Raw genomic sequence first — 71,347 nt, forward strand, 5'->3', positions numbered from 1 at the left:
CAAAGTTCGTTAGATAGCAAACTTGGTAAAGTAAGAATTTAGAAAATATTATAGATACCCTCATCTTCACAAAAAAAATTTGAAACATTTATATACAAAATCCAAAAACTGGTTAAACATTTATATACACAAAATCTCTATTTCAAATCTGCAACAGCTTCAGTGGTGAACAATGCAGTTTCAGGTTTTCCCAATAGTCAAGAAACAGATGCCAGGGCAGGACCATCAATGAGTATACCAACAAAAATTCAAATACCACGGCAAAGACACTAATAGAAAGGTGATTGACCATATGAAGGTGGCAATCCATATCCACCATAAGCCATTGCTCGATAAAGATCAGGTGTCGAGTGTGGGTCTGATGGGTAGAAGTTGGGCATAGACGGGTTTAGGTGCATACCAGCATTCATAGGAGTAGCTCCAAATCCAGATGGCCCAGCTGCAGCATTTGGATATTGGGAAGGAAGAGTAGTAGCCGGCCAACCATACTGGGCCGATGAGCCCAAGTATGGTGCCATTTGACCAGGCACCATGCCCATTGACTTCGGATAAACTTGCGAGTTCACAGTAGTAATAGTCATAACAGCTCCAGTGTTATGAGCAGCTGTTCGAGAGCGCTTGTTTCCACTCTGCTGTTGCTGCTGCTGCTGAGGTTTGGGGGTTCCAGGCTGCTGCTGTTGTTGTTGTTGTTGTTGTTGCTGGGGTTTGGGGTCAGGGACTGTTGCAGGTCGTTTCCTGTCTGCCTTCTGCTTCACTAGCTGCAGCTGAGGTTTGGGGTCAGGGACCGTTGCAAGTCGTTTCCAGCCTGCCTTCTGCTTCACTAACCGCAGCTGAGGTTTGGGATCAGGGACCGTTGCAGGTCGTTTCTTGTCTGCCTTCTGCTTCACAAATTTTTCGATACGCTTTTCGAGGTTATCGATTGGGAATTGGGATTCAAGCTGGTTCTCCTCAATGCACTTGATCATTGCTTTCAAGGAAGTAATTTCTTTGTCTGCAGCTTCATTCTGTATGAAAATTGTTTATGCATTAAGTTTGCATGTGATGTCAAAATAATAATAATAAAAAAAGGATCCCTTGGAACATGAAAAATAAGAAGCAAACATACCTGTGCTCGAATTGTATGGTTTCCTTTCTTGCGGATTTCTAGCGCAACTTTCATGGTTTCTTTCAAGTACGCTTCTAGGAGGGGTACTGGGGGGAACTTGTCAACCAGTTCAAATGCATATGCAAATTTAATAGCATCAAGTTGCTTCCCTTTACCACTGAGCTTTTGAATAAAATCTGTTTAAGGTAAAAAATTCAAATATAAAAAAATGGGGAACCAAGTCAGACTTTCTCGATATAGAAGATAAAACCAAAGCAGGAAGAGGAATGCACCAAAAACAAGGCCGACTAAGTTATATGGAAAAATTGTATTTAAAAAAACAAAAAAAAGCAGTTCATCTAATTGCTATCCCAAATGATAAGACATCACACTAATTTAACAAAATGGTTCCAAACCAATGGAAGAATATTAACAATGTTCTCCACATTTGTCTATATAATCCAAAAAGGATGTTGGAAGTGTCAAACAACCAGCTGTGAGGAGATAACTAAAGGCACTAATATGCCATTCCATACATAATTAGAAGTCACACTGATGCCTTCGCAGACCACAAGTTTAAAACTCCAATCGAGTGATGGGTTGGTTGATCTGGTTAGGTATTAATAAATAGTAGATGCTATAAAAAGCAATTATCTAATTTAAGAATCTTTGCAAGATGAAATATCATTCCGGATAGAAGCGCTGGAAAACAGAACTCCAGATGCAAAGTAATAATCGTAAATAACCTTAATAGGATGTCAAAAAAATGGCAAATTTTCCTCAGTGCTGCCAACTAAATGAAGAAAGATATTTATTACAGCACTTTCGAACCCAAATTGTCGTAATAGGAAAAAAATTAAGTTTGCGTTGCAAACGATGGATTCATAGAAAGGGCCTATAGAAAAGACTTTATCAATTCTAATCCCATTTGTCCTCTACCATGAAATCAATGGGGATTTGAGAAATACAATTGATTAGGTTGGCCAACCCTTGAACTCCCAATCATTAAATCATCTTGAAAAATTGAAGTTCTATGAGATTTAGTCTTCAAATGGAACCACGAAGACTCTTTCTTTCGAGACATTGGAAATATGTTTGGCAAGCAAGAACTAAGGGGAAAAGCTTCACATTAGTAGTCTTCCCAAAATCTTATCCCAGTGCCCTAGCCTACTTGAAATGTAATACTTTTATAAAATTTTGACAAGATCTTTAAAACACCTCTCCAGCATCCACACTCGTAAAAGGCTTTCGCTGGCCCACTCTCCCATTCAAACCAGTCAACCCCATATTTGACTTTGATTGCCTCCTTCCATAAGAAGCTATTTTCCCATCGCCAAACACCCACAACCATTTCCTTAGAAGGGCCATATTCATTAATCCAACTTTCCTAATGCCGAGGTCTACTTTCTTAGCAAGACAAATTTGACTCTATTTCACCAAATGAAATTTTCTCTTTCCTCCTTATCATTTTGTAAAAAGTCACAAAGCAACTTTTAAATTTGTAATTCACTAGCCATGGTAAATAAGGTTATCACCCCTCCCCTTATGAGAGATATTTGGAACCAAATTCTTTTGATGGCAATAACCACGGTTGCCGTTAAAAGTAAACCGGTGTTCTCCCCACACAGGTAACACCCTACTTTTATTACAATAGTCTTCCGAGTAGGATATGTAGTACGTCCATAGGGACAACGTCACACCATTTCCACGATCCTACTTGATGAATGCATAAATTACTACGCAACCGCTATGAGCAACTCATACCTCCAACACATGATCTCTTTCTTTGTCTATATTTCTATCAAAGATTGTTTTTCCTCTAGGCTCAATAACTTTTCATGTGTGATGTGGAGTATTTCCACAGGTCAACCAGGTGCTTCCTAGGTCTGTGGTGTCATTTATTGGGGTTGAACGGCCTCCTCTCTTGGCTTTCTTGTTGTCGGGTCCTAAAACTTACATCAAGTTGCTCTAATCTATTAAATCTTGAATATGGTGTCCAAGTGCCCAACATTTCTCTTATTGGGAAATGTCTTTTTTCTTTATTTTTTGTTCTTCTTTATGTAAGGGCATTTATGTCCATTCACTTTTTATCCTTTTAATATAAATATCATGGCAAACTCTCATTGAAACTTGACCATTATTCTTTCATAATTCTTCTTGGTATCAAAGTCCTAGAGAACCCATCGACAATCCCCCCTTGGGTTTTTTCTACGATTTCTGGCTCTTGAGGAATCATTGTCATCCTCCTCTCTTCTTATCCCTTTCATCTCCTTAGATCTTTGATATCTAAAGCCCTAGAGAGAGCTTCGTTGAAGGCTTTCCCCTTCAGGGATTTTTTTTTTTTTGGTTTGTTGTCTCTACGATGCGATAGATTGCTTTTGGGCTGGGGTATCTCTCCCTTCTTTGAATGATTGTTTTTTTGTCTTTTGATGATCACACACTACTATTGGAGTCGCAAGAGATCTCCCTTCAAACCAAAACTTCATATCTAAGCCTGGATATTTGTTTTTGTGGTAGAATCTCATCGTTTCTGATCTGCAGCCTTGGTAGAATGCTATCTTTATAATTTTCTGGAAGATTTCAGCTTTACAACTATTGTGGGTTCAGTTTTATGCCTTGTTTTTCCCTTTGTTCCAAATTTCTAACGATCTACGAATCTATTAGATCTTTTCGGCAGATTTTCTACTATTTTTTTCTTTTTTTTTGCATTCTCTATTGGTTCTCTATTGATTTGATCCTACACTATCATTTCATCAAATTGTAGTCTTCGTACATTTGATTGGTGTTATAACAGTTTTTCTTCATTAGTTTTTTGTGAGAGACGACGTCAAACCAAGAGAATAAGGAATCAAATACTATTCTTAGGCAAAATTCCTCATAACATATTACTAGTGCCTTATTGGATGGTCACAATTTTTAATCTTGGTCTCTATTTATGAGACTCTATTTTGGGAAGTAAAAACAAATCCAGATGGCTTTTGGGCACTATAAAAAAGTCACCTACAACTACCTCCAAATTTGAACAGTGGAAGATCAATACTTGTACCATCCTTGGATGGTTGTTTAATTCCATGGAGGAATGTATATATACTATGTTTATGTATTATGAGAGTGTCTCATCTTTATGGTCAACTCTCACTCAAACATATGAGTATGCTAGGAACAAAGGCGGATTTAGAGTGGGGGCTGTGGGGGCACTTGCCCCCACAAGGGTTTTCAAATTCTATGGATTAATGTGTTATTACAACAGATTTTGGTGGCAGATAAAAAAATCTGCCACTATTGCCCCTACAAAAAATTTTCCCTCTTAGTTACCCCCACAACTATTTTTTTCACTCTTAATTGTCCTCACAAATTTTTTTCTACTCTTGGTTGCCCCCACATGAGTAAAATCCTAGCTCCACCCCTAGCTAGGAATAATTTAAGGATTTATGAGCTCTATCGAGATATTGCCCAGGCTACTCAAGAGACTCAGAGTGTAGCCGATTATTTTAGATTTTTTCAATCTCAATGAGAGGAGCTTTCTCATTATGAGTCTATAGCTAAGTTATCTGCTAAGACAACTGGGTATGTGGTTAAGAGGATTTGCCTTCCTTATTTGAGACTTTTGCGACTATAGATAATGATGAGCATCGTCGTCATGTAGTTCTGCCTCAGACTCAAGTTCTTGATATTCTTTCAGCTCCATCAACATATTAGATGGCTCTAGCAGCCAATTCGGTTTTTTCTTACTTTCGTGCCCAGGGATCTGGGAGTCGTGGTCAAGGAATGGCCTTAGTTACAGTCATTGTGGAAAGACTAACCATGAAAAAGTCCGATGCTTTCAGCTTTATCTTCATTTGTTGCGATCTACTGCTACTTCTGTGGGGATTTCTATTCCTTGTGTTGCCGCTGTAGATTCATCACTAGTTACCCTCTTGTTTCTTGGATCTATTGATTTGCAGTAGCGTTAGACCCAGATTGCAACATTGCTCGTGATCAAATCCATGCTCATACTCGATCATCTTCTATTGTGGCCTCAGTTATCATATCTCCAGGTACATCCTCTGCATTTCATGTCACCCAATCAAGTCATACTCTCCTGACATGGGTTATTGATTCGGGTGCCTCTGATCACATGACCGGTGAGTCTAGCCACTTTACTTCATCTATTTTTCCTATTATTTGTAAAGAGGTTCGCCTTGTTGATGGGTCCCTTACACCTATACGCAACAAGGGTACCATCCCTTTATCCTCTGATATTTCTCTTGATTTTATGCTTTACGTTCCTTACCTGTCCCTTAACCTTTTGTTTGTGAGTAGTATTACTAAATTTCTAAATTACTCAGTGACCTTTCCTACTCATTGTATTTTTCAGGACCTAACTTCGAGGAGGATTTTTGGAAAAAGGTATGAACAGGATTGGTTGTACCTATTTGGATCATCATATACTGCTGCTCCGACTTTTGTTTTACCTTATTCTGGGAGTCACACTTTTTCATCTGTCTTTAGATTTGTGGCATGCTCGTTTAAGACATGCTAATTTTCAGCATTTATTTTCTTTATTTCCCGCTTCAAAAAATTCTTGTAATGGACATAGGTTTCAGTGCTTTATGTTAGTTCATATATTCCTCGCATGCATCAGTTTAATACAATGTTTGATTTAGTTCATTCTGATGTATAAAGGCCTTCCCCTGTTACTAGTTTTACAGGTCATCGATTTTATATTATATTTATAGATAACTAATCTCATTGTACTTGAATCTTTTTGATGCGTTCTTGTTCTGAATGCTTCCTATTTTTGTTAATATTCTTAAAATGATTTAGACACGTTACAACACTGTAAAAACTCTTCGATTAGATAATGGAAGGAAATATATTTCTAATGGATTTCATTTTCACTTTCATGAGTAGGATATGCTTCATCAGTTGACTTGTCCCTACACTCCTGAGCAAAACAAGGTGGTAAAACGCAAGAATCGCCACCTTATAAACATTGTCTGTTGTTTTTTTTGAGGAAAGCATATTCCTAAGCTATATTAGAACATGGCAATCCTCACTACGACATTTTTACTTAACAATGTTCTGAATTGCGCCTTAGGGGTACATGTGCCTCTTCATGTTCTTCGCCCTGATAGCACTCTTTTTCCTTTTACACTTAAAATATTTGGGTGCACATGTTTTGTTCAAGACAAGAGTCCTCATCGTACGAAATTGGATGACAAAGTCATTCAATATGCTTTCTTGGGAAACTCAACTATGTTGTAGGGGTATTGGTGTTATAATCACGTTTCTCATCATGTTATCCCTTCTCTTGATGCCACCTTTTTCGAAAATGTACCATATTTTTGTGCCTCATCTTTTTTGCAAGACCCTTCTTCTATTCCTTCTATAGTGTTGCCTTATCTAGTCTTCTTTTCATCTTCACCAAAGCTCCAGGTTCACTCTCGTCGCTTTCACCCCTCTCCAATGTTACCAACCTCCTCCTTGGACTCAGATATATTATCCTCTATCCTTGTTCCCATCCCTCTTGTTTATGATTCTGACTTACCTATTGCACTTCGCAAAGGTAGGCGGAACTGTGTTACCTATTTTAGGAAAGTATGTCGGTTTCTCAATCTCTATATAGGCTGAAACAGTCTCCGCGAGTTTGGTTTCAATATTGTTCAAAGGTCATTTTATCTAAGAAATTCTCCAGATGCCACTCAAATCATACATGTTTTGTTCGTCGAGGATTGGGTGGTTGTTGTGCTATTATTTTAGTTCGTACATGCTTCGCGCATCTCTTCTTGATGTTGTTTATCGCATTCTTTGTTACTTGAAATCGCATCCTGACCTTGATTTTTTTTATTCATCCATTGTTCAACCTCATTTTTCCTACTTCACTGACGTTGATTATGTTGGTTCTATTACGAATAGAAGATCAACCTTTGATTTTTATACTTTCCATAGTTGTAATATGATTCATGAAAAAATAAGAAACAAAATGTGATTTCTTACTCTTCTGCTGAAGTTGAGTACCGAACTATGGTCATTGGCACGTGTGAACTTACTTAACTTCGATCTTTGCTGACAGAGGTAGGATTTCTTATTTTTTATTCCTCCACTCTATTTGACTACAACAAACATGCTATTATGCTTGCTTCTGATTCTATCATTAATTAAAAATCCAAGCATATAGAGGTTGATGTTCACTTTCTCAGGGATAAAATTAGATATGGTTATATTCAGACAATATTTGTATCTTTTTCGGATCAACTTGCTGACATGCTTACAAAATCTATTGGTCATTCTATTACTAACTCTCATCTTGTCAAGCTAGGCTTAACTGATATATTTGCACAAGCTTGAAGAGTATTAGGAAATATGTTTTTTTCTTTATTTTTTGGTTCTTCTCTATGTAAAGGCATTTATGTCCATTCACTTTTTATCTTTTTAATATAAATATCTTGACAAACTCTCATTGAGAAGTGAACATTATTCTTTCATAATTCTTGTTGTCCATCAACGTGGACATTTGATAGATGATAAGCATAATAAGTCTATTAAGGTTTGATGTCACTATCTTGCAAGGGTCTTGGCCATTTGAAGTGGATTCTCCCTTGATTTACGAGAGTATCTTGGAGGATGACTATGAGATCTTCAAATACGTGAACTCATTTTCTTGGCCTCTTCTCATCTCTTCTCAAGGTCGGTTTGGTCTTATCCTGATTTGAACATTTGCTAACTACCAAGTGGATGACATCTCGTCGACTATGTCTCTCTTTCCTTCTCAACACAACCTAGGTAGTCATCTTCCAATGGTGTGTACTTCCCCACTTGCATCATAAACTTTTCCATCTATCAAGTCTAATTTTCATAAGGGATTCATACAACCTAGAGTACAACTTAATGGAATTACGAATGCTATTTTTTTCTCCAATCGTTACACACTTCCATGGACATAAATACATAACAACTTCTCGGATTTTCTCATGAAATATTAGAATAAAGAGTAAAAGCACCAGCCCCCCTGTCAAGGCCGTATTCTTTCGAAGTGAGGTCGTGCGGCGCAAGAAGTGTCAATCCACTTGCAAGCCTGTAAAAATGATCGAACACCAGTAGCTAACAAACAAGTAAATGAGGCAAAGTCCGGAGGTAATTTTGTTGATATAATATTGATTACACGGGGTAACGCGTTACAAAAACATAAAAGTGCGTTACAAAGCAATAGATGATCCTATGACACGTGGAACTTCCATGCAGCTGGGCTTAGGGGCTTCAGTCAACGTGGGTGTAGGCCGGGGATTGGGAAGCACTAGACACCCTTCCTACAAGGTGTATAATATTCATTTCCTAGGTTTCCAGAAGGAAACATCAAACGTGGATGCCGGTCATACTCCCTTTATTACAAAAATGCCATTAAGCTAACAGATATGCCCTGGCACGGGACTGACATCTGCGTCTAAGCTAACAGATATGCTCAGGCACGGGGCTGACATGGCTTCATATTGAGCCTTACATACTGTTACATGGGTGCTCCATAGTAGCTCCGGGGCTAGCTTACACCTAACTCTAGGTGACAGAAGTTATGGCCGTGACACCCCCCCCCCCCCCCCAAAGAAAATGGTCCTATCTATATGATATGAGGGGAAGTAGCTTGCACTGAAACATTGAGAAGGTGCAAAGATTACCTTTAAGAACAATCCATAGTGTGCGCCATAAATAATAGTTGGCAACAATTCGAGAAAAAAACAGAATGATGAGACTTGTTGCCAACCAGGAGATGAAAAGAGTAATTCAGCAAAATTGACATTGTTTGACCAAAAAAGTAAGATCTTGTGTCCAGTCCTCAGGACAAGTGTCTCAGGCCCTAGGACAAAAGACCTTCCCAAGATGAGCCATATGTAGAAATCCAATTGACCAATTTCTCGTAGGACATCTTTAGAAAATCTCAAGAGGAATATAACACATCCAACCAGTATCTTGTCAAGCACTGATGCGTCAAAGCCAAGATGGTGATTAGGAGCAAAAAGATATCCACATTAACAAATATCACAAACTTAACAGCAAGTACACACAATATTCACTAGAAAAAGTAGAAAAATTCCATCCAAGACTAAAATTTCAAAGACTTACCAGAAACCTTATCTGAACCAAGCAGCGCCCGAAACAATTTAACCGCCCGTTTACGCCAAGCAATAGAGGCAAAGATATCTAGAATCTCATCTAAACTAAATTCAGATGCTACTCCATATGTAATTAAAAGCTGAAAAAATGCTGTAGGTTCTATGTGATTTTCATCTCCATGGGTTATTTTCGCCTTCCACTCAACCGCCAATTTCTTTGCTTGCTTCTTCACCTTAGGTTTAATCTGCTGTGACGATATCATCATAAGCTCCTCTAATAGAAACAAACAAGTTTTTCTGAGAGAGAGCAATTCAGTTCCTTTCTTATCTTGTTTTGAATTTAAAGGGTAAAACCCTAGCATTGCATCAAGAACAAGCTTCGATGGATCCAATGAACATCGAAAAGCAACCACGATTTCTTTACGGATTGATTCAAGATCGTTACGATGATTCGTAATGTACAACTGCAAACCGATTCCATCCATCTTGACACAAAGGGATTTCAGTTCTGGATGAATCAAAATCGGTTCTAATAAATCGTTTGATTTCTTAACAGATAGTACTAATGGTACTTCGACTTTTACGGATTGTTTATCTCCTCCTACAGTTGTCTCCAATTCTTGTGATTTCTTCTCCTTTGATTCGAGATCCTTGAATCGTTCCTCAAGAGATTTCTGGATAGAATTGAAGTGGTCTTCTAGGTCACTCCATTGAAGAGTGGGTGAAGAAAGTGTAGAAGAATGCAATTGGACGTATTCGAAGGCTCGACGAAGATTGTCCTTCTTCGTATCGATGGATTTCAGAGCATTGGAGATCCTCTCCATTGAAACTGGTTCTGCTGCAGAAATCGTTGAAGACATCTCTGCCGAAAAACCCTAGAGATCTTCGCACTTCGCAGAGGCAAGAAGGTTAGTACTTAGAACTTAGAACTAGCGAAGAAGAATCGAATCGAAACTACACAAGATCTTGAGCTCTAGTTTTAAAACTCGGAATAGATCTCGTCTCGCCTCGCCTCGCCACCCTGCATACCGAGTTGACTCGTCCAAATAATTATAATTTTTTTAAATAAGGTGGGCTTGAAGAATATTAGTTTGCAAATATTATTTCTTACTTGGAAAAAAAAATTGATAAGAAATTGTCATTAAAGAAATGTGAGGTCGGCCGAGGTGACCAACCAAACAAGAACATTACAAAGGAACCTTCTCATCCTTGGTAGTAATACAAAACACCCTCTCCTAATTTCCTACCAAATCTTCAAAGAGGACTAAAAATCCTTAAAAACTTTGGATAAAAAAAATATACAAGACTCAAAATAGACATAATCGCATTCTTACATTCCTATTAAAAACAATTCTTGTTGACTTGTTGGTAGACTTTTTTGACTTAACTAATATTTTTCAAAATATCGGACGAGTCAGTCTGAAGGAATCTCAATCATTCAAGAATGATACCATCTCTCGTTCCAAGATGAAATGGAGTAAGAACTCCTAATTCTCATACAAATGAAAGTAACCACACATAATAGTGAAAATTTTTGCCACCAACTATTTACGAATGAGCATTTGATGTAGAACGTCTATAATTCTAATTATAATCTTAAGTAGTTTTATAATTATAATAAAAAAAATTATTTTTTAATTGTAGTAGGATTTTTTTTTTTTTTAATTCTAATAAGATTTTTATTTTAATTTAAATTTTATCTAAATTCGTTTTTATTTTTTATGTTATGATTAAAAATGCTTAGAAATATCAAAATTGAATTATAATAAGTTTATAAAATTGTTATTATGTTGTAGATAGGTTATAAAAGTTATTTTTTTAATATTTAAAAGATTATTATTGTTATGATGAAGTTATCTATATAAAAAAGTTTCATATACGAATTTTGTGATAACAATTCATTTAATAAATTTTGAATTCAACTATTTCTCTTATTTTTATTTTTTAATCTTTTAATTTTCTCTGTTTTCCAAACTTAAATCTATTGATTCAAATTGGTTTTTCACATTCTATTGAACACCTCTCAAGTCATTTCAAAACTATTGATTCACACACTTCTTCTATGTTAGCATTGCACCAAGATTTCACAAGCAAAGTTTTTAGTTGGGTATGTTGATATAGCTTAGGTAGGGAAAAAAGTCTCTTAGTTAAAATAGGATGGAAGGCTCGTCTAGTGGTATCATATATATATATAGGGAGGCGTTCGGAGGCATCAGTTTTATCAGTCGTTTTAACAAAAGAAGCTCGACCGTTGGATACATAACGATTGGATGGTCAAGATTGCATCTGCGTTAAGTTATAGACTTATGGGTTTTTTACAGCGCCATCCCTCAGTTTTACAATATTTAGTGCCACCTCCCTGGCACAATTAAAAAATATCTGCGTTTAAATTATAGATTTATGAGATTTTTACAAAGTCATCCCTCATTTTTATAGTATTTAGTGCCACCTCCCTGGCACAATTAAAAAACAGAGAGTTCTCCCTCATTCTCTCCTTCACTCTCTCTCTCTCTCTCTCTCTCTCTCTTTCTCGTTGAAACCCTCCAGCACGAACGGAGTGGAGCAAACAATATCTCTAATTTTTTGTGGAGAGAAGCAGAAGATCGGTTAGAAGAGAGAATGGGGTTGAAGGTTTACAAGGTTTGTTGGAAGAACTCAGGTTGCTTTGATTCTGATATACTTGCGGCCTTTGATCGTATTGTGGCAGATGGTGTCGATGTGATTTCGATCTCAATTGGTGGTGGAGATGGAGTTTCTCCTCCATATTATCTAGATCCAATTGCGATTGGGGCTTGCGGTGTTGTTTCAAATGGGGTTTTTGTGTCATCTTTAGATGGGAACGAAGGACCGACTGAAATGTCAGTCACAAACGTCGCTCCATGGCTTACAACCGTCGGAGTTGGAACAATTGATCGAAATTTCCCTGCTGATGTAATCCTTAGCAATGGACAGAGACTCTCCAAGGACAGAAAGGGTTTCAGCGAGAGAGATCAGAGAGAGAGAGAGTTATACGCTCTGTTCTTTTTTGGGTTTTAAGTCTCCAAGGAGAGAGAGAGAGAGAGAGAGAGAGAGAGGGAGAGAGAGGTTTTCGGCAATGGAGTTGCAACGAGAGAGAGGAGGGTTTCAGCGGAGCGAGAGCGAGAGAGAGAGAGAGAGAGGTGTTCGAGGGTTTAGAGAGAACAGACGAGAGCTCTCTGTTGTTTTTCACTCAAGGAGGTGGCACTAATAAGTCTAAACATGAGGGATGGCGCTGTAAAATGCCCATAAATTATAACTTAAACGCAATCAGCAATCTCGACCGTCCAATTCAATAATATCCAACAGTCGAGTTTCTTTTGTTAAAACGACTGATAAAACTGATGCCTCCGAACGCCTCCCATATATATATATATATATATATATATATATGGGAAATGTTCAGCACCCTAAGTTTTACCACACACTTTAACAAACATTTTTGTCCTACATGGGTTAGAAGTTTTGGAATGAGCTGATTTTTGGTGAGGATGATCTCTATGATTAGAAGATCATCCTCCCCAAAAATCAGCCCATTCCGAAATGTTTAGCCCCATGTTTACACGTTGAAAAATCGTGGACCGTCCATTTTTTGTAAATCAATTTTGATGGGGTTAGAAGTTTTGGAATGAGCTGATTTTTGGTGAGGATGATCTCCTCACCATAGAGATCATCCTCACCAAAAATCAGCTCATTCCGAAACTTCTAACCCATGTAGGACAAAACGCGTTTGTTAAAGTGTGTGGGTAAAACTAAGGGTGCCGAACAGGACCCTATATATAGGGTCCTGAACATTTCCCATATATATATAAAAGATCACGACTTCATTTAGGAGTTAACCTTTCCCTCCTTAAAGTCGATAGTCATCTCACTTTTATTGGAGCAGCAATAAGGCAATTGGACCGGAGGTGGGCAGTGATATTTTGTCAAAAAAACTAAAGGACAATGGCAATTTTGAAGTAGGGGTGTTGATGGATACCCATTTAAGCAAAACTAGAACCAAAAACCCTAGTTATGAATCTCTTTATTGGAATCAATTAATGAAAAAACTGATACAGTATCGACTGATACATTCCAATACTAACTCGATACATTCCCAAAACATTCAATGTTTCTAGGTCAATGTTTAGTATTGGTCTCTAAGTTGATACCGATACATATCAACAGATACATTCTAATACATTCCGATATTTTAAACCATAAGGATGATCGCTACCCATTTCCCACTCCCTAATTACTACTTATATCTTTAAAATATTCCTTCTAAATCTACAGAGTTCATTTAGGTCCTAGTAAGCACAACTCTACTTTTAACTGAAATACTTGTAAGAAACCACTTCCAAGTAAATGCTTTTATAAGAACTTTTAGAGGCTATGTGATTTTTGATGAAATCAACTTATAAATGTATTGAAATTGAAGATGAACCAAGAAAGGTAACCCTAAAAACAATCTGGGATACTTTCATATTCATCCCAAAATTCCATAATTTTTGTTCCATCAAACTTCTCACAAAAACAAAGAGGCCAAAAATGGATCACACATTCTTCACCAATAGCATCAAAAACAAAAATTATGAATCTCTTGAAAAAGTGCAACTCGATATATATACATTAAAAATGAACACAATACAAACGACCCTCAAACAAACCATGGAAGTTCAAAAGATGAGCAACAAAACATTTGTACCATAATAACTTAATCTCCAAATCGAGTGACATACTAAGTAGATAATGGAGTTGCTTCAACATATGAATCATGTTTAACCTTTCGAGATTCAAGGACAACCCTTACAGCTTCAATGACTACTTGTCCATTGACATAATGTTGTCGACAAACTGGCATGTAAACATCAGCCCCACCAATCAGCTCCGTCTCTATCTCATGTGTCTTCCTCAAAGTGAATAAGGCACGCTTTCCACAGAGCTCACACCGAGCTGTTAACTTAGTCACAGAATCAGCCAAGGGTATAATATCAAGCACTGACCCAAATCTTCTTCTGCCAACAAAAATTAAGGATCACTCATTAGAAGGGTCATGACCAATGTTCACAATAGAGAATTATAGTTTGGACTGACGAAGAACTAAAACATGTGCAAGTGAAGAACAAGAAACACTTTCAACAAGTATCCTTCACCTAGTAACACATGGAAATATATTTAGGTAGTACCTCATGTAGTCACCATCGAGGCCAGCAACAATTACAATCTTCCCATCATGATCAACAGCTTTACAACAAAAATCATAAAGGTCTTCAAAGAATTGAGCTTCATCAATTCCTATAACATTCAACTGTCACAATGTACCAATAATGAGAGGAATATAAATAACATAGATGCGTCAAATTGAGAACACTTGATATAAAGAGCATTTCTATTTTCCATTTCTTTGTGATTCTTAAGGTGGCCAATCTATTGTTAACCAACCAATTACTCCAAGAGACCAATCTATTGGAAAAGGGGAGAACTATGACTATAAGAGGGTCACAAGACTTAATCAAGAGTATGACACCCGAGAGTGGAGGAAAATATACACTCAACACTCTCCCCTCACTCATAAAGGTGGAAAGATTCGGACTTGTGACCTATACAAACCCAGCGCTCTGATACCATGTTAACCAACCAATTACTCCAAAAGAACAATCTGATGGGGAGAGGCACAACTATGAATATAAGAGTCACAAGTTGAATTGAAACACGATACGTGAGCACGTGATACCTGTGAGTAGAGGCGGACAACACAACACTCCCCCTCACTCATAAGGGTGGAAAATTCCTTCGAAGAGATTTGAACCTGTGACCTATACGAACCTAGCACTTTGATACCGTGTTGACAAACCATTTGCCCCAAAAGACCAATCTAATGGGGAGAGCACAACCATAAATATAAGAGGGTCACTGGTCGAATTGGGGCACTACGTAAGCATGTAACACCCGGCAATGGAGGCAGATAACACAACACTCAACATCTATACATGTCAATGATGCACAAACAAGAGGAATTGATCTTTGTAATAAATATTCGACCAAAATCATAACAATTGTTGAGCTAGTAAACAATTAAATAATTGAATTAAGCACGATTCAACAACAATACCAGCATAAATTAAAAAACTTTACCCTTCAACATACCTTGTCATAAGCATCAATTCCAAGTTTTTCTTTGAATGATAACAGATCTGGCAAAGCCCAACATGGTAATTTTGCCCCATCATGGGTCACAATAGAATCCAATCCATATCTCGTATCCTTGTTCGATTTGATTATCGCTACACTTCTGTGTAAAATAATTGACAAAGATTTTAAATTTAAATAAATAAATCAAATTTCATTTTGATCCTATGAGACTGAATTTCACTTAGATATCAGTATCAAGATTAGGGTTCAGCATTTTAAATTTAGGATAAGGCCAAGCCAATTCGGGAGAGCCATCTCGATCTCAGAGGCACCCAAACGAGACTTCCACTACAAATCAAGATTTGACTCATTGTCTGAGAAATCGGGTCATCTCGCTCCCTGAGGGGCTGAGATGGTCCAAAAAACAAGATCAACAACCATGTTACGGTTTCCTGCACCAAACAATTACACTTCCCACCCTAATTAACATAAAAGTGTAATTAAAATAAAACCCTAGATTCCAAAAAAAAAAAAAAAAAAGAACCAAATACGGATCTCATTCTAATCCAATTAAGCTCCAATTTCAATTACACTGCAACATTAGGGTTCTGGTTACCACAGCAAAAAATAAATAAATAAAAAGTGCATTTTTTAACCTAAAATAACATAAAACCAACATTGTGAATAAATTAAAAACGAAAACAACAAGAGGAGGATCTAAACCTGCCGCTATCGCTTTCAAACTGAACCCGACGAAGAAGAGCAGTGGTTTTCCCAGCGAACATTGGGCCCACAATGATGTGGATCTCACCAGAAGACGATTGAGAAGCTTCCATTGAAGATTTGCAGGAAAAGGATTTTCTCAAGTGGAGAAAATTAGGGTTTGGAGAGATTGTGATTTGGAAAAAATTAGGGTTTGAGAGATTTGAAGAGAGACGGAAGGTGTACTTTTAGAGAGATGAGAGGGGAAGGTTGAGAGACTGAGAGTGGGGGAGAAGATGGATTTCATCTTGGAAATAAATAACATGTAGTAATTTGAAATTTTGATTTGGTTTCTGAGTTTTAAAAATTGGAGGGAAGAAATGAGGGTTGTTTTTGGAGGGAAAGATGAACGCGTAGATAGAATGCAAGTGAAGGAGCCAAAGGAGATGTATATGGAAGAGAAAAACTTAGTTGTTAATCACTAAGGCCTCTCCCATGTGTTTATGATTACAAATTTTGACATGTAGCTAACTTTTTTTCTTTTTTTTTTTTATGAATCCAAGTACCTGTGAATTTTATTCTACATCTTTGACAAGCTTCACTACAAAAGTGAGTCAAATAGATTTGAGAATTTAAAATTTGAGATCTTGTATTTATAATGAGCTTTACAATTAAGCTCATGATAAAAGTTTGTGGGTTTGAAGTCCATGATAAATCCAATGGTTAGAGGCTAGAAATTGGTGGATCCACAGGATTTGCCATAATATAATATTTCAATTTTTAGAATTTAAGTATCCAAACCTCTTAGAGCACTCGACTAATCCTCGAGAACGTAAAGTCCTTTCCCCAACATTCCCATGATAATTTTTGGGATAAATCCCTGAGGGTGGTCCCTAATACAAGGGGGAGGGGAGGGGAGGGGGGGGAGGGGGGGATTCGAATGCAAAGCCTTAGATTCCTCATGATTTTGTCCATTTCACCCACTTTTAGTGATTTACAATAGAGTTGTGATTTTCTGACACCCCCTCTAACACATGCCTCTTGACGTGGCATGGGCTAGAACCATAGAAATTTGCCTCAGGATACACAACAATGCATCCCCATAAATATGTGCCATTGTGTATCTCGAGAAAAGAATTTATGGTTATGACACATACCATGTCTGGGGCGTGTGTTAGAAGGGGGTGATAGGAAATCATTATTCTTTACAATATAATTCATATTGGAATGCACGGGTAGAAACCACAAATCTACTTAAGGACAAAGGGGACATGGACCTCATAAAAATTTCATAAAAGAATTTTACATACTTAACTCACCGGTTAAGAACTAGGGTTGAATTGCTGAACTACATGTGGACTGGTCCCCACACCTTGTGTCATCCAAAAACATGATCCAATGCCACAAGGATGTAGAGGACAAATTTTTGTGAATTTATAAAAAAATAAATTTAAAAATAATTATCTTTCACAATTAAATTTTAACTTTAACGTTGAGAGTTTGGTGGGAGCTTAGTAACCATCCATTTTTAAAAACCATGGATCATGCCCAGAAAAAAGTGTTTTTTTTTTTTTTTTTCATCTAAGCTTTTCAATGAAATCTAGAAGGCCGAGGGATTGGGTTGTTAATTTAGTAATCCTTTTGAGCTCAATGACCGTTAGTGAGATTTGAAATCTTACTAAATTAGAACGGAAAGTGTATGTCAAAAAAAAAAGAAAAAAAAAAAAGGAGAAGAACTCTCATAATTTCACTAACCTATTATAAGCTTCAACAAATCGTAATTTTAAGATTCGTCAAGTCGAGTGAAGTTTACTCAACAATTTTGGTGATTTTTTCAAAATAAAAGTAATTTTGTCAAAAATGATATGAGATTGTAATTGTTATGATTTGTACTCAGTTCGTCTTCTCCACTTCTTTTCTAGATTTGAGTTGCAAGAAACCATTTTTTCTTCCTTTTTGTTTTTAAATATTTTTCTTTTAAATCCTCTTTTTTTTTTTTTTATAATAAAAAATCAATTTTCTTCCAAAAAAAAAACTTAGAGATTTGAGTCAAATTCATCTAAATTTGGTATAGAAGATGAATATTTCTACCCAACATAAAATTTTCTCTATAACTCGAGCTATAAAACTTATGATGTTGCTTTCATGCGGTGGGATCTACAAGAACTCTCTTCCTCTTTTTTTTTTTCTTTTGTTTTTTAATTATAAGGTGAAAAGAAAGATTTTTTACTTAGGGTTTCTTTGTAAGATTTCTATAATAAGACTTCTATTACAACAAAGCATATGTATTATTATTTATAATTTTCTACTTTCATCTTCATACTATGGTTTGCCCCGCAAGTGAAATTCTCTGGGTCTGCCCCTAGGTTAGGTATGCATGATCGTGAATCAAGCTTATCTAAACTTTCCAACCCTTCTATAAAATACCATCCATCCTTCGGAGAGATTGCATTGATCCTCATATCAACATAGAAATACCAACGATATGGATAGACAAGTCATCTCAAACAGTGAAATCATCCTCAAAAGTTAGCTGATTTAAGTTGATTCATTGTCTCATCGAGTCATTGTTGAACGAGACAACTTGAATAAATCAGTAAACTTGTCCGAGACGATTCGGTCTCTTTGATGGGTGAGACGAGCCGTCAAAACGAGTTTTAAAACCATGCTCTTAACATAGCTCATTCAGAATATGGGCCAAAACTTTGGGGTCTAATTAGAATAATAAAGCATCAATCCACTTGGACCATTGTAGCAAGCCCTTAGCCCATCAAAAGCTCAAATGATCAGAAGCATCTTGAGCCTACAGGCCTTTTTCCTGCACTTCTTGCTAGATCATCTTTAAAGTGGGGATTTGGGAATTATTTGGCAGAGGAAAAAAATTTGGAAAATGTCCACAAAGTTAGAAAAAATTCAGATTAATTGTGAAAAATATAAACAAAATGTATATTTCATATAATAAGCATAATATTAAACTATTACAAAAACATGGTACTGTTCAACTTCGATCTTCGAAATACAAAAACTCATTAATGATTTATCAAATCATCAACACACATTATCTAACCATCCACCTATTGTTACACTTTTTTCATGCATCTTGAAACCCTTTTTTTTTTTTTTTGGTACTTGCCATTATCCCCACACACACTCATCACAGAACCCTAGATCATTTGCCACGGGATACGCATAAGGATAAAACTTTTTCTTGTGTATTCTGAGGCAAATGATCTATGATTCTGTGATGGCGTCTGTGTTAGAGGGGGCGTCACATTATCATGACTCTTATTTATTTAATTTAGGATTTAATCGCCCTTTTGTTAAAAAACAGCTATTTTTGGTATGATCATTCCATACATAATGTCCCATCTCAAAGAATAAAACCAAGCTGTGCAAATTAGGACTGATTACCAAGGTTTTAATTTGAGATTGAGAGAGAGAGAGTTGAGAAGCTCCAAAAGAAATGCATTGGTATCTCCAAAGATTCCCCTAACATTTATCTGTAGTGTTTGTGATGTGGATGCCCTGTTTCCTTAACCACGAAGTCCAAAGGAATAAAAAACAAGACAAACTAAAGATGTATCCAATGTTTAATCTCATTACCTAAGTCTTTTTGTTTTGGTGCACCAGATGGGGACATTTTGCTTCATAGTTCCCAAAGTCTTGAAATCTCCCACAAACAACAAAATAAAAACTCCCCATTGTTCCAAATCCATTACATTTTCATTGATCTCAAAAGGCTACAATCATGTGGTGGGGAAGATATTTCAATTTGTTCTTGCTTTTGTTGATCTACATCACAAGCCAATCTCTCCTTCTAGGAGTTTGTGGAGGAGGTGAGTTATCCGAAACTAAATTGTTTATTGATTTCATTCAAACCATTGATCCAAAAAATCTGCTTGCGACCACTTGGAATGGGTCCCAAGTGCCTGATCACTGCTCGGATCAGTGGTCGGGCATAAAATGTGATTTCCAGACCCACACTATTACAGAGATAAGGCTTGAAAATTTGAATCTTAGCGGGAAACTTGATGTAGATTCACTCTGCAAGCTTCAATCTCTAAAGGTTCTTAGTTTAGCAAAGAACCTCATTGAAGGAACTATCTCTGATTCGATATCAAACTGCATGAGCTTGACCCATTTGAACCTAAGCAATAATTTGTTGCATGGGATGGTGCCAATGTCTCTAAATAAAATGACAAACCTCAGGATCTTGGATGTCTCAAACAATAACCTGTCCAGGTCCCTTCAGAATTTTGTACTGGAAAGAACAGAACGGAATTTTGTAACGGAACTTAAAATTGAGCACCCAAACACAATGGAATCAAGTGTAGTAAAGACTGGAACTGATCACAACGATAATACGTTCAAGGCAACAAGGAATTGGCTTATATTAGTACTTGGTCTCGCATCCTTTTTGGTGTTTGTGTACTTTTTGCGAAGAAGAGTAGATAAATTAGTGGGGGATGAAGAGAAAAATCAGCTGTCCTTGGAGGACTCATCCATCAAAATTTCGGCAACCAAGGATGGAGAAGAATCCAAGCAAGGGGAGCAACAATCAGAGCTTGTGTTCTTTGTTGAAGAACGCGAGAGGTTTAAAATTGAAGATCTCCTTGAGTCGGCCGCTGACTTACAAGGTCAGAGCCTTTGTAGTAGCCTTTACAAGGTAAGGTTGAAGAACAATGCCATTTTCGCCGTCAAGAGATTGAAGAAATTGCAGGTTTCCTTTGAGGCATTTGGGAAGACATTGAGGCAGATGGGAAACTTGAACCACCCGAATATTTTATCGCTTGTTGCTTATCATTCTTCAAATGAAGAAAAGCTTCTGATCTACAGATATCAAAGGAATGGGAGCCTGTTAAATCTGTTAGAAAGTAAGTCATTTTATGTTCAAACTTGTTTAGAGATTGATGGAAAACTTGGCAAGCCAATTCACTAGATTGAATCAAGCCAAATTTATGGTCACTGAGTTTGAAATTCAAACTGTTTGGATAGCCTAGACACGTACCCTGAGTTGGCAGCACAGCACACGTGCACTCAGGAACGCACACACACACACACCCCTCACACACATGCACACACGCATACACACATATAGCTCAGTAAACTTGACTACGTTGAAACAGAACAAGTTCGTTAGACAATCCTATTTTTAAGACACTCATGCAGTAAACATGTTCTCCCTAACAAATACCAGTATGGCTTTATGCAGACTATGCAGAAGGTAAGAGGGATTTCCGTTGGAGACTTCGGCTCTCCATAGCACATGGGATTGCACAGGGGTTGGACTTCCTGCACCGGAGATCTGCCAACGGGGAAAGTATCATTCATGGGAACCTTAAACTTTCAAATATATTGTTATCAGAACATGAAGAACCATTAATAAGCGAATATGGGTTTCAGAAATTTCTAGATCCAAAGAGTGCATGTCTTTATTCCTCCAACGGGTATAGAGCCCCTGAGAAAGGGTTAACAGAACAAGGCGATGTGTTCAGTTTCGGTGTCATTCTTCTCGAATTGCTAACAGGAAAAACTGTCGAGAGAAGTGGGCTAGACCTTCCCAAATGGGTCAAGTCCATGGTTAGGGAGGAATGGACTGGAGAAGTCTTTGACAAAGAGGTGAGCAAGGAAGGGAAGCAGTGGGCATTTCCTCTACTCAATGTTGCTCTGAAGTGTGTGTCACCATCCCCCGAGCATCGACCAAACATATCGGAGGTTTTGGACAAGATAGAGGAGGCCGTGAATGTGCAGGAAGACTTCTCCTTCGAATCTACGTCTTCTGTTGAATCCAACCATCAAGATTGTTGTCTACTTCACACAGTCATACCAGAGACCGGGGAAACTCCAGGATCAAACCACTGAAGAATGGGTACTACTACGCATATAGGCACATTTCCTTTTAAAATGGCTTCGTAGTGTTTTCCTCTGTTAATCAAGAAGAGCGAATGTTAAGTTTCTAAATCCCATCTAGATGTATTTCAGTTACAAATAATACTATTATTTGTAAATGTATTATGAGCATGTTATTTGATCATCTCATATATTTGCTGCTTAGTCAGTTAGTGATATTTATCTCCAACAACGTATATAGACCTCTCTTTGAATCTCAAGCCTGCTATGACCAGACTCCTTTTTCACCACTAACATCCTCAACACCTCCCTAACCTATTTAACATTTCTACGAGCCGAAAATGGAATATGTGTTGCAGAAAGCAACACAGTTTCCAGAAAAAAAAATTTTGGTTCCAACGTGAAGATCAACTCCACGGAGATCTCACCAAGATAATTGATTGAACTTCATAAATGAGTTCTGAACAAAGTAATAGCCCTGTTCGCCCTAAGAGATCAATCATGGATGCATGATTTCTCCTTCTCGATGTAATTCCATAGTTTATTGTTATCAATGAGAAACACCACCACCATTTAATGATAGAGATCCAATATCTCTTCTACTTATCCCGACTGTCTGCACCTCCCACCACCTAGAGATCAAAGTAATCCAAGCAATTACATTCCTCCACGAAGACTTATGGAACCCCTGCAGAACGTCGTGGGGACTACTACGTATGAACGTCTAGTGTGTCCAGAGTGTACATGCTTTGAAGACCCACAGTTGGTCTAGGACGAATTTTTTTTACCCATAATCGCAACAACCCAATTGAAAGATAGGAGCTCTACCAACTGAGCTATATCCTGCTGGATGCTTCCAAGTTGAGTGGCAGGTGTGGCCAGGTGGAGTAGATCAATGTCACAAAATTCTCGATTTTTTCCAAATTTGGAAATTCAACAAATAAGGGACCAGCAGATTAAATCAGTGAATCAACGAATCAATCTCAAAGACAAGATAATATTTTTAAGGAGGTTGAAGATGGTGGATTTTTGGGAAGAAACCCAAAAACATTATTTGTATAATTCGCAAGATTTTCCTGAATCTTTTTCAAAATTTTCCTGGATTTAATCAAATTAACCCAAAATGGGGGAAAAAATCAAGTAAGGGTTAAGACTTTAATTGTTCCTACTACGGTATTCTCATGTTATATCATTAAATACGACATTGAACTATACTAATCAATTAAGAAACCCCATATTGACTTCATCTATGCATTCACAACAAGTAACCATTGGTTCACAACATAGTCAAGATTTATATTGTTCAAAATACAAAGAAGATAACAATCATAAGTCCAACTTAGGATTCATCAATTGGTCAAAAACATCAAAATCAATGTCATCCTCATTTACATCATTATTATCTTATAGTTTTATTAGTAAAATTGTCACCATCATATTCTTCAAGGTAATATTCTCTTACTAGAGCATCAATGTTATGTTTCATTTTTTCTAATTTAATCGCAAAGTTCGCAACAGTCGTGTCTTATTAAAAAGTCGCAATTAAATCGTGATTAAATTGGTGAAGAAAAAAGTCACGATTTAATTGTGATTTTTTCAATAAGTTGCAGACTTTGGTGACAACGTATAAAAGCTTCCAAGTTCATGGGAAAAATTGACAAAGGTGCCTAACAAGATAGTGGGGACTAAGAAGATGTTAGAGGAATGGAAAATACACAAAATTGTACTAATTATCATGAAATATAACTTAAGGCAATCCCTCAAGTTCTAAGATTATTTTGAGATTCCACTAAATTTTTAATAAGATCAACCATTCTTAATGGAACTGAATGTTCATGGAATGAACATAAATGAAGTAAGTTATGATAGATGAATTGTAAGACTAGCAAAGCAAAAATCATTTGTTTATTTAAATAATAAAAAACTACATTGTTTATTTAAATAAAAAATAATTAAATCATTGAAAAAATAAATATTTAATATAAAAAAACACAAACCCAGACAACTGGGCTGAGTTTTCATAAATTCACATTGACCATCTTGCTTGATAGCCTCCAAGATTAGGATGATCCACTTGATTCATCACGAATTCGAATAAGTTTTTAAACCACGGTAGGAATAGTCTAAAAGATAAAAATAAAGGAAAGTTTATTAACTAGCATATAATTTGTTCTTTTTTTCTTGACTAATGATAAATCGACGTGGCAAAACATACGCGGCCTGTACACAGCTGACGTGGCAAGGGCACAAAATTGTTGATCTTTTTCCTTGTGTAATCCGAAGACAAAGATCTATGGTTTTGTGCCCTTGCCACGTCAACAGCGTACAGACAGCGTATGTTTTGCCATGTCGATTCATCACAGCTCTTTGTTCTTTTACTTAGCAGTTCAAACAAGCATTATATGCATCCTTTCTCATCTCGGACAAGTCATCTCATTTAAAATAAAAGATTAGATTTGGATTTGGAGCCAGGTATATTGGGATCTGAAAACCCAATCTGATCCAATTGTTACGGGATCAATTACCAAGAATTTAATTACAATCTAATACTAAGAGATACTCAATGTCACTGTCAAGGTCTTCAGTAAATTTCAGGCACATCGACATAATTTTGGCAAACAAGAAGATAATCCTCTTGTAGAACACTCAATTGTCAAAAATAACTCACAGGATTTTCCGTTCAAGATGGAGGAACTAGTGATCCCAAGCCAATAGTGACCATCAGATAGCTTTCTTTGTAATTTCAGCTTCCACTATCCACCCTTGATTCCAAAATTCAACATGTCTATTTATCACCGCCCAAACCAACTCCATTTATCTCATTAACTAATATGGGCCCCAACTATTCTTACAAACTCATCTTCTCCTTCGCCATTGCCCTGCCTTTTAACGTAATCCAGACAAGTGGTCAGAGTGTTACGGTTTGGTTTCCAGCCAGGTCGGCTTGCCAAGACCGCCTTCTTCATCGTATCCACTGCCTTCAGGATTTGATTATCCTTCAAATACCCAGTCGCCAAACAGTCCCAAGTGCTTGCTAATGGTTTCTTTCCATTCTCTAAGGCCTTGTTTACAAATGTTTCAGCCTTCTCTAAAAGACCCTTTTCGCAATAAGCAGCGATTAGCAAGTATGGAATCCGGAAGTTGTAGGTAGTTGTTTCTGTAGTTTCCCATTCCTCCAAAAGCTTCTCGGTACCCTCAATGTCATCTAGCTTCAGCAGCGAGTTTGTCATACAGACGTAAGCAGAGTTGTTTAGTTTCTCCGATGACTTGTACAGATTCCAGATCCTATAAACTTCGTCTTTCCTCCCCATGCCTGCATACAATGTAAGGAAGAAATTATATGCAACTCTCCTTCCTCTCCTGGTGACTAGTCCCTCTGATATCTTCAATGCTTCCAAAGCCTTCTCTATCAGCCCGGCTTTAATGTACCCATTTGCCGCAATAACATAGCAATTCCAATCCATAATGACCTTGGGATCTGCTTCCATCATCTTGAGAATATTCATCATTCCATCAATATCAGAGTTGGCTACATATGCACTCAATCGGATGGAGAACGTACGCTTATCAATGCGGATACCCTTTTCTTTCATTTCTTCAATCAAGGTGTCTAGTTTCTCGTGCTGTCCCACCTGATAGTAAAGGTTTAACAATGCATTGTAAGGCCGGGATGACTTCTTAAATTCCGACATTTCCATCTTATGCTTTAGGATATTTGCTTTCACGATGGCTTTCTCATTCACGTAGCAGTTGAGAAGAGCATTGCAGATTTGGAGACCTCTTAATTGTTTTGGAATGTTATCAAAATACTTCTCTGCTTGTTCTAGGCCATTAACCTTAGAAATCAATTCTAGCCTCATCGCCATGTCCCATGGTGAAAGGCGAAAAAACTTCTGGTCGCTAATCCACTGAGATAACTGAAATAAGAATATAAACAAATTGGGATAAATCCTGTGTATGCATGGAAATAATGCAGTATGTCAAGTATAGAATTATATTTAACTTGTCAAAAATTATATTTAACTTGCATTCTTTATTTGATAGTTGAGAAATCACAATCATTGTAAGAATCAACTCAAATTGTAAAATCGTTGGAAGTAGAATTCCAATTCGTTGGAATTCAAATTGTTGATAAGGATATTCCTTACACATTGAAAAAATATAAAACAATACCCAAAAAAATTTAATATGTTTGGCAATCAGGATATGTAAAATAAAAACATTTACTTTAAATTCATATTTCTAGAAACAAAGATCTTTTTTTTTTCTCAAAACAAAAAGGCAAAAGTATGCATCAGCACTTCAAAGTCAAATTAAACAAGCTGCCATCTCTCATCAATAGTCTTAATATTTCAAAAGTCCCCATGCATTTCTTGTCATTAGTGTTAGGTGATGTTAGGTAACTAGTAAAAGCCCCCACTAATTTTATTTTTTTGTATTGTTTAATATTGAGTGGAAAAAATGAAGAAAATAAGAATCATTATTTGAACATGAAAATGCACCCCATTTTTTGTTTCAAACCACAAGATTTGAAAGAACAGTAACATTTGATTTGTAAATTACACTTGAATCATAAATTCATGTATCTTGGGTTTTTTCCTAAATGTTCTCAAACATCATACATTCATACTCAAATCATTTGGGTTAGGATTCACTTTGAACTGTGGTATTGAAATTGTGACGTGAAGGATTTATAATAGTATTGCTCATCAAAATATACATCAGAATAGATATAAAGGCAACTGCGATGAACTACTACTATGGTGGACATGTGTCCCACAAACAGAAAAATGAAAGCTTAGGCATATCTGTGAGATTTTTTGTATGACTGATTAGTTTTTATGGGCCCCTTGACCTTTATACTTTCATGTATTTATTTTATGATTAAAAAGAAATTTATTAACGGGGGTAGTCAAGATGACCTAAAACCCCAAAGAGAGTACAAAGGTAACAAAAACAACAAGAAACAAACTCAATTATGAGCTACCCATAAGATTACAAACCCAATCCCACCTCCCTAAGAAGTCTTCAAAGTAAGTCCCTCTCGCTTCAATGAACACTGAGCTCCAATGAAATAGACTGCCTAGAATGTCAATGATCACCTTGTGGATTTCATGCTCCTTATTCTCGAAAATCCTACCATTTCCTTCACGCCACAAGCCCCAACAAATGGCATAAGGTGAAAACCACTCCCTGTTGAGATCAACCCTCAAACACAATCCAGAGGGACCTAGGCATGCACCCCAACAATCCGAACAAGTAAAAGAAATGGGGCCAAACCCCGGAAGCATACTCACGGTGAAGTAGAATATGATTCACAAATTCCTCATCCAACTTGCGCAAGCTACAAAAATTAACCGAAATAATCCCCTTTTTCATGAGATTGTCCAAGGTTAACTACTTTCCATGAACTCCCACCCAGATAAAGAAAGCAATTTTGAATGGGACCGATGCTCCACACACCCCTTTTAAAGGGAAAGTTCATGACAGATTTAATTAATTAAGTTAGAGAGAACACCCTTTTCAATAGTCTTGGTGACTACTAGAGAAAACACCCTTTTTTTCCTAACCTCCAAACATGAACATTCTTATTTCCGAAATCACCTGCCAAGGTTTCAAGGGTTATCAGAAGCTTATCTTCCAGTCATTAAGCAATCTTCTACAACCCCAATCCTAGGACACCCCTCCAAAAGAGAGATCCAAAAAATCAGCCACACTCCTCCCTTTTTTCAAAGACATGGAGAACAAACCCGGAAAACGAACTTTGAGACTTTCGTTGCCACACCACACATCCTCCCAAAAATGAATTGAAGAGCCATTCCCAACTTTAAAATAAGTATTACCTTGTAGAAAAGGAAGAATCCACTGAACACCTTTCCAAACATCGCAACCATAAGAAACTCTCACCGTTCCACGCTCCCAACCAAAAGGTTTCTCGCCAAACTTTGTCGCAATCACCATTCTCCAAAGGCTACTCTTCTCAAAACCAAACCTCCATAACGACTTCCCAAGAAGCACCTTATCCATAAAAGATTTTTTTTTTTCTCCCTAAACCCCCATTCTTCTTAGGTCAGCAAATGCACTTCCAACTAACTACATGGAATTTCATTTTTCCCTCTATATCATGCCATAAGAAATCCCTAAACAATTTGCTTAACTTCACCTCCACACTGACGGGCATTGTAAAAAGAGACAAAAAGTACATTGGGAGTACTTTTTTTATCGAAATTAATTTACCCCCTTTCGACAAATAGCAAGCTTTCCATGAAAAACAACCTACTTCCTACTCTTACAAGAACCATGTCCCCATACCAACTTACTATTGTAAGAAGTCCCCAAAGGCAAACCCAAATAAGACAAAGGGAAAAAAAACCTGCCTCACAACCCAAATTAGCTCCAAGAAATAAGTTTTCAACATCTCCTACGACAAAAAATCTTACTTTTTCTAGAATTAGCAAAATACCTAAGAAGGCCTCAAAGTAAACCAAAATATCACTCAAAACCCAAATTTACTAAATAGAGACATCCAACAAGAACAGAGTATCATCAACAAATTGGAGATAAGACACCATTGGACAAAAGGTCCCCTTGTCTCAACCCCCTCGAACTCTTGAAAAAGCCTAAAGGAGAACCATTTACCAAGATGGAAAAGTGGTTGAGACACACTTTATCATCCAACTAATCCACAATTGACCAAAATCCAAACGAGCCAATAAATACCTCAAACTATTCCAACTAACATGTGTTGGATTAATGTGGGATTTATCCTAATGTTTGAATGGAAGTGGAAGAAAAGTAAATGCAAAAGTTAAAGTAAAAAAATTGAAGTAAGAGTTAAGTGGCTTGTTTGTAAGTTGTGTAAAATTTTAGTCCCACATCGAATAGAAACAACTAAAGAGTAACTCTTATATAGAAGCTCTCACATAATGTAGTAAGTGTGAGAAATATATGGCCCATGCGTACGTGAGGGCCCATGGATTCTAAAAGAGATTTGGACCCATTAGTCCGAAAAACCTTAGTACGTGTGTGCGCATGTGATGCGCACGTAGGGGGGTGCAAATCTTCGGATTTAAACCTCACGTGGGTGCACGGGAAATGCCTACTTTTGCTAAAACTTTGTTGGATCGAGTTGAATTCAATGAGTTACAACTTGTGACTATTATAAGAAACTCAAGTAGAGTCAACTCATGATTGTTCTAAGAGACACAAAAAGTGTCTCAACTCTATAGACATGTATGTCTGTTCAAACAGTCACAACTTAAACTCTACAGACATGTGTGTCTGTTCGAAAAGTCACAATCTTTTTCAATAGTCTTAGTGACTATCCAAAGTGACACTTCTAATTCTATAAATTCTCATGTGTTCCCTCTTTTGCATTCATTCAATTTTCGAGTTATTACTTGCATAGTGCCCTTCTATTTTCAAGAGATTTTTTCCGTGTGTCCTTGAGAGTACAATTCACAGTACAAGTTCATTTGTATGTGTACACTAGGAGTGCTACCTTGTATACATGTGGAGCATTGTATCCTGGGAGACAGACGTCCAAAGACTGTTAGCACATCATAGGGGGCGAAATCTGTCTTAAGGCTATTGTGTCCAATACAAGCCTCGCTCATTTCAACATGAAGATAGTATTTTTCCGGTATTTATAATTTATTTTGTTACTTTATTTCACATCATTTTTTTGTTTATTTTTCTTACATCACAGAAATAACAACATGATCATACACCTTTTTCTAGATCCACCTTACACACCACCCTTGGAACTTGTGATCTCAATCTTGAATCCATGCACTTGTTAGTTATCAAGACGCCATCCAAAATCGGTTTCCCCCTTACAAACGCCCCTTGAGCCAGGCTAATGATATTATCCATAACCCCTTTTAACCTTGTTGCCAAAACTTTAGAAATAATTTTATATGTGGCACTAACAAGGCCAATTCATCTAAAATCTGAAACATCCTCCACCCCTTCCTTCTTTTGGATTAAAGCAACAAAATTATTATTTGCTCCCAAATCTAGGACCCTATTGTGATAGAAATCAGCCAGGACCGCCATTAAATCCACCTTAACTACTCGCCAACACACTTTGAAAAAACCCATTGAGAAGCCATCTGGACCCGAAGCTTTATCCGAGCTCATCTTTTTGATAATCTTGAAAACCTCGTCCTCCTCGAACGGTCCCTCCAAGCACAAACGCTGCTCCTTAGAAATGGTATCAAAAGATAAACCATCTAAGAGAGGCCTAGACAAGTGCCCTTTTGAATACAATTTCTTGTAAAAGCCCAATACCCCTTCTCTAATCTCATCCTCCTTGTCCAACCAAACCCCATTAATCTTCACCTTCTTTATAAAATTCACCATGTTATGGAAATTAGTCATCTTATGAAAAAAAAATATTGAATTCTGATCACCCTCTTTCAACCACTTTACCCGGATTTCTACCTCCAACACACCTCTTCCTTAACACATACCTCCCGAGATTTATGCTTTCATGTATTATATCCATAAACGGCAATTTTAACAATTTAATTTGGAAAAAAAAACTTACTTGAAGCCTTTGAATTAAAAAGCAAAAAAAAAGAGAGCATCAAATGAAGGTCTCCTCGTTGGTGCAACCAATGAGGTTGGGGATTCGCCGCCAATATAAAAAATAAATAACATTGGGGATTCACCTATACAATGCACCATTAGACCTAAATGCAAAGCTTGGGGCATCCACAACACCCCATATAGTCCCAACAATAGGCCATCTTATAGATCAACCAAAACAGAAACACTCGTAGTGAAGGGTTACCAATACTATATCTATTAAAACTTTGCTTCATAACTCAATATGGGTATTGAAACCAACATAGGTAACACCTAAAAGGAAAAACGGTAGATGGTGCAAAATGAACTAGTCCACATGGATTGGTCATGAGTGAGATGGCAAAAGCGCAGTCAAAACGAGGGAGTGGATGGGGGATATAGAGGACGTATGTTTGAAGGTTAAGAGATCACTATGGTAAGCGTGATCACACATTCAACATCTTTTATGTAAGAAATGCATCACACTATAGGTAAAGGGTGGAAAGTGGCATTTCAATCATTTCAGACTCATTTGCCTGTAAAAGATAAATTTTATGGCACCAAATAAGGGAGCTCATTTTTTCATCTCTCTCTTATGGAAACCCTCTTCCTTTTTTGTTCTCTTCAGTAAACTCGAGCAACAACCTTGAACGACCATCTTCTCAATTTAGATAGGGTGTCAAATGCATCTCTCTCTCTCTCTCTCTCTCTCTCTCTCTCTCTCTCTCTCTCTCTCTCTCTCTCTCTCTCTCTCTCTCTCTCACTCTCATGGAACCCCCCTCTTCCTCTTCCGCCTTTGTTCTCTTCAGTCAACTCATGCAACAACCTTGAATGACCATCTTCTCAATTTAGGTAGGGTATCAAATCCATCTCACTATACTTTCTCCATGTATATTCATTCAAAGCATTGGCCGTAGAGCATATGGAAACCCCAAATAAGTATTCTTTACACCAAAATTCGCAAGGCAACAAGAAGTGGCCCTTTTTTTTTTTTTTTTTTTTAGCACTGCTTGCCTCTAGTCATACTAATTACAATTGTCCCAATGCAATTCAAGAAGAGTCATGATAAACGTAAGCGGTCTGTATGTGGCTGACATGGAAGAGGCACAGAACCATAGATTTTTTTCTTCGGGACACACAAGGAAAAAAGATCAACGGTTTTGTGCCCTTGCCATGTCAGCCGCGTACAGACCGCGTATGTGTTAGCGCGTCGCTTATCATTAGTCATTCAAGAAAGGAAACTAATACCACATCTCAGGTTAATTACTTGAGATCACCAATTCAACTAAAGATTCTCAACTCTTTAGCATAAAAGAAAAGAAAAACAATTTCAATAAAGCAAGCAAAAAACCAACATTATTTGTTGAAGGTTCCCATGTAATATACCTTTAATAATTCCATTTGGATAGTCATAATTGCGCTTTTTTTTTTTTCTTTCTTGCCTCTGCAATGTCCCCCAAATTATATCTGAAGAACCCAAGGTATAACAATAACGATTTCACTATTTCAAACTCTCAGCTCGGCCTCTTCGCTAAGCAGCTGCTAACCTACTCTCCGCCCCAGACGCTCCGCTCCATGTTCGATCAATGAGCCAGCCCTCCACTATGGATTGTTGGTCCGCAGCAGAAAAACCTATGCAAACAAGCCTTTTTTTTTTCTTTTCTTTTGTCCTCTCGTTTTTAGTTTCTCCGTTGGGTTGAATATTTGCTCACCCATTTTCTTCGATTGACAAAATCTAATGTTTAAAAAAAATGATATTTTTATAGAGGAGACGGTTTTCTGGGGAAAAACCCACTAATAGAGAAGAAATCAAAGGGAGGACGAGAGAGAGAGAGAGAGAGACCTCGAGAGCGTGCGCGAATCGTCTGGAAACTGTGAGCTGCTTGATCATAGGTTGAAGATCTTGTCTTTTGAACTGTCTGCCTTCTTCGATCCATTTATGGAGAACTGGCACGATTGAAACCCTAGTATCTCGGACTAGAAGAATTCTCCTGTACAGAGTATCATTGGAAGGTGAGGAGATTATGGTTTGAGTCGAGTAGAATAAAACCCTAGAAAATGCAGACTTAGAGAGAGATCTGAATCTGTTCGAGTAGTAAACTAGCTTCATCGATTTTGATTTTCGAATTTTGAATGAGTAAATTTCAGAGTTGAATCCACGAGAGGTCACCGAAGAGGGAACACAAAAGACTACAAAGTTTCAGAGTTCGTAGCCTTGTTAGAGCAACTCCAACGTATTTCCAAAACCTCTTCCATTTTGCAATGAATCGTGATAATCGGACTACGCCACGTGGCAAACTCAATCGACTGCCCTGACGTGATAACCTCGAAACCATAGATCTGTGCTCCTCGATATACACAATAGCACTTCTGCATAAAAAATGTGTCGCGAAGAACAATATATACCAAGGAGCACGTATCAACGGTTTAAAGCTTGTCATGTTAGGTAGTCGATTGAGTTTGACACGTGAGATAGTCAAATTATCACGACTTTTTTGCAATTTGAAGTTCATTATTGATTTTTGAACTCAACATGATGGTCGGACTCAAAATTCACCCACGTGTCATGCACAAAGAACAATAGATTCTTACGTTCAGGCTAGTCAGGTCGGTCGTGTATTTCGAGAGATAGAATCTACGATTCTTTGCCCATGCCATGTTAGTGAGTTTTTGAGTTTCCCAGTCAAGTTGAGTTAAAAAAATCAACACTTTTAAGTTTGAATCATGATAATTTGACTATCCCACGTGGTAAATTCAATCGATTATCCTGATGTGATAAGTTTGGGAATTATAAATTTTCACTCCTTGAGATACACCGCTGTCCTTCCCCATCAAAATATATCTCGAGAAAATTATGTATCTCGAGGAGTGCAAATCTATGATTCCCAAACTTGTCACGTCAGGTAGTTGATTGAGTATGTCACATGGGATAGTCAGATTATCACGACTCTTTTAATTTTTCAAATTCCAAAACATAAGATATTTAGAGATATTCCATTTTTATTTTATTTTTTACTCCAAATTTTTTATCATTGGTAAGTTTTTCGCGTTGGATTGAATTAAAAAATGAGTCGTGCTAGAGTGACCTCAAGTTGGAATCTCATATCGCACTTCTTGGTGTGAAAATGGATAGGAATTATAAATGTTTTTTAATTCGTTGATTCTACCATCACTCTAAAAAATATATTAAAATATTAAGGAATTACATTTTGAAAGACATGAGTACAAACACCTTAAACATCCAAAATGGTGATCGGTAATGTTCACATCCTCCATTATGGAATATCAAAATGGACTTTTTCCTTGGAGTTGCTTTTAGCAATCCCTTGTTTATTTCTCAAAAAATTCACAAATTTTTTTGTTTTGTTTTCCAATAAAAATATTATTTTAAAATATTGAATTATTCTAAATAATTCATGTATTTTAAGTTAAAAAAGAATAAATCATGTTTTTTAGGTTTTTTACAAATTTTTATAAAACTTCATCAGAAAAAATGCTTTTGTAACTCATTGTATATTGTAAAGTATAAACTTGTAAGTTGTAACATGTAGCAAAAGTTTGGCTTTAAAGCGGCATGCTTCAACATTTTGGAAGAATCCACCTTTTTGGGTGACAAATGTTTATTTTATTTAAAAATAATAATGACACGCCCCTCAACATTTATTTGAGATACCATCATAACTTTCCAAATGAATTATTTGTCCCTTTGGTCTTCTTTTATAAACTAACTAGAGTTCATTTGTACGAACATCATGAGCATCTTCTCTTGAGTTAAGAGGGTAAAAACGAAAAAAATGAAATTGGAATAGGTGGTGACAATTTTGACATGATCCGCAAACATGACCTGAAAACAACATGAAATTAGAGGATTTGGGTCAAGCTTAATTGGATTTTGGGTGTTATTGAAAAAAATTAAGATTAAAGGGATAAAAGATGAAATATAATAAAATTATAGACGGTGAAATGTAAAAGAAATAAAGTGATTCTCACAAAACTATACCTTGATAGAAAGGTTTAAGGTGTAAAAGTGGGGAAAAAAAAATTAGATTAAAGAATTTTGAGGTTAAAAAGATAAAAGATGAAAAACAATAAAATAGGTTAAAACATAAAATATAATAAAGTTAGAGGAGTGAAAATAATGTCGAAAGATAAAGAGAAAAAATAATAAATTACATAAAGTAGATCCCACAAAAAGATTTATGTCTTATTACAACTATATTAACTCAATTGTGTTTTATTATATATATGGAAACATAACCCCATTATCACCACCATCATTATTACCATCACCACTATATCATCACTTTCACTATTAGCATCACCAATTTCATCATCACTTTCATATTATCGAATTTTTGGAATGAGACAAATAATACACATATAAAAGTATATGTTGCACATTTTCTATTTTAGCAAAATTTTGACCGAATTTTAGATCGGATTTTTTAAATCCAAAATTGAATAAAACTCAAAATTTTCATGTATCAAATTTTTATTGTATTTCGAATTGCTATCAAAGGTTCAGAGTTCAAACAAATGGAAATAGTATTGAATGAGAGTTGCTATTGGCCCCCCAAGTTTTACTGATTACATCCTAATCTCTTAAATCATTTATCAACCCTAATTAAATATTAAAACACACCATCCAAACATTACAAACGTTTGGTTCAAGCAATTATTTTAATACTAAAAAAGTGTTATAACACATTGAAACAACTCCAACAGTTCTTTACACTAAGGATTAGGCCCATATAAAATCATAGATCACAAATAGAAATCTAAAATAAAATATATGGAGAGTTTCTATTGCCATCCCAACTTTTACTTATTCCAAATCATTAATTAATTAATTAATTATATTATATTATAATTGGAGTGCCAATAGCAATGAGTGATGAAAGGGATCATACTCTACAAAATCTTTTTCAAAGAAACAAGAGGTTTGATTTGTTAAGCTTGAAAAACATATTTAAGTAATCTAAGAAAACACGTCAAAGTATGGAGCAAATAGGTAAGAAGTGGGATCGAATGACACGAACGAATAAAAACATAAAAAGTGATGGATTATAGTGCGTACTCGATTTGCTTTGCACAAGTAGCACACATTCACAAAGGTGATTCTCCTAAACATGATAGGATCAATGGCTAAGATTTTATTCAAAATCGCAGATTAAATAATGAAAAAAATAAAATAAAAATGTCACCTTAAATTAATTCTAGGCCTCAAAGCCATCCAAATAGAGAAGTTAAAAATTACCATCTTCAACTTTCATTTATCTTCTTCCAAAATCTTAGTGGAGAGAAGAGAAGAGAAACTCAATTTCTCTCCACCATCTTTGGATTGAGAGGAGAGAAATTGAAACAACTTTGAAAATTTAAAATATCTTAAAAGAGATTTTGGAGTAGAGTTGAAATTATAAAATATTTTAAAAATATTTATCTCTATTTCTCTCCAGATCTCTCCACTTTTTAAGAGAAAGAAAACTCATTATTTTTCTCTTCTTCTCTCCCCCACCAAACAGTCCAAACAAGAGAAATGGAGAGAAACTCATTTATTTTCTCTCTCTTCTCTCCATTTCTCTCAATCCAAACCGAGCTTAAAATTTTCCCTCCAAACTTGGTTACAATGGATAGAAGCCTTGACGATAATGTCCCTTTCTTTGTCAACACCAGGCCGCCTTCGGACACAGAATCACAGAATCGACTGCACTAGAAGTCATCTCGACCTTTCAAGGGCTTTCCTAATTACCTTCTTTGGCTTCCTCTTACGTCGTAACAAGAACACAACTACAGAAACACATGAAATAGTCTTGGATCAAACCATTCCACGACCCCAAAATGTGATGGAGATTCAAACCCAAATCTTCAAGACGTACACTGGCCTTTTACATGTACCCTGAAACATTGAAATTCCATGAAACAAAACTTCAGTTTGGAATTTTATCAAACAAGAAGCGGGCAGGAAGGTTCCAAATCCCCATTTTTCACATATGACACAACTAATTTGGTATTCTTGACAAGGTTGTGCAGCTAAGCAAAAGATCTCCATTGATCTTCCATAGTACATTATATAATTGGTGGTGTCGATCGAATGGATTGGAAATCGGGAAACTTAAGTGCCCAAGAAAAAAAAAAAATCTAAGAAGGAAAGAAGGAGAGCTTGAAGACAGAGAGTGCAGATGGTGCGAAATTTATATGCGAGGGCCTATAACGGCTTTTCAAATGTTCTCAAGGCGGGGAATTAACGGCTTTAAAAGAAGAAACTAAGAAAAAAGAAGAGTGCTTTAGCCAAGCCACTCCCCACGTTTTGGTAACATTTTTTATGCCCCTATTTGTTTTCAAACTGATAACATGTCCCTTGATTTCAGTCTCCTCTGAATACTTATATGAAATGACTTAAATACCCTCATCTTCACCCACTAACCTAATACCATTGATTTTATCCCGGAAATTCTGTTATCTTCCAGCATTGAAGCTTTGGTAAACTAGTAGATGGCATGTGCAAGTGCACATGTATTACACAAATTAAGTTTTTTATTATTTATAATTAATTTAAATAATAATTTAAAATTTCTAAGTAGATCATCTAACTTAATATCATAGTTTTTAATTTAATTTATTACAAGGGTAATTTTTGTAATTTAAATATTAATTAGGAAAATTTAAATTTACATCAAACTCTTATCTTATCACATTATACTATTGAAAATTAAAAAGTGTAGTTTTGCAACTGCAATAAATTAACTTTGCATCAAACCCTTATTATCTTGCTATTTGAAGATTAAAAGAATATTTTGTAATTTCAATAAACTAACTTGCATGGTTATGGGTGCATTTGCAATTTTATTCATTTTGAAAAGAAAACAAAAAAAAAAAAAAACAAAAACCCATAATAATTAATAAATTTATTGTATTTGGAGTATTTTTGGAAGAAAATTTTGGTGTCAACAATACTCTACTCCACCTTCCCTCGTTATAATTGGAAACTATTTTAACAAGTCCAATCTCATGTTCATTTGAATCATTGTCTTAAGCCTCTTTTATAAATCTTGATTTTTTTTTTTTTCCATAGTCTTCTATTTCCTCAAAAATCCTATCTTATTATTGAGATTTGAATATTGAGTAAGACAAAATCATAAAACGAGAGTAGAAAATTGTGTGATTAATCATCGATTAATACCAAAATCATGAAATGTTAGTATTGAGCGTGATCTATGTTAATCTTGTGATCCACTAATGCTTGATTTTTGAAATTCCTATAAATCATGTGTGATGATCTATGCCTAATTTTCGATTCTTCGGCATATTAATAGAAGATCATTGTTGATCTGATTGACTATTGGACACAATCTGTGTTGATCTTGTGATTAAATGATTTTGTAGTTATTGTGCCTAAATAGGTATATGGAAAAAACTTTAAAACTTCAAAAATTTGAAGGATTACACATGAAAATTTCAAGAGGTATTTTAAATTTTGAAAAAATATAAGGACGTGAAATAGATTCAAAACACCACGTGTCTTGTAACGACGAGGGTTCCTTCAAATTTTGAAATGGGCTGCCCACTTCAAAGTCTTATAGGTTTATTGAACTTAATTTGTACTTTGATGGGGTTATTTTACGTAATGAGTTGCTTAGCCTTATTAACAAGTGAGGAAAAAAGGGCTTAGTAAGGTCTTTATCCACACTATGTTAGAAAGGAAAGTGTTGTTGTTTGGTAATTATGTTAATTTGTATTTTTTTTATTTTTTTATTATATAATTATTTTTAATATTATTTTATTGATAGATTCCATCAAAAGTAGTTTAGAATATAACATATTCCTTATAAGATCCAAAAATATCAATTGATGCCTTATTTTTCTTCTGAAGTCAGTTTGATTATTTTGTAGAATTTAACTTTTCTTGTCTTTGAAGCTGGTAGCATTGTCCAATAAGCCCTAAGAAAATCTTCGTGAAAATGGTTTTCGCAGGTAAAGGTGATTTGCTTGAATTTGTTTCGTCATTTGTGGGTGAAATGTGATTCGCCCATGATCACGAGGAAGTCTTGTTCGTCATTGTAGATTTAAATGATATATTTTTTGGGGGGGTTGGGATCAGGAGACAATCAAAATTTGACAACCTTTGTCCTATACGAGTTAAAAGCTTTAGAATGGATTGATTTTTTATGGGGACAAAAAATCAGCCCATTTCAAAACTTCTAACTCATTTACGACCAAAGTTGTCATTGATCCCAACCCATTTTAGTTATCATTAACTATATATTTTTTCAGCTATATATATATGGGTGGCGTTTGAAGACCCTAAAGAGAGCAAAACATTTTTTTAATATATGGGTTAGAAGTTTTGTGAGGATGATCTCTATGATGATGAGATCATCCTCACCAAAAATCAGCCCATTCCGAAACTTCTAATCCCATAAAAAATGGTTTACAAAAATCGGACGGTCTATGATTCTTCAACTTGTAAACTAGGGTTAGAATTTTCGGATGAGTTGATTTTTGGTGAAGATGATCTCTTCACCATAAAGTTCATTCTCACAAAAAATTAGCCCATTTCGAAACTTCCAACCCCTATTTTGAAAAATGTTTGGCACAATACTTGGCTCTTCTTAGGACTTCGGAGCATATATAAAGTTGATTTGAGAGTATTATAATTCTCTAATTGATATGCCAGAGAGAAGAGAGAGAGAGAAGAGAGTCCTTGCACCCTGTTTAATGCACCTTGCAAGGCCTGCACTAATATCATATTAGATGATGGACAGGATGACATGTCTATACGTTGAATCATGAATAGGTCTTTGCTTTCAATTGAGCCTAGGTCCCTCTTATATTAATTCTAATGGATTTATTTTTATACCCCACTCCACCTAATTATTGGATTAGAATATAAATAAAATAGGTCTTTTGGAAGAAACTTTCCAATCCTAGAATTATATACTCATCCAGTTGATTTCCAATTGAATACAAATCAATGTATATAAATTGGAATGAAATTTGTGGGGATAAGAATTTTGCACACCCAACCTATTATCTGCGAGTTGCCTAGAGATTTGTGTTAATCCTATTGACAACCAATCTCAACTCGTCTATCGATTAGACATAAGAGTAGCACCATGTCCATCACCTCAGCCATGGCTACATGGCATAAACCCAACCAAGGAAGACACATCGGCCACATGAAATTGTGTTCTTCCCATTGTCATGCACCTTAGCTACACTATGATGGAGATATCCCCATTTAGTGATTGAAGTTCTCAAATTACTCAAATCGAGCTACTTGTTGAACTTGGAACCTGTGAATTAGGCAAAAGACTTTCTTCAAGCTTCGTAGCTCAGCTTCAAGAAAAACGTTGCTCCTAAGGTGCAACATCGTATCCTTAGTAAACAATCACATGAGTAGCTTTGTTAACTTGGCTAACTTTCAAGTAGCCAAAAATTAAGATCTTCTACAATCACATTTCCTCTTTAGAAGATAGAAAGAGTGATGAGGCATATCTTTGAATCGTCCGAGACGATGTTTTAGTTATCATAGGGGATATACGCTAGTGTGGAGCTCCACTAGACTAGTGAATTGTTGGTCACCTATCAAGAGGTTGACCGACACCTTTTCCAATCATGGTCCCCTTCTTCCTTTTATGAAAAGAGGACAACAAGGGCTTGAAGATTTTTTTGTCTCATTTTTCTTTTCAAAGTTGAGACCAAGAGTACATTGAACTTGCCATGCAATTTTCCTTGTCAACCAGTCTTCCACTTCTTCAACGATCTTGACAACCGGCGGAGGGTCCTTGACAAACATCAAAGCTACCAATTTCCCAACAGAGTAACTTTGTCAAAGAAGAATATCGATTGAAATGCTCCACTAGATTAGTGAAAAGCTTGAAGATCTCATTGAAAACTGATTTATAGAATCCAAAATCTCATTTGACTGCACAATTGAATTGGTTAAAATCTTATTTTACAAACCATCTTTATAATAAAGCACAACAATTGTCTTCTCCCAATGTTTATCCCTCCTAGAGAATGGGTTAGATTCAATCTTAACGCATCTCGAGGAATAAGTCTAATTTTATTTCTTTTCTCTCACGCCTTGTCAAGAATACATTTTCAACTCTATCACATTTTCTCTTCAACTCATTTTCCAATAATACCCCTTCAACTTTATTCTCTTTCATTTTCTCATCATTTTTCAATGATGCCCCTCTAATATTATTGTCTTCATCCTTTCTACTATTTTTTCAATAATAATCTTATAATTTTATGGGCCGATCTATTTGCACACACAAAAATAATCAATTGTACTCACTTGCTTGGGATACCCACCTTAACATTAAAATACCTAATTGCACACACCTAATACATGTACTTTAATCTAAATTGCTTATTTCACCCACTAGGCATTAAACAATTCTTCTTCTTCTTCTTCTTCTTCTTCTTCTTCTTCTTCTTCTCTCTCTCTCTCTCTCATTTATTATTTTTCTTCTTCTTTGCATCTAGAAAGGTTTCAAAGAGGTACCTACCGAATCTGTTTGGCAATATTTAGTAGGGTTGGCAATGATCCCAAAATATACTTGATATTCAAATCGATCCGATCCGAAAAAATATGAAAAAATGGATTTTCGGATTAGATTGGGATTGGAATCTTATATTTGAAACAATTTCGGATGGAATTCTAATGTTCTTCAATCAGCTCTGAAAAACATCCGATTCGAACATATTTTAATAATTTTTATTATTCTTCTTAATTTCATATAAATACATATAAATAAAATGTTGTAGTCATTTTGGTATTCCTCTGTATTTGTAGTTGGCAAGTAGATTTTCAAAAAAATTGTAAGATTTTATATTTTTAAAATTTTTGAACATTTATAATTTGAAAATAAGACATGTGTTTAGATCGTATCGGATCGGATAAGGATTTATTATTTATTAATCCGCTTGGTTCGGATCGGGTACATGTTTAAAAAAATTCGGATCGATATTTGAGTGGTACTGAACCAGTACCGAACCAATCCATTGCCAGCCCTAATATTCGGTAGGTACCTATCGAATTTGCTAAAACAAATTTGGTCTAAAACTACTGAATAAAGTCTGTAAAAAATCTTCGAGTTCTTCAATTCAAAATCTTTTTTTTTTTTTTTGAGATTTTAATAATGGTTTTTTCATCTTCCTTGATGATTAAATCCAAAAAAGTAAAACAAATAAGATAATTTGAAAAAAAACCTAAAACCTAATCTCCATTGATTCAATCTCTCACAAAACTCATAAGGAAATGAATATGAAGAATAATAATAACAAGAAGAAGTGGGTTTTGGGTTTTTGTTCGATAGGTGGTGGTGTGTACAATAAGTAATAATGAAAAGGTAAAATCATAATTTACCTTTTTTTCTTTTACAAAAGTCAACTAAGGGTGCATTGGCCATGTTGGTGCGTGCAAATAAATTGAACTGAATTTTATTGTCTCCTCTCTTTTACCCCTTTTACCCCAAGGAGAATGTCCACATAGGCAAACTCTAGTGTTTTTACAATTGTCATATTATTATAAATACATACATGCATTGTGAATGACCACATGGTAACTCTTAGCTTTTCATCTCTCTCTTATTATTGGTGTAAGCCTATAAATATAGGTATTGAAAATATAAATGACAGGAGAATTCGTGAAGAACAAATTTACTTCATATTTTTTTAGTTTTATAACATCTTGCATTTTCTCTTAGTTTCACAACACGAATTTCTACTTACCGATTGCTAAGAAAACTACTTCTTTTGTTCTTTATCGAAAGGGAAGAAACTTTTGTTCTTTATGAAATGGTTCAAGATAACACCTCAATAAAAAGGTAAGAAATATTTGTTCTTTATGAAAAGGTAAGAAAACTAATTTTCTTTATGGTTAATGTTGTTAATAAATTAGTAGAAATATTCGTTCTCGAAATTTTTAAAAGAAATCTCTTTAAGAGGTAATACATCCTAAAGATGAATTATTAAGAGAAACCTCTTGAAGAGGGCATCCTGAAGATTTATATATATATATATATTCAAAACTTGAAGTTTGGATGATTTACATGATCAGGTTGGGACTTGAAGTCCTCTAACCTTTATATATTAAATCAAATTGAAAAAGAAATTTAATGATTTTATATGTAGAACCAAAAGTGCTCACAATTACATAATAAATGTTGGAACCTAAAGTTTTATCAAAATTATGAATATTTTGGACAGTCAATAAGGACCTAAAGTTCTTAATCATTGATCAAAATAGAACAAAAAATTCTATAAAATTTAACAGTTGTTTGTGTTTATTGATTTTTTTTTATTGATAGACCTATTTTTAATCATGGTTATTTTTTAATTCATTATTGAAGTTATGTGGATAAAAAGGTAGAGGATGCAAACATGCTAGAGAAAACATTCTCCACTTTTCATGCCTCGAACATATTCCTACAACAGCAATATCGAGAGTGTCGGTTCACAAAGTACTCTAAACTCATCTCTTGTCTATTGGTCACTAAGCAAAATAATGATCTCCTGATAAAGAATCATACGTTCATATCTACTGGATCTGCAACATCCCCTAAAGTGAATTGCTAACTTTGCTCTAGGTCGAGGCAAAAGACAGGGATGCTGAGGTAATCCTTGAAGAGGTAGCTACTATAATATAGGTGCACAAAGAGGAGTCAATTTCAAAAACTACCAAAAGTTGAATGTTCATCCTACTAGGAATAACAAAGGGACCAACTCCTCCAAATAAATAAACAAATCCCACTAACATTTGTCACAGATGTGGTCACAGTAGACATTGGTCACGAACCTGTCATTCATCCAAGAAACTAGCAGTGGAACAATATCAAGCGTCGAAGAAAGAATTGGAAACTAACATTGTGGAAGGTCCATTAGACCCTCGAATAGATGACATTACTCAACTCTATGTAAATGACTTCTTTGAAGATGAAAATGGACAACCTATTAACAATGAGGATTTCAATACCATGATTGGAGAGGTTTTAGGACTAGTCCAAAAGACCTAACTTATTTTTTTCTTTTAAATTTAAAACAATTTTACTTTTGGTTGGAATAGTGTCAATCTTATTTACTGTTTATTTTATTTTTGGGAACCTATTTGGATTATCAATTTTTTTTATTTATGAAATTTGTTAGTATAATATTTGATTGAATATTTCTTTTATTTATCCATTTTTAAGGTATAGATCAAGGAGTTGGAACGAATGAGAATGACATATGTCTGGTAGACAATACAACTACCAATACCATTTTGAAAGGCCAAAAGTTTTTCTCAGAGTTGATATATAATCCAGCTAAGGTTTCAACTATAATTGGGCATGTCCAAATCATTAAAGACTCTGAAAGAGCACATTTGATGTTACCCAAAGGTACCCACATATTCATTCAAAACGTTTGATACTCAAACAATTACAGAAGAAATTTACTTAGTTTTAAAGATATAAGAATAAATGGATACCATATGAAACTGATAATGAAGGTAACAAAGAATTCCTATGTATTACTTCTAATATTGGAAGCCAGAAGCTTAAACTAGAAAAAATTATTGCATTTTCCTTGGGGTTGTACCATACAATAATTGGTGCTGTAGAATCACACTCTATCTTGAACCAGAAGCTCTGTGCGAGACAAAAGCTTAATGATACAAAAATCTTAATTCTTTGGTATGATCGTTTGGGTCTCAATGGATCGAACATGCTATGTAGGATCATAAATAATTCTCATGAACACACTTTAGCAAACCAATAACTTACCCTATCTAGTGATCATTTTTGTACTCCTTGCTCACAAGGAAAGTTAATCACTTGACCTTCTTTTCTTGAAATTACTTATGAGTCAACACCCTTCCTACAAAGGATCCAGGGTGATATTTGTGGTCCAATTCACCTTTTTAGTGGACTTTTTAGATACTTTATGATATTAATAGATACATATACCCGTTGGTCACATGTTTGCTTACTATCTTCTCGTAATTTGGCATTTGTCAGATTACTTACTTAAACCATTAAACTTAGAGAACATTTTCCTGACCAACCCATTAAGTCCATTCGTTTAGACAATGCATGTGTGAATTCACTTCTCAAGTCTTTGATGGCTATTGTACATTAATAAGAATTGATGTTAAACATCCAGTCTATCATGTCCAGACCCAAAATGGCTTAGTGAATCTTTGGTCAAATGTTTGCAACTGATTACAAGACCTTTACTCATACAATCCAAATTACCCATCTTTACTTGGGGGCATGCTATCCTACATATTATTAAGTTAATTAGACTTAGGTGTAGACACCCTATTTTCGCATCCGCCTAAGTTCGATAATCTGTCATTTGGTAGCTATGAATTCTTAATGATGAGTGCAGAATATATGAAGAAGACGCAAATTTATCAGAAGCCATCTCTCATTGCTTTCCAATCTGTCATAGTCTTCGTGATTTCATCTTGGCATGCTCAACGTAGAAATTATGTACGCTTAAGATCGTTACACTTTGCACTTAATTTAACAAGTACATATGCTTAACTTCGCTACGTATTTTGATGACATAAAGACCTCATCACACTAAAAAAATGTGACTTCGAGACTTAGAAATAATCACATTGAGACTAAAAAAGCCTATTAGCCAAAATTCGTGAAAATTAATAGAATGACGAAAATACCTCTCGCGGGTCCTACATCTTTGAAATATTTCGAAAGTACTTTCATTACTGTTGAAATGTGATTTTGAGTCTAATGAGACTAAAATAGGTGAAAATGAAGAAGTTCATGAAGAATTATAAAAATAATTAAAATTTCCCTTGACATCGACTTTTACTTAGAAATCTTGATTCTTAGGAAAACGTGACTGTAAATAAACTTCCGACAATATTCACACACATTGAAAAAAAATTAGAAAACCCACACTTAGAAGAATCGAGAACTATCACATAAAATAACAAAATTTTCACACAAAATGATAATTTACGTGGAATGACACCTATCACTACATGAAATGACGAAATTTAAGCCACGATTGAAAAATCAAAATTCTAATTCAGAAATAAAATTAAAATTAAACCTAATCAAAATTTAAAATTCAAAAATCAAAATACTTGAATGCTCATATTCAAAATTTTTTAAAACCCTCAAAATATTTAAGCCTAAAACATGTAAAATCAACTAATCAAACCATTCAAACCCATTGATACCAAATTAAGGTCGATCAAGTCGATCCCAAATGAGCCGACCAATCAAATCACCATTCTTTAATTCATCTAAATCATTAACCAACTCAAATCCAACCAATTAAAGAAAAATGCCTTACCAATAGCCAATTAAAATCCAACCAACCAATGCAAAGTTCCAAACCATTGTTCAATCGACCAATTAATGTGAGACTCAATCATAAAAATCCTACAAATCAACCAATTGATCGAACTAACAAAAGGATTAAGATTAAAGAAAATAATCAATGGATGAAAACTAATGAAACCGAAGCCAAGGAAAGATTGTGAGATGCATGGGATAGTACCCTCCCCTCTCTACACACATGTAGGTTTTAGAAAAATATGGAAACTTCTCTTAGCCTCTATGTTCGATGAACAAGAGGAAGAAAATGGAAAAAAAATAAAAGAGAAAACAAGGTAAAGAGGAAACTTGCTTTTTCTTCTTTCATAAAAAGATTATAAAAACGGAGAGTTCTCTCTTAAAAAGGAGGAACACAAGAAAAGCTAAGAAAAAATGAGTCAAACTTTCACTTTCTTAACTTCATTCTCAAAAAAAGAGTAAAAAAAAAAAAAAAAAGATTGAAAAAGAAAAGAGAAAGAAAAATAAAGAGGAGAGAATAACCAAACGTACCTTCTTCTCCAAGACATAATCCATTAATGTTCAGCTCAGTCCTTGTTCTTCTCCATTTCACCTTTTCCAGTTTCCACATTCACAAGCACCACTTTATCACCTTCTTCTTATTTCCCTCTCTCAGCCCAACACTCACAATTACCATTGACGACCTCTATTCCTCTCAACCCAACACTCACATCCATCAATATTAACAATACTCTCCTCCTTTCTTTTCCAACACCATTAACATCCCTCTCAACCATCACCATTTACGCCCCCATCTTCATCCTCTCAGTCTCTCAATCTTTTTCTTTCACTTTCACTCTCTCTCTCTCTCTCTCTCTCTCTCTCCTTCCCATGCTGTCCTCATAACAGCAGTCAAATTGTGACACCTTGTGCCCTCAACCCCCTCTCTCAATCCCTTTTCTCAACTTTTTTTCTTCTAATCCATCTCTTTCTCTCACACCGAATCACCCCCTCATTTTCTCACGACTTTCATGTTGGAATTTAGAGGGTTGAATGTGAAAACCCTTTAATATTCAATAGGTTTAAACCTTATGGTAAACCAATCTTTTAACCATAGGGTAATTCAATCTTATATTTTTTATGCTTTATGCTATTTACTTATTGCTTTAAGTTTAGTTGATAGTTTTGTTTTTGCCTTGAGTAATTTTAGTCCCACATTGACTAGGAGAAGAATTGATTTGTAATTCTTAAATAGTTGTATTTCTAATAGCTTTAAAGTTGATAGAAGTAGTGGGCAAACTCACGCTCGCACACGGGGGCCTAAGAGAAAAATCCAAGGTTCCAATTGGGATTTGGATCCACCAGTCTAGAAACCTTAATACGTGTACACATGTACGACGTGTGCAAGGGGAAAAATCTTGGATTTATACCTCACATGGTTTGTGCAAAGGCCTGTTTTTTGCTTTAATTTTTAGGTCCACTTTTATTTAAAATTCTAGACGTTTTAATTTTGTTTTGAACTAGTGTGTATGTTTTGAACCAGTACATATATCTATTCTGAACCAGCACATTCAAAGAGATTTGTGACTATTCTAAACAGTCACTTTTTCTTTATTTATATCCAAGGTTTACTTGACTTAACACACTTGATATATGATATTTTATTTTACATATTTTTGACTATCAGTACACTTTTAGTATTCGTTGTGAGAGCACACAACATCATCGTGTCCGAAGTTACGTTTTCAATTTAGAGTACCCTTTTGGAAACGTGGGTTGTTGTATCATAGATAACAAACGCTTACAAACTGTGGTACCGTAACAGGGGCAAATTTCATTTTAGGACTGTGTGTTGTGCATGTCTCAACCAATTTAATTAGGTAATATTTTTCTATTACATTCAATTTGAAAATCAAGATTATTTCAAACTTCTTCTCTCTCTTTCCATAAGAAATTAGCACTCAAGAGATAACACTTCATAGCCCTACCTTCTCCTCTTTTCTTGTCTTCATCACTCCAATACAATGTCTACACGACCTCTCCCTATCTCTCTCATCACTCCATACAACAACACCCATACGACCTCTCTCTACCTCTCTTTTCACTCCATGTGGGAGCTTCTACCATTTTATCTTTTCACTCTTTCAAGCACACCAACCTCTCTTTATCACCATCTCGACCTTGCTTTCAGCCTTTTCTTCTCCACTCTCATTGTCGAATGACACGACCTCGTTGTATGTTGATCACATAAAACTCTCAAAGTTGTGGTGTATCCAAGTTGCATTCAAACATACTCTGAAGAAATCTCATAGCAGCCATCTCTTCATAAGATGAGTACATTATCAATTTTTTTGCGGTCATTATTCCTAAAGAGCTTGCGCTTTGTTCAGGTTGCTCGGACGTCATTCCCATCATTTCATGTAAAATCTTTGACTCAACGAACACATCAAGTAGATTCATAGTTTTGTTTTTGCATGTAAGGTTATATGAAATATCCATTTCCTTAAAAAAAAATAAAAGAAACCTATCAAGTCGACTCGCTATTTTGGGGAAGCGTTTGGTAGGAATTTTCTTTTTTTCTTTTTTATCTATTTAGAAAATCAAACTAACTCACTGATTTTGGTACACGTGGAAATTTAATAATTAAATTTCTTTGATTAAAAATACATAGTTTAACTCACTGATTTTGGTGCACGTAGAGGTTTTAAAATCAAATTTTCCATTTATAAAAAATGTGAGTTAACTTACTGATTTTGTTGCATTTAGAGGTCTTAAAATCAATCTTCTATTTATAAATACATGTGAGTTGACTTGGTGATTTAGGTGCACATGGCACTTGAAATTGATTTTTTTTTATGATATGACACATGAGTTGACTCGATGATTTTTATGCATGTGACACTTAAATGGGATTTCATCTTTCCCTTAGCATGGCTAGGGGATTATTTTCACATGAATTATTTAAGTTAATTTCAATTTTTTTTTTCCAAAATTTGTCATTTTATGTGTATCAATGCATAATTCGGCTTATTAATGTGTGCCACATAGATTTAATCAAAAGTTATGGCTTTTCGTAAATTTCCTAATGTGATTTGAAAAAAAATATTTTTCAATTTGGAAAATTATGACCGTAATATTTATTTGGTTGACTAGATGTAAAATGATGATGATTTGTTTGGCCGATTCGACATGAAATAATGATGATTGGACCTTAGTTTGATTTTAGTCTTCTCATATTGACCTTAGGAAATCTTTGATCATAATAGAGACCGGTCATTTCGATCAGGCGGACTTGATTCCTAATATCTTCTGAAACACATAACTTGAACCCTTGCCCATTTCTCTTACCCGTGGACCAAGCTGGATCCATTTGGAGTTATTTTGGTTCTTAGTCCTAAATTAGGTGGCAACTCCTCCATCTAAAAAATCCCCCAATTATGACAGATACTTTTTATTTTATGGTAAAAAGTGTCAAGGCGCTTTCATTAGGCGTACTACTTATTAGTTATTTTCACTTTTACAACTTGTAACTGGTTCTTTACCCAATATTTTTTACTTCAGTAGATTTTGTTGTGCAGTACAAGTCCATATACCTCCCTCGCAGTGCACTAAAATGGGTCCCCAATGTTGTTTAGCGATTTATGTTCTCTTTGCCTTTCCCTCTTTAATTCGTTATCTTGAACCTTTGACAAGTGATGTGTTTACCGCTAGATTTGTGGATAGTCAATTTGATAAGACAATTTTTTTTTTTTTTGTTAAGAGGAGAAAAGAACATTCATGCAGAACAACCTGCTTTTGAAGAATGGCACAAATTATCATGAAATACTTCCACCTTATCTCATTTAAACACTCCTACTACTCAACGTGAAAATGAGGTACAAAGAATACTACATCTCCAGGAGATCGCAAATCAAATGTCAGGTGTACTTAATGATGCAACCAAAGTGACTAAGTCATACATGCTAGTTGCAAATGTGTCAGCCCGAATCAATGTCCCAATAGGAAAACTTCCAAATGAATTTGTTGCATGCTAGAAGTGTGGTAGATCTATGGATTCTAAAGACTCAACCCCTCTAAAAACGGAGGTCAAATGAAAAATCATCCCTTAATTATGTTCTAGAAGAGGTTATACATAATACTCTAGAAGATTTTATGAACGAAAGATCCACTTTCTCCCTAGAAGAGGTTATTGCCTTAGAAATGAAACAAGTTCTTGAAGAAGCTATGGGAACCCTGATGGAGGCAAATGTACCTAATAATAATGAGATCTCTATGGTTTATACATATTCAAGAGAAATGTGGGATCGTAACGAGATGATCATTGATGATATATTCTCATTTACAGTAGTTACTAAAACCTCTAAGGACAATGCTGATACTAAACCACATAACATTAATGAATGTCGACAAAGAGATAATTGACCACAATGAAAAAATGTAGTGTATTTAGACTTGTAGTACAAACTCCAAAGAATGTTTATCCTATGGGTTACAAATGCATGCTTGCAAGAAAGTGGGATGATACCCACCCATGGGTTGTTAAAGTGGTAAGGGCGAGCACGTGAAGTGTGGGTTAGGCGCACATCATGGGTTCGATTACCCTCTTGGATTTTCTCATGATTTAATTGGGGGACCATGGCGGTGGGTTGCTGTAGTAGTCCTCCCCAAGATTAGTCATGGTGTACGCAAGCTAGCCCGGACATTCAGTTAGCAAAAGGAAAAAAAAAAAGAAAGTGGGATCAGAAAAATAAAATTGCCAAATATCATAAGATTTTTTATAGAAACCTGGGATTGAATATGAAAAGACTTACTCTCTTGTTATGGATGCAATAACGTCCCATTATTTAATGTCTCACAGTTTTTGAAAAACTTAACATGAGACTTACAGATATAGTTACTGCATATTTATACGGGGATTTAGACATTGACATTTATATGAAAATCCTTGAAGAACTTAATTTGTCTGAAGCAAAATCAAAGAGTATGTACTTGATAAAGCTAAGACAGTCATTGTACGATTTAAAACAAATCAAAATAATGTGGTACAATCGTCTTAGTGAATGTTTTGTAAATGAAAGATATAAAAACAATCACATTTGCCCACGTGTCTTTATAAAGAAATTTGATAAAAAGAATTGTTATTTTAACAATATATTTTAAAAGGAGTTTATTTTACTCTAATGATAAATCTAACAAACACATCTAGTTAGTTATGCAGATTTGTGTTCTCTCTCTGATCCTCATAAGGGACGATCACAAATATGTTGTGCTTTTACTAGCAGTAATGCAGCTATCTCATGACGTTTTACCAAACAAACATTGGTAGTTACTTCCTCCAATTGTTTATAAATACTGACACTCCATGAAACTAGCCGAGAATGGGTTTGATTGAGATCCCTAATTCAACATATACAAAGCACTTGTCAACTACCTCTAACCACAAACATTCCAACTATTATCCATGAAGACAATGTTACTTACATCGCTCAAATCCAAAGAGGTTACATCAAAAGGGATAAGACCAAGCACATTTCACCAAAGTTCTTTTACACGCATAAACTCGAGAAGAGTCAGGAAGTTGAAATCAAACAGATCCGCTCCAATGACAATCTTGCAGATCTCTTCACCAAAACTTGCCAGAGTCAACATTTTAGAAGATGGTGCACAAAATTGGCATATGCGTCGACTCAATAATAAAAAAAAAAACAAATTTACCTCATACTTTGGTGTCTTGTAATTTTTTTTTTTTTAGTTTTATGTCATATTGTAATTTTTTTTAGTTTCACAACGTATATGAATTATTATACACCTATGGAATAAAGTCGCACCTTCCTTTGATTCCTTATGAGAGATATTCATTCGATTTGAATAGAGGTTAAAGGAGGTCCTTTATATGGAAATTAGAGGCCAAGGGGCCATTCCCTTGACTCGTACTAATGTTAATTTGACTCTACGAACAATTGAACAAAACACTACTGAATTGACTTATTTCTTTTGCGTACCAATTGAAGTATTTTGAAATGAATCAAAGAATGAATACTTTCTCAATATTGAGGAAGGACCTCATGCATCCTCTTTTTTATATACCTTAAAGTTTTTTCAGAATGGGTATTTGAGCAAAAGCAAACGTATTTGGAACAATCAGGAAATGAAGTGATTTTTCCACCATAACTTTATGGAAACCCAAAAATGCAAAAATCCAAAAATACAAAAAAACAAAAATACAAAAAAAAAAAATCCAAAACGCAAGAAATTTAGTTTTAATTCTAATTATAGTAGAATGGTTTTTACAATCCAATCCAAACCAAATACAAGAATTAAATTCTTATCCGTACCAAATGCCATTTCACATTAGGTGGCAAGAGAAATCCCACACCAGAATTCAGATTAAACTGCCCATTTTTGGACCGTTAGATACAATGAAATTGTCCAAATACATCCATGAATGATGGATCTATCTTTTGTATTTTCTCCACGTGTCAAGACAGATCACATGCAACTTTCAAGATTTTCGAATTTCCAAATGTACAAAAGAAAATAATAACAGTGCATCAGATCATAAGAAATCCCTTCCGTCCATCACACATTTTCATTTCTTTTGTTTAATCCAAATTAAAGTAAAATAATTTTTTTTTTTTAAATAGATTTTTTATTATTATATTTATTTCTTTGAAATACAGCGAAATTCATCACCTGTAGTATCGTTCATTTCTTGCCTACAAGATGACCGCCAGCCCTTTCGCTCACCTCCCTATATTTATATTCTTTCTTCCATTCTCAGATTCGAAACCATTTCTCTACAATTTGTTTATATAAATTCCTGTTAAATTAAACAAACGAAAAAAAAAAAAAGAGAGAAAGAGAAAAATAAAATAAAGGAGGCTTCTTTGAGGAAGATGAGCAGACCCTCTCTTCTTCTTCTTACGCCTCCTCTCTTCAGATCTTAGAGATCTCTTGATTTTACATCTGGGTTATCTTCAATCGGTGAGCTTTTCTTCTCTGTTTTGTTTGGATTCTGGGTTTGTCTCTTGATCTTTGCTTAATTGTTTAAGTTTTTTTTTTTTTTTTTTGATCTAGAATGAATTTTGATTTTAATTATATTTTTTGGATTTTTCCAGGAATCCTGGATTGTGGGTTGGTTTTTTTGGTGAAGGATCTGATATTCCTAGATTGAATTTCGTAGTACTCATTTCTTGTGTGATAAGCTATCTTCCAATTTCGGGATAATTTCACAGATAAGGTGTAGTTCTGTTTATTATTTTTTCATTGGCTTTTTATCTGCGTATAGATCTATGGGATTGAATTTCTTTGTAATATTATGGATTTGATTTATTGCTATTTCATTTAAATTATATGTTACTGATTGGATCTGGTTTGTTATTCTTATTCTTATTGTTTTCTAGTTTTAGCATTTAATTGTTTCTGTGATTTTAAATGAGTCGAGTGATGGAACAGTTTACTGATTTTATTTGAATTGAATCATTGGTAAATTTCTATGGTTGTGTTTGTAAGATTGAAAATTTTGTTTGATATGCGACGCAGAAAAATGGAATCAGATCTTGGCAAATTATTCATTGGTGGTATTTCATGGGACACTAATGAAGATCGCCTAAAGGAATATTTCCAAAGTTATGGAGAAGTGGTGGAGGCAGTGATCATGAAGGATCGGACCACGGGTCGTGCCCGTGGTTTTGGTTTTGTTGTCTTTGCTGACCCTGCTGTAGCAGAGAGAGTCGTTATGGATAAGCACAAGATAGATGGTAGAATGGTAAGTATGTTTCTTGTAATTCACTTTCCATTTTGACATTATGAATGTAAGCTAAGATTGATATTCGGATATAAAATTGTGATTCTGCAAAGGTTCTATTTCAATCTGATTTTGAATTTAACCAATTCTCGGTTGAAAAACAAAAGTATTTTAGCTTTGTGTTTTTATTTTATGTCTTGGGTTTCAAAGGGTAGTCAAAGATCTAGTCTAACTTTTGGGACATTAGAAATGTAAATGTGTTCTTTAGCTTCATGTTTTTTGTTATTGGGTTCTAATTTCAGGTTGAGGCGAAGAAGGCTGTTCCTAGAGATGATCAACACATTCTGAATAGAAACAATAGTAGCATTCATGGATTGTCAGGTCCATCTCGCACAAAAAAGATATTTGTAGGAGGTTTAGCATCCACCGTAACAGAAGACGACTTCAGGAAGTACTTTGATCAGTTTGGGACAATCACTGATGTAGTGGTCATGTATGATCACAACACCCAAAGGCCTAGAGGTTTTGGATTCATTACGTACGATTCAGAAGATGCCGTAGAAAAAGTGTTGCTCAAAACCTTTCACGAGTTGAATGGTAAAATGGTAGAAGTCAAACGCGCTGTCCCAAAAGAGTTGTCACCAGGGCCCAGCCGGAGCCCATTAATTGGATATAATAACTATGGTCTCAGTAAGGTTAATAGCTTCCTTAATGGCTACGCTCAAGGATACAATCCGAACTCGGTTGGAAACTATGGAGTTAGGATGGATGGAAGATTCAGTCCTGTTGCTGGAAATCGGAGCGGCTTTCCTCCATTTGGTCTGGGTTATGGAATGGGTGTGAATTTTGAGCCAGCTTTGAGCCCAAACTATGGGGGGAGTACAAACTTGAGTTCGAATATTGGTTTTGGACGGGGATTGAGCCCTTTTTACAATGGGGGTTCAAATAGATATCCTAGTCCTATTGGCTATGGTGGGGGTAATGGAGGAAATGGTTCTATCTCGAGCTCAATGACTCGAAATGTATGGGGTAATGTAGGACTGAATAATGGCACGAACTCTGCAAGCTCTAGTACTTACATGGGCTCTGGAAGTGGGACTATTGGAGGAGGGACATTTGGCAATAGTGGAGTGAATTGGGGTTCTCCGTCCATTTTATCTCAAAGTGGTGGGAGTGGAACCGGCTATACAAGTGGGAATTTCGGTCATGGAAATGGAGATAATAGCAGTTATGGGTTAGGAGGGGGAGGGTATGGTAGAAACAGTGGAACCACGGTGGCCCCTACACCATTATTTTCTGCATCAAATAGTGGTTTTGATGGGGTCTATGGAGACTTTTATGGTGGTGGTTCAGTTTATGGGGACCCGACGTGGCGGTCCGCAACTTCTGAGCTAGATGGGCCTGGTTCATTTGGTTATGGACTTGGCAATGCAGCTTCGGATGTTACAACCAAAAGTTCTGCGGGTTATGTTGGTAGTTATAGTGTTACCAATAGACAATCTAATAGAGGTGAGACTTTTCTTTTTTTGCTCCACGGATATGTTTTTCCAATCTGCTTATTTAGAACAAAATATTATTCATGAGCTCAATATATGCATAATGTCTCTGGTTCCTTCCTTACAAATATTTCACGTGGTAATTAAACAGCGCTAAAATTGATATGAGCTTGTGCATCTAATATAGAGTAGCCCAAGGTCATGTGTGGTTGAGAAGCACTTCTGCACGAGCACATGTGTGTCCAAGATGTGATTTCGATATAGATGACATACTATTTGTGATGCGTACGTCTTGTGCCCCTCCCCTGTGGTACGAAATACATGGGATTGTAACGATCATTTTTCTCTTACAAATTTATGTTTTTAAAATAGCGGTGTGATAGTGAAGAACTTTGATACTTGTATGCATACTTTCAATCTTCCAATTGTAGTTTCTTATTTTTGATGAATTTATTTAATCAATTTGATGAGCTCTTGTTTATTTGGTGAAGACTTGCCTTCATTTTGTTCTTTATTTTTTTAAATAGATTAATCCAAGTTAATTATCTTTTGCTTGCTTATTTGGTGGAGGATTTCTCTATGTTTTATGGGTACATGTGTTAGGATTTGACATGGGTAAGGAGTGTCTTATTTGTTGTATTCATAAACAAGCACTAGGAACTAATGCCCGAGCAAATGTAGACTCCCAATGGGAGAAGCATTTTTCGGTCAACTTAATGGATCAAATTGAGTGGTGAAACTGGAAAACAGGGTTCATGAAATGAGCTTTATATATTTATCGAATAAAAAGTATAATAATCGATGATGTGGTATTTTATTACTTGTATCATGTGTATAAACTAGAAAACACACACATTAAAATTAAAACTTGAAGCTAATGTCATCAAAAGTGTTAGGTAAACGCCTAGCTGATAGGGGGGCCTTCAGGTGAGGGATTGCCTAAGCAAAACCAAAATAATTATTGATTGATTGATTGATTTGGAAAGTGTGAATCCCAAAAATGCCTCATCATTAGACAACTATTTTGACAACCAAATCAATTGGATTTGATAAATATTTAGTGTGGTAGATCTGGAGGTCTATTTTAATTAATTAATTTATTTATTTATTTATCAAATCGGGAAGGTACTTAAGTCATAAGATTTTTTTGTATGGTCATCACAAACACAATATGTCTACTAGGGTTCCCCATTGCTACTACTCTTTTTTGGTGCTCAGGCTCCAATCTCAACAATGTTCCTTATCTATACCACATATAACCTATTGTGACTGTTGATTAATATCTTGCAAGTAAAGAGAAAAACATAAGTATCTCAGCAGAATCCGTGAAGTGTCACTATTACACACGTGGTCAACATGGGTACTTCACCCATCTAGAAGAATCCCTGCAACATAGCCTAATCATATTTCCTTTTGGAGTTAACCTAGTGTAAAAGACCTAGCTTCTCCGAAGCATCAGGCTCGTGAAGCACTGGAGCTACTCTCTAATCTATCCTAAGTCAACCAACCCAATTTGTTCGAGTCCTCCTAACTAACAAGGTACTCATTCACACAAGAAAACACTCAAGTAAGTAAAGAAAATTAAATTTTATTCCTGACTAATATGAAGGACTCGAAGGGGATGGATACAAATGAGGAACTCTCCCCTTTATATAGACATGATAGTGAAATGGATGTGTAGATCGAAACACATAGTTACAATCCAATGGCAGTGGAACTTATTAGAACACTCTCCATTGCTAGAATCTTCCTAGGAATCCTCTATAAATTTTCTAAACCTATTCTATACTACGATACATAACTCGATACAATATGTGTGGGTACAACAAAAAAAAAACCTATACTTCTCTATATTATACTAGCACTTTTCCCTGGCTCTTCTAGATCACTCTAGATTCTCTAAGACTTGGTGGATGAGAGAAACGTTTGGTTGCACTGTAGGACTTGGTAACACTCCCCACCTGACTGTGTCGTTGCACTCTTTGGGAGCCATCATCCTTCTCTGCTCTGAGCTACTTACTTGTGTGTTTTGTTCCTTGCCCAACTCAGAGTGCATGTCATGCATCTTTGCGGATGTTATGTTACCTCTTTGGACTCTTATTGGCCTCGCCCAACCTAACCCGGTCGTTCATAATGCCTCTTTTGGCCTTGATGTAACACCTTTTGTCTTTTTGACCTGCTTCATTTTGGTTCTTCGTCCCTAGTCCAACTCGGGGTGCATGTCGTGTGCCCTCGCTCTTCGTGTCCTCATTGTTATCAATCTGGGTTATAGGGTGGCATATCTTTTTGGCTCTAACTGACCCACCCCTTCTCCTCTAATGGAATTTGTCACCCCTTCTCTTCAGATTTCCATAACCCTTCATTGGATTTGTAATGGATTGCGAGTTGTCAATCTCTGACAACATATTTATGCCCAAGACGAATCTGCTATCACTTACATTGAAGTGCAGCCTTGATGCCAATTCTTTGTAAGCTTGGTGACCAACTTTCCCTGAAGTTGATCTTCTAATGGACCAACTTCATTCCTAAAGTTGGCTCTAATAACCTTCCCTCCTCTCCTAGAGTTGGCCTTCTTCTAAACTGTGCTTGTTTAAACATGGCTTTTGTACCATTGTCATGCACACTCAAGCTAATTCCTTATCTAGCCCAAGTCAATCTTCCACGTGTTGTGCAACTCATCCCTAATACCCAAGGCAACTCCCACTCAAGAATATTCAAGGAAGTGATGGGAAATGAACTTTTATTCTATAGAATCTATACTACTCTTGGGGGTGGATGATACAAATGAGGACCTTTTCCTCTTTGTATCAACCTGAATTGGTGAAATTGATAGTTTGAATCGAAATACATGGCCATGATCCAACATCAGTGGAACTCTCCAGAAAAGTCTCTTAAACTCTACACCGCTAGAATATTCTTAGGAACCCTCTATAACTCTTCTAGATTTATTCCGTAATGCTTCTATTATGTGCAATACATGGTTCATGTAGCAAATATATATATATATATATATATATATATATATATATTACATTTTCTATACAATAATTATGGTACGGAAAAGAAAATTAAAATATAGGAGGGGACAATTGTTGGGGTGTAAAGTGACAATGCACAGACTTGCCTTTATTGATATTAGTTGCTTTGATCATGAAATGGGTTAGTTGCTCTTTCTATGCTATCTCATGGTGTACTTAAATGTTTTGATCCTCATTTGTTTCAGGAATTGCTGCCTAGAAGGATCATTATTTGGATTGCAAGAGGTTAAGGTTATTGTAGGTCAACAAAATCCAGTTAATCAGGTGAACGACTCTGAATTCCGTACATCTCCCTTGTTAATATACAGATAATTGATTATCTAGAGCTAACCGGAGTACCTGTTTGGAGGATTCAAATTCCGATAAAAGAAATTGCAAGGGATTTTGTGTAAGGTTTGAGATTTGAGTTTTTTAAGTAGGTTCTTTCTTGGGGTTTGATTGAGATGTAAAATCAGATTGCGGGATATATTCAGAAAGCGTGGTTCCAATTAAGTATCATGGTGAGATGGCGATACAAAAAAAAAAAAAAAACTGTTATTTTTTCATTTCTTTTTTTCCCGTGTAACATCTCTAGCAAAGTTGCTGGTTCTTGTCGGTATGTTTTCTTCTTCTTTTGGGTTTGTTTTTTCTCAGCTTGTATCAGAGGTTCGGGTTGATTTACTAGTGTGAAACTCTTGAGGAATATCCATTTGGGTTCCCCAATAATAAGTTTTTTTAAGTATTCTGATTCATTCCCTATGAGAAATTTCGTATCGACAAACTTAGGCTTTATTTGTAAGTGAAATGGATGTGTTTGATAATTGTTTCCTTCTTATTGTCTTTCATTTTTCATTCTTTTCGCTTTGAGACACAATTTATAAGTCCCAATGTCTTGAGTCAATCATGTATATTTCATGGTGGGACCCATTTTTGTGTGTGATATTTACCAGGATTGCAGATTTACTTTGGTTGATAACGTAGTTAAATCATTCATGGGTACACATGTACATGTACATATGCAATTTGATAATTTTGGTTTTTGGGAGTTAAGGCTCTTATTTGTGGCCATTTTGATTCTTATCCAAAAATATCCATTATAAATGGGTTCTCCAAGAGCTTTCAAATCACTTTCATTTGGTTTTTCTGTTACAACAGGAATAATATTTGGTGGTCCCTTTGTTTCTCCCTCACATCAGTTGTAGAGTCATTGATTAGGAGATCCATTCATGACATTTATGAGCACTCCTTCTATTTCTGATTGTGTGGATTCAAGTTCCATTCGGGATCTAGATGGACATGAGCTGTTGGGTTAACTAATGATCATTGATTGAAACTTTCATGAATCCTAACACCTTCAATAATAGTTTGTAGTGTAGGGTTAAGACCAATAAATTGTCCAGTAGTGTAGGTTAAGAGTTTGAAACCCCATGAAACAATGAATTCCTTGGGGCCACCCTCTAGGGCAGGTTGACCCTCGACTCAACCAATTGTACGTAGGACTTTTCGAGGGAGCAATGCGTGTAACCGTGGGACTAGTCTTACCCGAAGAGTGGGATTACCTACAATAAGCAAATTTGTCTAAGGCTCACACTCTCTTTCTCAAAATGTATCCTAATCAGGAAAGTTATGTTTGGCAACACTGAAAATTAGAAATCAGACTTTAGAAGTTTCATCCAACATTCCCCACGCTGGTTCAAAACTTTTGAATTTTGGTTCTGAAGTCTAAAACGAAACAAATAGAAATAAAACTTCTAAGGTCTGAATTTTAAAGTTGGACTACTTCCATTCAGATTTCAGAAAATGCTAACAAACACACGCTAAGAGGATACCAAGAAAAAAATGAACCAACTCGGTAACCTATTTCCGATTGGGTCTAAATGGGCTCATTAAGAAACTATCGAAAGGATCCATTAGATATTTCTTTTAAGAGGTGCATATTACGAACATTGAGTCATGTCTAAATCCCCCTAAAGAGTATTATGTTGCACTAATTCTTCAATTCAACATTTTTTTTTTCTGGAATTGAGGTATCCATGTCTCTTAGGACACTCGATTATTCCCTTGGGGCACATGTCGTCCCCTCCCCCCACACCCACCAAGTAATTTCAGGAATAAATCCTTGGAACTCGAATATTTTTGAAGATTCAAGATGTTGAGGAAAGAGTATTTGAAAATTTTGTGCTGATAAATATCTTAGGATTATTTTTGTGAGAGTACCTAGGAAGATCTAGGGTAATTGAATGTAGGATATAAGGTGAACAACATCAACTCCTTGATTTTTGGGAAAACTACTGATCTATCTTAATTAGAAACTCATATTAGATTGCAAATAGATTTCATTCCATTAATTGTGTGTCCACTTGTCTTCACGCCTCTCAAATCAAATCCTATTGCTCATCCTATCTAATAGGATATTTCCCAAGTTGGTACAAAAATTGTCGGGTTTTTTTTTTTCTTTCTTTCTAGATTCTTAGATCCTATACGTGTGATTGGAGAGTTCGTAAAGCAATTTTTTTTTTTTTTGGTAGATAGGTAAGGGGTTAGTGGTCAACAAAGGTGGAGATAGGTTCATGTGGTTTTGAAACCCAAATCGTGGGATCAGCTAGGATTTTTTTCTTGGGGGCAATTTGGTCTTTTTACTATGCATATTCATAGCCAATTCATTTGAACAGGGTTTTATTTCACTTTTTTCCTAGAAGAAGTGAGATCGAGAGATTGTAATCATGGAAATAGAGAAAGCATCTATTTTTTTTTAAAATGATTAAACAATAGACAATCTTGCTGAAACATATAAATTCGAAAAAATTATTAAAAAAATGATTAAATATTTTAATATTGACGTAAAAGAATCTATTTTTTTTTTTCAAAAATGACTAAAAACAAATTAAGTCATTCGATAATCCAATGTTTTAGTAACTCGTTAGAATGTCCAGTATCTTAATGTGTTAAAATACATTATTTTACCAAAAATGTCCTCTAAATGTGTAAAACGTTGAATTGTTCAACGTTTTAATAGCTTGCTTTAACACCTCAACAAATTAACCTCCATTTAAAATATTGGACAATCCAACGAATTACTAAAACACTGGATTGTCCAGCAATTTAATTCATTTTTGATAATTTAAAATAAAAAATTTATTTTTTATAAATATAAAAATATTTAAACTCTCTTAGTAATATTCCTTATAAATTTTGTACCTCAAAGTTGCTCAGCAATGTGTCAAACCAACTAAGCTATGGATCTATCCTCCTGCGTGAGTGAAAGGTGTCCTGCGAGGCCGTTAGTTCAATAACAAGAAATGAGATTTTGGGCCCCACTCATAAGCATCTAACCCACTTTTTGAAATTTTACCAAAGGTGAAAGAGATAAATAAGTAGACTTCAAAGCCGTAACTAGCAGTGTATGAGAAGCATGCCAAGCAACAAGTTTTTGCAGAATTTGAAGCTGGACTGAAGCAAATCCACAAGCCTAGTCTTATACACTCTATTGGGTTGGCAAAGTCTGGGCTTAGGTCTAAAGTCTCGCATGTCGGGCTGGGACCCAGAAAGAAACTCATGGACCTTTGGAAAAGATCAGAACCGTAAATTGGTTCTATATGGGGAAAAAGCCCATGGGCTTAGTTGATCGAAATATGTGTCGACTTCATGTTAGTCGATTATAATAGGATTATGTACTTGATTTGAATAATATCTTTGATTAAGCAAAAATTTTCAGGAGTTGTTGCACTAGCATAATTAAGGGAGGCCATCCCTTAAAAGGAGGCCATTTTGTCTCCTATACTGTTTTCTGCTTTATTGGATTCTCTAAACCTTCCAATTGTAAAAGAAAATGGAATCAAGAATTTCTCTAAACAGCCAAAAGTTCAAAAAAGAAAACATCCCCTTTCCCACCTTTACCTCCTCATGTGCACAACCCATCACTTCTTTTACAGTAGTGATGTCTACATGGACCCCAACAGACTAAAACCCCAAATGGATACATGTAATAAATCTAGAGAGCTGCTATTGGTACCCCAACTTTTACTTATTACATCCCAATTTCTTACTTATTACATCCCAAATTAAAAATTAAAAAAGCTGCTATTGCCAAACCAACTTCTACTAATGCCACACCAATTCTTATGTAAATCACTAAAAAAATTTCAGTTAGTGTGGCATTAGTAAAAGTTGGTGTGGCAATAGTAACTCTCAAAATTGAAACATACTTTTCAAACATTACAAAGGTTTGTCTCAAATCATATAATATTAAGTTCTTAACATTACAAAACATTATAACACTTTTGTCCAAACAATTTCAGTAGTTGTTTATAATTATGAAAATAAATGAGAGAGCTTCTATTGGCACCCCAACTTTTACTTAATTCTCAACAATTCACTTGTTTTCTTTATTTTTAGTTGGAGTGTAATAAGTAAAAGTTGGGGTGCCAATAGCATCTCTATTAATAAAACACACACTTCTGGTACACAATAATCCATAGAATCACATCTTGATAATAATTAAAAAAAACAAAGAAAGATTGTAAAGGCTTTAAAGCCTTTGAGAATAAAGTACCCAAACGCATACCTTGAGAAATAAGTTTGAAAAAAATAAATGGAACTTCAAGAAAAAAAAACCAAGCATCTCTAAAGTGAGGTTTCTTTATTCATGGGTAACAAATAAATTCAGCCATTTTACATAAAAATTATATGAGACTTCCTTAACAGAATAATTAAAGATAAAACAACCCCACCTCCCAAACTTGTCTATAGAAATGTAATATTTTATCATACATGTATCCTTAAAGCTATATAGCCTTCCATTGTTTCTTGAGGAACCCATAAGTTCTCTTACTCTGGTAAGAGTCCTCAAGAAACCAATGGCATCTACTCAAAACCTCAGAGATCTTCAATGGGCACTTCAAGTAATCAAGTCAGAAAGTGCAAACCTTCATAGCATCTCCTTCTACCTTTCTCAATCCACTTCAAGCTGTTACAAGGAAACAGAGAACTCCATGCACATAAACATCTCTACAGACAGAGAAAGCTTACAAAACTTTTCTCACCTTCTTATATCAATTGGAGAAGCAAAGAACACACAATCATCTCTGAAAAACTTGGAGTTTCAAAGGGTTGAATGGGCATTGCAGCAACTCCAGAATCTCCGTGCCTTGCTGGAGAAGAACTTGAATATCAAGCAAATCGTGTTCCGGAGAAATAGATTTAGTGCTGAAGGTATATCGGAGCTCACAGAAATGCTCAAGAGAAATGGAGGAATCAAAGAAATTATATTCTCTGAGTCGGGTATTGGGTCTTTTGGAGCCAGACTCATCGCTTCAGCTTTGAAGATCAATGAGAGCTTGGAAGAGTTGCAGATATGGGATGACTCGATCGGGACAAAAGGGGCAGAGGAGCTGTCGAAAATGATTGAGGTGAACTCAACCTTGAAGTTGTTGATAATTCTCGATTCAAACTCGATCACAGCGACACCTCTCATCTCCGCTGTATTAGCAAGGAACCGAGGAATGGAAGTTCATGTTTGGAGTGGAAAGAACGGAGAAAACAACACTAAGGTCGTGGAATTTGTACCAGAGAACAGCACACTCAGAATTTACAAACTTGACCTTTCAAGTGCTTGCAGGGTTGTATGTGCTTTGGGGTGGAATTCGACTGTTAGATCGCTTGACATGACTGGAATTCATCTCAAGTCCAAGTGGGCTAAGGAGTTCCGAGGGGTTTTAGAACAAAACCGGAGCCTCAAAGAGGTGAACTTATCCAAAACTTGCCTCAAAGACAAGGGAGTTGTGTATGTTGCCGCAGGGCTCTTCAAGAATCAGAGTTTAGAAAGCTTATATCTTGATGGAAACTCATTCAGCGGGATTGGTGTAGAACATTTACTCTGCCCGCTGAGTAGGTTCTCACCTTCGCAGAATCAAGCAAACATGACTCTCAAGTCGGTAACATTTGGAGGAGCGAGAACAAGGATCGGAAGGGAAGGCCTTGTAGCGATAGTGCAAATGCTGACAACAAACCAAAGCTTGGTCCGTTTAGGAATTTACGACGATGAAAGCTTGGGACAAGAAGATATTATTAGAATCTTCAGAAGCTTGGAGAGGAACGCTACTTTGAAATGCTTGTCTTTACAAGGTTGTCTTGGGATTAAAGGAGAGAACGTGTTGCGGACCATAATGGAGACATTGCAGGTTAATCCTTGGATCGAAGACATTGATCTTACAAGAACACCATTGCAGAATTCTGGGAAGACTGAAGGGATTTATCAGAAGCTAGGCCAGAATGCAAAGATAGAGCCAGAAACTGATTTGCTCAAAGATATGCCATTGACAGTTCCCAAGAGTTGTCGGGTCTTCGTTTTTGGGCAAGAATTTGCAGGTAAGGTCTCCATTACTAAAATTGAATTATGGGTACAATCTATTATCTATGTAATTTAATTAGTTAAAAGATGATTAAATTTGAGAAATACAACCTTACATGTTATTGGAATTAAATTTGCAGGTAAAACCACACTGTGTAATTCAATATCACAGAACTTCTCGTCTTCAAAGGTTCCCTACATGGACCATGTCAGAACTCTAGTAAACCCAGTTGAACAAGCTGTTCGAACGGAAGGAATAAAGATCAAAACAATCAAAGATGAGGACACAAAGATCTCAATATGGGATTTAGCGGGCCAGCATGAATTCTATGCTCTCCATGATCTCATGTTTCCCGGGCATGGAAGTGCATCATTCTTCCTGATTGTGTCCAGTTTGTTTAGGAAACCTCACAATAGAGAACAGAAAACCTCAACGGAGGTAGAAGAAGACCTGTTGTACTGGCTCAGATTTATAGTCTCAAACTCGAGAAGAGCTGGCCCTCAATCTATGCTACCAAATGTAACTATGGTTCTAACTCATTTTGACAAAATCACACAATCATCGGAGAATTTGCAGGCTACGGTTCATTCAATTCAGAGACTCAGAGAGAGATTCCAAGGGTTCGTTGAGTTCTACCCAACTGTGTTCACAGTTGATGCGAGATCGTCTGGATCGGTGAGCAAACTCACTCATCACCTTTTGAAGACTGGCAAGACGATTCTCCAAAGAGTCCCCCGAGTTTATGAGCTTTGCAATGATCTAGTACAAATTCTATCTGATTGGAGGTCAGAGAATTCCAACAAGCCAGCATTGAAGTGGAAGGAATTTTGTGAGCTTTGCCAGGTCAAGGTTCCAGCCTTGAGAATCCGTTCAAGGCACGATAAACTGGATAAGGTGGAGATGAGGAGGCGGGCCATAGCGAATTCGCTTCATCACATAGGGGAGGTAATTTATTTTGAGGATCTAGGATTTCTTATCCTAGATTGCGAGTGGTTCTGTGGGGAAGTTCTAGGCCAATTGGTGAAATTAGATGTTAAGAGACAGACTTCAATGGATGCGAATGGATTCATGAGCAGGAGAGAACTAGAGAAAATTCTTAAAGGGAGTCTACAGAGTCAGATTCCAGGGATGGGTTCGACGGTGTTTGAGAATTTGGAGGCCAGTGATCTCGTGAGAATGATGTTAAAACTGGAACTATGCTATGAACAAGATCCTGAGGATCCGAATTCTCTGCTTTTGATTCCTTCAATTCTTGAAGAAGGAAGGGGAAGGTCACAAAGGTGGCAGATTGGCATGCCTGGCTGCCTTTATGCAGGGCGGCATCTCGAGTGTGACGATTCAAACCACATGTTTCTCACCCCGGGCTTCTTTCCCAGATTACAGGTAATAGATTGCCGTTTATTTTTTTTCCATGTTTTGCTCTAAGCATGTACCAAGAAAAAAAGGATCTTTAAATAGGTAAAAAAAAAAAAAATCAGACATGGTGAAGGCTGCATTCTTTCACAAGGAATATCATATCAAGAATGAAGTGTTGAGAGAAATAAGAATATAAACAATAAGAATATCAAAAGAATAAAATACTTTATAAAAGATAAGATAGGTAGGATAATGTTTTTGGCATATCATGTGCCCCTTTATTTTATTTTATGTTTTATTAGATGTTATCTTTTTCAGGTTTATAGGCTCCTTAATTTTATTTTATTTACTGCCATGTCAAGGAATATTAATTCCTTATTGTTTATTTAAAATGTACTCACACCCCCACACACACCCCCACGCACGCATGCACCACACACACCATTTTCTACTAACTGAAGAAGGTGGGAAAGTCTCTGTAAAGGGTTAGTGACATTCTCACCTTTATTCACCATGTTAAATGATTAAATCACCACTACAATATGCATGTAAATATATCCTTCTTTCAATTCAAGGGCAAGAACTTAAATATGGTCACCTGATTCACTAATAGGTATGAAATCAAACAGTTGCCTCGACACACAGGAATGAGACCTAAAAAATAGTAATAAAGGTTAAGGTGCCAAAGAATAGTAAAACACTTGTTCAGATTTTTCAAAATGGGACAAAAACCATCCCAAATTGTAAGCCTACTACTACAACCAAGCTAATCTTACTTGGTTGTGGATCCAGGTGCATCTCCACAACAAGATCTTTGGTTCAAGCAATCAACATGGGGCAACTTACAATCTCGAAAAGTACCTCATCACCATATCAATCAACGGAATCTATGTCCGAGTGGAGCTTGGAGGGCAGTTGGGTTACTACGTTGACGTCCTTGCCTGCTCTACACAGAATCTAACAGAAACTCTTAGAGTCGTCCGACAGCTTATAATTCCAACCATTCAGAGCCTCTGCCATGGAGTCACCTTGATTGAGAGTATTCTCCGTCCAGAATGTGTAAAAAATCTAACACCTCCGAGATACAGAAGAACCCAATTTGTGTCTTTGCAACAATTGAAACAAACAGTACTCTCAGTTCCCGCAGATGGAATGTATGATTATCAGCACACTTGGAATCCAGTATCTGATGGAGGCAGACCCATTTTACAAGCTGGGTTCGATTTCGCTAGAGATCTCCTCTCAGATGATGACTTTAGGGAAGTATTGCATCGACGATATAACGACCTCTACTATCTTGCCGTGGAACTATCAATCCCACTTGAAACCAACCCGGATGGGACAGCCCGTCCTACAGTGGTCCAAGACGAACCCGACAGCATGGTTGAACCATCGTTTGATGGAATAGCAAAGGGGGTGGAAGCTGTTTTGCAGAGATTGAAAATCATTGAAAGAGAGATCAGAGACTTGAAGCAAGAGATCCAAGGGCTGAGATATTATGAACACAGATTGTTGAATGAGCTTCACCACAAAGTTAACTACCTAGTGAACTACAATGTTCAAATTGAAGAAAGAAAAGCACCCAACATGTTTTATTTTGTCCGAACGGAAAACTATTCGAGGCGATTGGTGACGAACATAATCTCTGGCATGACTGCACTACGACTTCACATGTTATGTGAATTTCGGCGAGAAATGCACGTTGTTGAAGATCAGATAGGGTGTGAACTGATGCAAGTAGACAACAGAACAGTCAAGTGTTTAGTTCCACATATGAAGAAATTTATGAAACTGTTGACGTTTGCTCTCAAAATAGGTGCCCATATTGCAGTTGGAATGGGAGGGATGATACCCGATTTGAGTAGGGAAGTTGCCCACCTTGTTGACCCTTCTCTTATTTATGGGGCAGCAGGAGCTATGGCCGCTGGGGCAGCAGGAGCTATGGCCGCTGGACGAGTGGAGGGAAGTAGGCAGAGAAGCAGAAACAAATCTTTGGGTGGAGAAAATTCGAGGGATGTTCAACAAGACCTGAAAGTGGCTCAACAATGGCTTTTGGATTTCTTAAAGGACCAAAATTGTTCGACTGGAAAAGAAATTGCTGAGAAATTTGGATTGTGGAGAGTGAGATACAGGGACGATGGCCAGATTGCATGGGTTTGTAGGAGGCATATATATATAAGAGCAAATGAAATAATTGAAGTACCACTTTGAAATTGTTTTCTTTTCCTGTCATTGGTTGGTTAGTTTTTTTTTTTCTTCGTGGGGGGATGTAGTTGATGAGATCCTCAACGTGTGATAAAATGGACAGATGAGATAAGTGTAATATGCAATAACTGCCTCCAACGATCTTTGGCTAACAAATTATGGTTTCAAATAATAAGTTTCTCTTGATTGAGGCTTAAGAGCCATAATTTCACTCCAATGATTTGAGTTCTAACCCAAAATGTTTCCACTTTTTACGTAAACAGAACCAAATTAGTCATTGAGCTAGAACTCTCGAACACTCCCAAAGACAGAGATAAGCAAAGGAGGGGAAGTCAGAGACGGAAAATGTTGCATATTGATTGAAAATTTGCAAAACAGTAAAATGTACATAAAAAGACCCATAAAAGCACCCACGTTTACTTCCTCCATCCTAAACCAGTATTATTATCCCTTGAATTTCAAAATAAAATGAGAACCCAAAAATCTCCTGTACAATTAAATCTATGAGTCTAGTTTCACAAAGGTAGACTCGAAGTGGGTTCAAATCTATCTATACTACAGGACTCTTGTAAATGAATTGACCGAAATCGGACACATTACAGAACCAAACACTCTCGTCCGATTCTTTAAATTTTTCTGTGTTTCCTCATTGCAAGATATTGATAACATAATCACATATCATAGTGTTACCCTTACATGTCCCACGGGCATCATAAGTCTCATCACATAATACGTTATAATCCAAATTCTTGTATAAATGTAATTAGTTTGTTCTAATTTATTCTGAATAAAACGTCGAGCCCATGAATCCTATTTGGACCCATACCTGTATCCATCCAACATTGGTTCAAATCCTGTAAGTAATCAACTGTAATAAACGAAAACAAGTTAATTCCTACATCCACAAAGGTAACCAATACGCTAGAACAAAACATAAGAAGATAATAGGAATATCCAATACATAATAACTGAAGTTATAATAGAACAAAGATCGTAACACATACAAGCCGTGTTTCTCCATCATCTAAGATATCCCAACATACAAAGAAACAAACCCTACTACTTACTAAATATGAAGCTCACAACTACCATTAGTGTTGATTCTAAAAATCTAGAGTCACCTGTGTATCCTCTGAACCAATCAAACAAAAGTTCGCTTCAGAAGAAAGCTCTACTCCCATAAAACACTCTCGAACCAGTCGCCTTTGATGCCTGTAATTTCTGATCAGAGCTGGAATTCACATTTCCCGAATTTGTGGTTCCGTTTTCAATATCCATTGGAAGCTTCATCTTCGCCAAGGACTCCGTAAATTGTTGCATGCTTTTCATGTACATATCTACTATATCTTGTTGCACCATCGTTTGTTCCGGCTCAACGTTCACACTGATAACTGATTGTGTAGCAAATGTGCCACTTGGCACCCCATCAGAGGAATCACTCTCATCCTTCGCAACATCTTCATTTTTCTCTTTTGAAGAAAAAACTAAGTCCTGATTTGAAGCCGAGAGAGACCCATTGGTTGAAACGCTGCTTGTTGGTGTATCATTCTTCGGAACTTCGTTGGAATCAAGACTACCCTCCGAGAAGCTTTCCACAACAAGAACACCAACAGATGAACTAAGATGATTATCGGTATCCGAAGTGGCCAAGCTTTCAGAGCTGGTACATGGTATCCCAATATACTGCGAAACCATCAAATGGTTTTCATTCAAAACCTTTGGGTCGGGAAATTCAATCTTATCATAGTCATTTGGGAGTGAATCCGATATTTCTGAATCCTGCAAAGCCGAGTTTGCAGTCAGAGATGCTCGAGGTGTCGGGATAGCCAAGACTTCAGGTGAAGCACCACTATAGGAAATTGACAATTGGACGAATCCAGCGGGAGAGTGAAAAAGATCGGTCGAGGAAAGTGAAAATTCTTGCGCTAGCCTTCCATTACCGATTAAGATTTCCGATAGCGGAACCAATGCGAAACCCAACAATTGGTCTTCAAGATAGTTTTTAACCCTACTTAGCATCCATATCTCACATTTGAGCGAAGAATCTATAGTTCGAACATTAAGTCGAAAATTCTCGTTGAAGACTGGATTCTTCCCTCCACCATTAATGATCTGGGTGGAGAAAGTAGTTTCGGGATTACTGGTAAGGCAAAGCTTAGCATAAACATCTTGCTTATGATATATGCAGATGTTGTGGATATCTCTAGCTTGGTGGATATAAACCTCAAGAACACCAATGATTTCTTCTGGATTCTCTACCACAGTTTCTGCCTTCCTATGAACGCCAATTTCTCCAGAAACACTGCAAGAATTCCGAATTGAAAAATCGGATTTCGGCTTCTCGGTTTCGGCAAAAACAACAGAGGAGTTCTTGAGGGGTGACACAATAGATTGAGGAGAATCCATTATCACAAACAGAAATTGACAATCAAAAAAGCAACGACCAACAAACAAACAAACAAAACACACTTGAATTAGCAAGTCAAGAAGAAAAAGGAAATGCTAATCAGAAACCCTAAGTTGAGATTCTCAAAACCCAGAAGTCAAAAGCCCTAAAAATTAGAACTTTCAAATGCAAAACTTAAAAACAAGAAAAACCCATCAACATTCAACGTTTACCAGAAACACTAAAAACACAGAAGTCAAAAACCCCAGAAATGAAAATTTTCAGAAACTAAACTTAAAGACAAGTAAAACCCATCAACAGTTTCATCAGATATGAACAGAATCTAATAAAGTTACCACTTTTTCTTTAAAGAAACAAAACCAGAATCCAAGAGAGTTAAACAGGGGAAAGAGAGAGAACACACTAACCCAAATCTTTTCGCAGGATTCTAAGTAGAACCCATGAATTTAAATTCAAAAACAACAGAAATCGACACAAATTTAAAGCAAATTGAGGAAAAGTGAGAGACACAAAACCGGAATCCAAGGGAATGAAACAGGGGAAATAGAGGAAGCACAGTAACCCAGATCGTCTCAAAGAATTCTAAGTGGAAAAATCCAGTCTTCAACTAAAAACAGCAGAAATCAACGTAGATTTAAAGGAGAAACAGTGAAAATTTTTGGGGATGACTAGGGTTTTTCTTCTTTTTTTATTTTGTTGCCTTTTGCACAGAAGTCAAACTGATTTCTGTAGAATCCGTGACAGTTTATCCAGATGTGTCGACGACCCAATTCGTGAATCGATATGTTTCAGCGGGAAACGTGAAGATCTTCTCGAAATATACCTGTAAATTCGCATGAGAATATTATTATCTAATTATCCAAATAACCCCCTACATTTACGGATGGGATATTTTCAGACCAGTTTTTTTTTATTTTTTTAAATTATTACATTTAATTTTATAGATAGAATAAATATTAAATAGAACGTCAAATAGATTTTAGTTGCAAAAAGATTCTCAAATAGTCTAATACGACAAAAACATTTCTTAAAGGAACGTATCGTTTG

The 71,347-nt window shown here is 36.0% G+C and overlaps 7 protein-coding genes across 9 annotated transcripts; 3 read left to right on the plus strand and 4 right to left on the minus strand.

Annotated features, from left to right (window-relative positions):
• Nucleotides 1-37: 37 nt before the first annotated feature.
• LOC147391858 (FRIGIDA-like protein 1) lies at nt 38-10,128 on the minus strand. The gene is made up of 3 exons (XM_086457936.1): nt 9,182-10,128; nt 1,106-1,281; nt 38-1,004 (listed from the first exon to the last, which is right to left on the minus strand). The coding sequence occupies exons 1-3, from the start codon at nt 10,029-10,031 to the stop codon at nt 270-272; spliced, it is 1,761 nt and encodes a 586-aa protein (XP_086314062.1). The 5' UTR covers nt 10,032-10,128; the 3' UTR covers nt 38-269.
• Nucleotides 10,129-13,708: 3,580 nt separating this feature from the next.
• Nucleotides 13,709-16,422, minus strand: LOC147391859 (thymidine kinase-like). The gene is made up of 4 exons (XM_086417334.1): nt 16,024-16,422; nt 15,316-15,460; nt 14,355-14,476; nt 13,709-14,183 (listed from the first exon to the last, which is right to left on the minus strand). Exons 1-4 carry the CDS (start codon nt 16,134-16,136, stop codon nt 13,907-13,909), a joined length of 657 nt encoding a protein of 218 aa, XP_086273460.1. The 5' UTR covers nt 16,137-16,422; the 3' UTR covers nt 13,709-13,906.
• A 3,328-nt stretch (nt 16,423-19,750) lies between these two features.
• On the plus strand, nt 19,751-21,864 carry LOC147391860 (putative leucine-rich repeat receptor-like protein kinase At1g68400). The gene is made up of 2 exons (XM_086459115.1): nt 19,751-20,876; nt 21,215-21,864. Exons 1-2 carry the CDS (start codon nt 19,751-19,753, stop codon nt 21,862-21,864), a joined length of 1,776 nt encoding a protein of 591 aa, XP_086315241.1.
• Nucleotides 21,865-24,271: 2,407 nt separating this feature from the next.
• LOC147391861 (pentatricopeptide repeat-containing protein At2g20710, mitochondrial-like) lies at nt 24,272-32,677 on the minus strand. Of its 2 annotated transcripts, XM_086459698.1 has the most exons (3): nt 32,267-32,405; nt 31,810-32,158; nt 24,272-25,769 (listed from the first exon to the last, which is right to left on the minus strand). In XM_086459698.1, the coding sequence occupies exons 2-3, from the start codon at nt 31,834-31,836 to the stop codon at nt 24,675-24,677; spliced, it is 1,122 nt and encodes a 373-aa protein (XP_086315824.1). In that variant the 5' UTR covers nt 31,837-32,158; nt 32,267-32,405; the 3' UTR covers nt 24,272-24,674. The 2 variants fall into 2 exon arrangements, with proteins under 2 accessions (XP_086315824.1, XP_086315823.1); XM_086459697.1 differs by lacking the exon at nt 31,810-32,158 and having other exon boundaries at nt 32,267-32,677.
• Nucleotides 32,678-52,399: 19,722 nt separating this feature from the next.
• Nucleotides 52,400-58,734, plus strand: LOC147391862 (heterogeneous nuclear ribonucleoprotein 1-like). Of its 2 annotated transcripts, none has more exons than XM_086458305.1 (5): nt 52,400-52,741; nt 52,841-52,962; nt 53,265-53,490; nt 53,772-54,978; nt 58,189-58,734. In XM_086458305.1, the coding sequence occupies exons 3-5, from the start codon at nt 53,269-53,271 to the stop codon at nt 58,200-58,202; spliced, it is 1,443 nt and encodes a 480-aa protein (XP_086314431.1). In that variant the 5' UTR covers nt 52,400-52,741; nt 52,841-52,962; nt 53,265-53,268; the 3' UTR covers nt 58,203-58,734. The 2 variants fall into 2 exon arrangements, with proteins under 2 accessions (XP_086314431.1, XP_086314429.1); XM_086458303.1 differs by having other exon boundaries at nt 52,400-52,706.
• Nucleotides 58,735-62,736: 4,002 nt separating this feature from the next.
• TRN1 (tornado 1) lies at nt 62,737-68,121 on the plus strand. The gene is made up of 3 exons (XM_086457835.1): nt 62,737-64,348; nt 64,472-65,715; nt 66,481-68,121. Exons 1-3 carry the CDS (start codon nt 62,839-62,841, stop codon nt 67,897-67,899), a joined length of 4,173 nt encoding a protein of 1,390 aa, XP_086313961.1. The 5' UTR covers nt 62,737-62,838; the 3' UTR covers nt 67,900-68,121.
• A 706-nt stretch (nt 68,122-68,827) lies between these two features.
• LOC147391864 (Calcium-dependent lipid-binding (CaLB domain) family protein) lies at nt 68,828-71,180 on the minus strand. The gene has a single exon (XM_086457836.1). The coding sequence runs from the start codon at nt 70,297-70,299 to the stop codon at nt 69,052-69,054; it is 1,248 nt and encodes a 415-aa protein (XP_086313962.1). The 5' UTR covers nt 70,300-71,180; the 3' UTR covers nt 68,828-69,051.
• Nucleotides 71,181-71,347: the final 167 nt, after the last annotated feature.

The sequence above is a fragment of the Akebia trifoliata genome, chromosome 11 (assembly GCF_017979445.1).
Source record: "Akebia trifoliata isolate Shusen 1 chromosome 11, ASM1797944v1, whole genome shotgun sequence".
NCBI lineage: Eukaryota > Viridiplantae > Streptophyta > Magnoliopsida > Ranunculales > Lardizabalaceae > Akebia > Akebia trifoliata.

Bases quoted from the DNA above. Each gene is read 5' to 3' on its own strand.
- LOC147391858 (XM_086457936.1), bottom strand. From the start codon at position 10,031: ATGTCTTCAACGATTTCTGCAGCAGAACCAGTTTCAATGGAGAGGATC. The intron at 1,282-9,181 runs GTAAGTCTTTGA...TACCTTAAACAG, and splicing joins TGGTTCAGATAAGGTTTCTG to ATTTTATTCAAAAGCTCAGT. The intron at 1,005-1,105 runs GTATGTTTGCTT...ATTTTCATACAG, and splicing joins ACCATACAATTCGAGCACAG to AATGAAGCTGCAGACAAAGA.
- LOC147391860 (XM_086459115.1), top strand. From the start codon at position 19,751: ATGTGGTGGGGAAGATATTTCAATTTGTTCTTGCTTTTGTTGATCTAC. The intron at 20,877-21,214 runs GTAAGTCATTTT...GGCTTTATGCAG, and splicing joins CCTGTTAAATCTGTTAGAAA to ACTATGCAGAAGGTAAGAGG.
- LOC147391861 (XM_086459697.1), bottom strand. From the start codon at position 32,533: ATGAAGCTAGTTTACTACTCGAACAGATTCAGATCTCTCTCTAAGTCT. The intron at 25,770-32,266 runs GTCTCTCTCTCT...TTCTTATTTCAG, and splicing joins GATTCGCGCACGCTCTCGAG to TTATCTCAGTGGATTAGCGA.
- LOC147391864 (XM_086457836.1), bottom strand. From the start codon at position 70,299: ATGGATTCTCCTCAATCTATTGTGTCACCCCTCAAGAACTCCTCTGTT.
- TRN1 (XM_086457835.1), top strand. From the start codon at position 62,839: ATGGCATCTACTCAAAACCTCAGAGATCTTCAATGGGCACTTCAAGTA. The intron at 64,349-64,471 runs GTAAGGTCTCCA...TTAAATTTGCAG, and splicing joins TTTTGGGCAAGAATTTGCAG to GTAAAACCACACTGTGTAAT. The intron at 65,716-66,480 runs GTAATAGATTGC...TTGTGGATCCAG, and splicing joins GCTTCTTTCCCAGATTACAG to GTGCATCTCCACAACAAGAT.
- LOC147391859 (XM_086417334.1), bottom strand. From the start codon at position 16,136: ATGGAAGCTTCTCAATCGTCTTCTGGTGAGATCCACATCATTGTGGGC. The intron at 15,461-16,023 runs GTTTAGATCCTC...TATTTTACACAG, and splicing joins TTTGAAAGCGATAGCGGCAG to AAGTGTAGCGATAATCAAAT. The intron at 14,477-15,315 runs GTATGTTGAAGG...ACATTGTGACAG, and splicing joins GAATTGATGCTTATGACAAG to TTGAATGTTATAGGAATTGA.
- LOC147391862 (XM_086458305.1), top strand. From the start codon at position 53,269: ATGGAATCAGATCTTGGCAAATTATTCATTGGTGGTATTTCATGGGAC. The intron at 53,491-53,771 runs GTAAGTATGTTT...TTCTAATTTCAG, and splicing joins ACAAGATAGATGGTAGAATG to GTTGAGGCGAAGAAGGCTGT.